The 62,859-nt window shown below is 41.6% G+C and overlaps 4 protein-coding genes across 4 annotated transcripts in view; 1 reads left to right on the forward strand and 3 right to left on the reverse strand.

Moving 5' to 3' along the window:
• The window catches only part of LOC132711869 (vomeronasal type-2 receptor 26-like), an 8,707-nt gene extending 5,809 nt beyond the window's left edge, over positions 1 to 2,898 (reverse strand). Inside the window, exons 1-2 of the mRNA XM_087883502.1 lie at positions 2,782 to 2,898; positions 1,488 to 2,324 (exon numbers count right to left, since the gene is read on the reverse strand). Coding sequence (XP_087739628.1) covers positions 1,488 to 2,324; positions 2,782 to 2,898 — 954 coding nt within the window. The remainder of the gene's footprint in view (positions 1 to 1,487; positions 2,325 to 2,781) is intronic.
• A 24,348-nt stretch (positions 2,899 to 27,246) lies between these two features.
• On the forward strand, positions 27,247 to 29,104 carry LOC132711870 (vomeronasal type-2 receptor 26-like). Its single transcript, XM_087883503.1, has 2 exons — positions 27,247 to 27,253; positions 28,049 to 29,104. Exons 1-2 carry the CDS (start codon positions 27,247 to 27,249, stop codon positions 28,957 to 28,959), a joined length of 918 nt encoding a protein of 305 aa, XP_087739629.1. The 3' UTR covers positions 28,960 to 29,104.
• A 5,575-nt stretch (positions 29,105 to 34,679) lies between these two features.
• Positions 34,680 to 41,174, reverse strand: LOC132711871 (vomeronasal type-2 receptor 26-like). Its single transcript, XM_087883504.1, has 3 exons — positions 41,140 to 41,174; positions 39,658 to 39,851; positions 34,680 to 35,584 (listed from the first exon to the last, which is right to left on the reverse strand). The coding sequence occupies exons 1-3, from the start codon at positions 41,172 to 41,174 to the stop codon at positions 34,680 to 34,682; spliced, it is 1,134 nt and encodes a 377-aa protein (XP_087739630.1).
• An 11,189-nt stretch (positions 41,175 to 52,363) lies between these two features.
• LOC132711873 (vomeronasal type-2 receptor 26-like) lies at positions 52,364 to 54,359 on the reverse strand. Its single transcript, XM_087883505.1, has 3 exons — positions 54,300 to 54,359; positions 53,635 to 53,785; positions 52,364 to 53,244 (listed from the first exon to the last, which is right to left on the reverse strand). The coding sequence occupies exons 1-3, from the start codon at positions 54,357 to 54,359 to the stop codon at positions 52,364 to 52,366; spliced, it is 1,092 nt and encodes a 363-aa protein (XP_087739631.1).
• Positions 54,360 to 62,859: the final 8,500 nt, after the last annotated feature.

Raw genomic sequence — 62,859 nt, forward strand, 5'->3', positions numbered from 1 at the left:
ATCCAGCTCTGTCCCCCCCCCCACTTTAGTCTATGGCAGACTGGCAGCTAACTTTTGTGAACCTCAGTGTCAGATGGCAGTTCTGACAATTAGACTGCCTCTATTAGCCATGCTCCATCGGGGAACTCCTGTTGCCCTTGTTGGGAGACATTTGGTCACTGAGGTCACTATTTTTGGGCTCCTACAATCTGTGAGAAATTGACCTGGGGTTTTGGGAAATGCTCTGGGAGAGTTAGTTCGGAAATAAAATTACTAACTCCCTCATTAGTGCTACTTGTATGAACTGGGAGAGGACAGGTGGATTTGGAAGCAGTACTGCTTCAGACAGGAAGGCAGTGCAGAAAGTGGTGAGGACAGCAGAAAAAAATCATTGGTAGTTCACTTCCTCCTATCTAGGATAGAGCACATATGTGATGCTTGAGCAGCACAGGATTGTCTGGGACCCTACACATCCTCTACATGACCTGTTTTCCTTGTTACCTTCAGGGAGGGGGCTTCATGGTATCTGAAGCAGAACATCCAGATTCAGTCACAGTTTTCTTCCATATAGCATTAACCTTATGAACACTCAAGTTTCCTCTTTCTGCTTTGTATTCAATATCTCTACCTCTACCTCTAACTCTCTCTCTCTCTCTACCTCTCTCTCTCTCTACCTCTCTCTCTCTCTCTCTCTCTCTCTGTGTGTGTGTCTGTCTGTCTGTCTGTTTGTCTGTTTGTCTATCCCAAAGGTGATTTTTTTTTTTAAGAGGCAACTGGAATTTCTGGGTTTTCTTTGAAGACATTTCGCTTCTCATCCAAGAAGGATGAGGATTTGGAAGGATTTGAATGGAAGTGGATAGTAGGGAATGAAATCCTTCCATTCCCCACCATCCAGTCAGAGCTGAAGAAGCTTCTTGGATGAGAAGCAAAACGTCCTCAAAGAAAAAAACCAGAAAGTCCAGTTGCCTTTGAAAAAAAAGCACCTTTGGATGACAAAGAATCTCCATAGACATATATATGTATGGTGCAGGTATATATTTATGTCTGTATATAGCATGTGTATATGTGTGCTATGTATGTGTTTGGGTAGATGTACACTTTCTCTCGAGAGCAGGGAACAGAATTTCTTTTTTAATGTGGGCCAATGTGTTAGCAGTGAAAAAAATGACAATAAAGTTATCTTAGCTATCTATCTTTGCAAATATGTCCACTAAGACTTCACCTGACCTGCATGTTTTGCGTATCTTGCACAAAAACACCCAGATTGTCATCTTGCTCTGGGCTGAAACCTCCTTCCTGGAATGGTCACCCCTGAACTCAGGCAATTACTGAAGACCTTTCAAGTATTTAGAGGAAAATCTTTCCTCTGTGGATCTTATGGACAATGGTTTGGTTTACTTCTCCTTTCTCCTTCTACCATAAAGATATTAATCCATAATTCAAGAAATGCCTATGGGAAGCTTCCTCTCTAAGGATGTGTGGACTAGATAAGAACTCACAGAAATTACCTGCCATGGCTGGACATTGGAGACCCTCTTTCCAAGCCTCATCATGGTTGGTTGCACTCTTGATCCATATATTGCATGCAATGCATGTGCTACAGCATAAATGGCATTATAGATGTTGTAACTTTCACCTTCCATGCTTGTTTCAAAAACGTAAGAAGGTAGATTCTGCAAATTCTCCTTTCCTGTACATGGTTTTACCCTCTTTGGAAGCCTTTTACCTGGATTATGGAACCTGCAGCCAAACAACATTTCCCAACACAGTGGGAGAAAGACGTCCCCTTGTGGCTTCAAGGGGTCTAAAGACAGGAGGAAATGACTGAATTCTGAGACATCCCCAGTATGGGGCCTAAAATGCAGAGCCCCATGGAAGGGCTTTACTGCGTTCAATATGTCTTTGTTCCTCGCCACACTAAGTTTCCAATGGGAAGTTAAGATCCAAACTTTCCAGAATGATGTCTTTCTCAAATGTTCATGGACATTCATTGCCACCTGTACATTTGCAATACTATTGGGGTCTCCAAACAGAACAATCACTTCAGCTTTTGCCCACTTATCCACAATATGAAGTAATTTCAATATTGTAAGATCAAGAAAATTTGGTTTCAATAGTTCAGTGAAAGCCAAACAGATCTCCTTCTCCTTGAGCATTGATGCCAGAGATGAGATGAAACGTGCTCCACTGTCATCTTCAGGGCCCACCAGCCCAATCCAGTTCCATTGGAAGTAGAGGAGAAGTTGGACTAAACCCTCATACTGAAAAAATTCATTGGGATTAATTTGGAAGAAGGAAGGATAAACTCTTCTGTCTCCCTGAGAGAACTCAAAGCCAACACCAAGCTGGAGAAAATGAGATTCTTGATAGATTAACATTTTATGGTGACTTTAGGGGCCACCATGACGTGGATTATTGTCCCACCAATTAGGCTGTCTCACTTTGAGTGGCAAGCTTAATTTTCTTGCCTTCTTAGGAACACTCACTGTTTATTAGGACACAATTCATCAACTGTATACAGAGAATAGGCTGCTCTGAATGGATGGTTACATTTTTATGAAGAATAGGTTAGGAAGGAAGGAATTTCTCTTGGAAAGTACAGTATGTCAGAATTATCTCATTGCCTAACACTTTTGGGTCAATAAAAACATATCTTGACACATAAAATATAAAAACAAATTCAACTATAGTGCAGATTCTCTAGGTCATATACTGCTCATTTGCCCCCCAAAACACATTAGTCTATCATCTTGGGCTTCTGTGTGTGCTTCTGCTGTTTGTCTACCTCATATTGTCTCTTACCTGTGGGACCTTGAAGAGGTTGAAGATGGAGGCCATCAGCCTTGAGGATTTGGGGTTGAGACCTCCGATGACAGAGAGCAGAGGGTCCTTCATGTCACATTTGTAACCTGGAACCATTTGGCCCCGGGTGGAGAGCAGGGAGAGGCTGATTGTGGAAATTGTCTCCTCAGTCTGAGAATTGCTATAGATGTGGAAGCCAAGAGTGATGTTGGGGAGGAGAAGCAGATCCTTGTTGACCTCGCTGACTGCAAACACCAAGACTATGAACTGCTGGTAGTTCTTGAGTATCATTCTACAGTAAGAAAATCATTGGGGAAATTTTAAGGAAAGCTTGTGTGTGTTGATGGAGTTTATCCTGCTTTTCCCCCCAATGTCCTTTGTAATTTGATTACAACAATCAACAAGTGAAAATTGAGTTTTCCACCATTTTGTAAGTCAACTTCTTCACTTGCAGAATTTCTAATGTGCTGCCCCTCCTCACTTTTTTGGTGGTTTATTTGCTTCCTGATCAAGAATTCTCCATCTGGAAAGATTTTATGAGTTTTATGAGTTTGGTTCTTTATTGAGAAAAGCACAAAGATCTGAACTAGGCAAGGACATGGCAAATGTCACTAGAACAAATATTTCTGAAAAGAGTCCCTGAATATAAAGCAAAGCAAATAATTTTTTTACATCTTTCCCCTCTGGGTGAAACTTACAAAATTTTCTCCAGAAGTAGAGATGGGTCTTTTTGAAAGGATTGGAAGTTGATTTTAAGTGCAGTTCCCAGGGCAACATTCCCACCAATGATGAGATCACCAGGCCTGTAAAAGTCTCTCGTAGTGTGTAAAGGGTTGGTCAACACACATCCAGTTTGCACCCTCTCAGCAGAAGTTGGAGGCAGGAGCCAGAAAAGCAGCAGCAGGAGGAGAAGAGGCAGCCCAGTCATTCTTCTCCCCTCCCCTCCAAGATCAAAAATCCATGTTTGTGAAGATGATGAATTTGTAGATAGCACTTGAAATATCACCAGGACTTTAAAGAGAGACTGTACCACTTGGATGCCCCCAGTACAAATTTATGTCAACCATACTACCCCTTACCTCTGTTTGGGCTGTGACCAAAGAGGAAAATAAGCCCAGCTGAATCTCAGCAAACTCTGGAGTTCACTCTTTGCAAGATGAGGCAAGGTGACATGTCCTGTCCCCACCGGGAGAACTCTGAGCATATAATCAAAACAGGTTTTTATCTCGGAAGACTTTTGTAGGTAGAAATCCATAGGGGAGACATTAGAAATTACTGTTTTTCTGATAGTCGCATGGAATTTTCCTATTGGCTTAGCAATAGTTACCGTATTTTTCGGAGTATAAGACGCACTTACCTTTTTTGGTTGTTGTTTTTTTAAAAAAGGTTTTTTTTATTTTTTTAGACAATCACACATACAAACATACAATGTATTTTCTCTCTAATCTTAATCAAATTCAATTTTTCCCTTCTATTCTATATTATACCCCTTCCCATTGTCATCTATTTTTATATCCATCCTCACATTGGTTAATTATTTAATATTACAATTGTTTAATACAAATTCAACATTTTTATATAAATCAATTAGTTATAACTCTTTTTTGTATATTAATCAATATGAACATGAATATTCCAATTATTTCCATGCAATCCAATTTCTTACAAATCAATTAATTATATTTACCAGTAATAATAAACCAAATAATTTCTCCCATATATTCCTCCAAACCACAACTTAACCATTTCTGCTTTCACCACAATATACAATTAATAGTATCTCAATTATTACAATTCCCTAGTTAAATAGAGCTTTTTTTCTTTTGTGTTTTAAAATCTTGAACTCTCCTCTTTTGCCCTAAATTTCCCATTGTGTGCACCTACCTTTTTTGGTGAGGAAAAAGAAATCTCTCCCTGCCTCATTTTGTCACGTTGCAGGAAAGAACCTGCTTTATTTTCAGTTTCATTTTTTCAGCATAGCTAGGGAAAAAAAATCTGCTCCAGCACTCTTTGCAACAAGCAGGAGAGCCCTGTGCAAAACAGCTGAGAGCAAATCAGCTGAGAGTCGGGAGGCCAATCTAATCAACTTATGCTAATTAACCTATGCTGAAGCTGGAAGGGCTGTTTTTTCTTGCTGTTTGCTTGCAAGAAGGTAACTGCTGCGAGGCACAGGCCAAAGGGTGGGGGCCAGTGGGTGGGCAGGGCTACATTCGGTGTATAAGATGCACCTAAATTTTCACCCCCTTTTGGGGGGTAAAAAGGTGAGTCTTATACTCCAAAAAATACTGTACTCTTCATACACCAGATGGAGAAAAATGAGTTTGGGTCTCCCGTTGTTAATCCACAGATCAGATGCAGTTGAGGTGAAGTCTGGTATTTGAGTTGTGTGAAACTGAGCATGTGCACACAAGATGGAGTTTGGCCTCTTCCAAAGTTTGTTTGGATACTATAAGTGTTTGTGGGGCCTGGTGTCATATGGCAATCGGTTCTACCTAGTAAGTCTGGGCAATCATAACAATGCTTGGATTGAATAAGTGGTTTATATAGACCAACATGGCAGGTGATAAAATTAGACTAATTTCTCCCATAGAATTTAAAATTCAGCAGGAAGATCTCTCAAGGTGTTAGGCAAATTTAAATTCTACAGGTGGCTTATCTAACAACTTGTTGGAATCAGAAAGATTTTTCTTCTGTGGTTCTCTTGTCAAATATGTCTTCAGAACTGTGAACTGGTGTGGGAAGGAACCCATCACCCATGGTAAACATCTGGACTGGCCTAGTAATAAGACTGGGTACATGTGCGATGTCTCCCCCAGACCATTTCCCAGAGAGCTCTCTAGTGGTCAGCTTGGGGGCGGGGGAGGATAAACCAGTTCCTGGCACATCAGGAGCTGAGTTAATCGAAGGCTCCAAGTAGCTGTTTGGAAGGGACTTGGCTGAAGCTCCAGCTGGGAAAAGCATACAGTTGCAGGTGGTCAGTGAAGAGGAGGAGGAACTGCCTTCTGTCCCTGATCCAAGAACACATACTGTAGGGCAGAGAAAAGGCAGGAGCAGACAAGATCAGCCAGACTACTTGAGAGGAGAAAACCTTGCCCTCCTTGATGGGCTGTACCCGAAGCTGGCTATTTAGCACAGCAGACAGAGAGAGGCGTTGCTGGGAACAACGTGTTTGCTTCCTAGTTGTGTGTTTTCTGGTCCTTCTGATTCCTGCCTCACTTTGGATTGACACCATGCCTTGACTTGAATCGTGTCTCGGAAATGCTGGACTTTTCTTGACTCGTGAGCTTTCCAGTGTTGTGGATTTAAACTTGCCTGGTGGATTTATTTTGTTTGAGAAACTTTCAGGTGCTTTGTGGATTCTTTAGCCATTCCTCTGTGGACTAACATTGGGCTGCTTGTGGCTGGATTTAATTGGTCTGGATTTTTTGGTGTAGGGAATTTCTGGGGCATATTAATACTCACTAAACAACAGTTACATCTGTGTATGTGTGAGCAGGGTAGCACAACATGGTGTTATGTGATTCTCCCCATTCTCTGAAGAACTTTCCATGTTGTGATGGTTGGAAAAAAGACATTGAGCTCAAACCTCTGAATTTTAAGGTATCTCAGTGAGGCCTTCTCATTTCAAGGTCAAGTATCATCCTTACACTGATGAATTATACAACCATGAATTGATCAAGGAATGCTATCGAGGTTTTGTCCTAGTGCCTGAATTCTATTGGATGGAGGAAGATTTCCAGTTTTAATGTTAGCAAAATCAAGCAGCTGTGGATGATTGGTCCTTCCAGTACTGAAGACTCTCCTTCTTTGGTCCTGCATGACTTGCTTAGGACTGCTGTATAATGTGGGTGTCTCCTTGGATTCTCATCTCCTCCTCAAAAAGCAGAAGTTAGTTATGGTAGCTGTTTGTAAAGCTTCAGTTTGCTCAAAAGGATGAGATTGAGTTGGGGAGAGTCTGAATGCCCAAAGATCAAAGATGTATAAGAGCAAGCTTTCTTTCTACATAGGGCACAGGGACTCAGTGTGGACAACTGGAAGACATGGGGTGAAAATGGCTGCATGATTGTTACGGATAGCAGGTTTATTTCCTTATTTATTCATTTCCTTATTAAATCAATTTCTATATCTGGAATTGGAGCTGATGGAGATTGAGGGAGCAGCTTCATTGGCTTTGGAGGAAAATGGGGAGGGGCAGGCCAAATTAGGCCAGCTGGTAGGCAGGGAGGAATAGGGACAGGATGACCAAGAGAAGCTAAGCAATGAACATGAGAGACAGAGCTCAGGCGATGAGCAAGGACCGCCCCCTCCTGATCCTCAAGCACGGAGAGTGGAGAGAAGGTGGGAACAGTGCAGGCTGACCTGACTACTTGGGAGGAGAGCGCCCTTTGACCCTTTCCACAAGACACACCTGGCGACTGAGACTTTTTTTTAAAAAAAAGTAGTTTTTATTGAATATAAATATTAAAAAAGACATACGTAACATGTACACAACAAACATTTATACAACATATACACAAAAAGAGTATAATTTCTTCTTAAGCATTTTTTTCAGAGTGACATTCTACAATTCTACTTATGATATATTCCTTCACCTCTCCTTAATCTAATAACATTTTTTATTATATATATATATATATATATATATATATATATATATATATATATATATATTTAAATCGGTAATATTTCCCCCTATATTTTTTGTATATTTCTGATTTTTAACCAATTATACCAATTATTCCATATTTTATAATAGTCTGATTCTTCTCTTTCTTGTAATTCTTTAGTTAACCTATCCATTTCAGTGCATTCTAAAATTTTTCCTATTACTTCTGTTTCACTTGGTGTTTTTTCTTGCTTCCAATTTTTTGCGTAGGTTATTCTTGCAGCAGTTAATATGTGAATTGTGAGATATTTGATATCCTTAGGGTATGATTTGTTAAAGATTCCTAATAGAAATGTTTCTGGTTCTTTTTCAATCTGTATTTTTGTTATTTGTTCCAACCATTTTTTGATGTTAGACCAAAATTTCTTTGCTGCCGGGCACGTCCACCATAAATGATAGAAAGTCCCTTGTGCCTTTTTGCACTTCCAACAAATCGGGCTATTTTTAGGTTGTATTTTTGCCAATCTGATTGGAGACATATGCCACCGATAAAACATTTTCAGTTGGTTTTCCTTGTACGCCGTTGCTTTCGTTAAATTTAGGTTTACCTGCCAGAACTTTTCCCATTTTTCCAAAGGTATTGTGTGTTTGATGTTTTGAGCCCACTTAATCATCGTTTCTTTGACTGTCTCTTCTTCCAATTTATAGCGTAGAAGAAATTTGTAAATTCTACTAATTAATTTATTTTCTGAATCTAATATAATTTTATCTATTTCTTGTTTTTGATTATAAATTTCATATGTTTTTATATGTTCTCTGTATTTGGATTGTATTTGAGTATAGGTCCACCAGTCTATTTCTCTGTGTAAATCTGTCTCTAATTGTTGTTTTGTCTTTAATTTGCCTTGATAGTCAATTATATCTTTATATCTAATTATTTTTGTCTTATCTGTTAAATTTGGGTGCCTAATTGATTCTGCCGGTGCTAGCCAATTTGGTATCTTCATATAGTGTTGTTTTTTAATTTTAAGCCAAATTTGTAATAATGAGTTTCTTATTGTGTGTCTTTTAAAATATGAATGTGTTTTGTATTTCTCATCCCACATAAAGGAGTGCCAGCCAGTTTGGAGTTCGTGTCCCTCAATTGTTAAAATTCTAGAGTCCTTTAATTCTATCCAATCTTTGACCCACGATAGTACTGCTGCTTGGTAATATACCTCCCAGTCAGGGAGTGCAGCTCCTCCTCTATCTTTTGTATCCTGAAGCAGCTTAAATTTTATTCGTGGCCTTTTCCCTTGCCATATAAATTTAGATTTTTTTTTGTTTTTTTTTAATGAAATTTTATTGAGTAAAGAATATATTACATTTCAAACTCTACGGTTCGGCAACGTGTAGTCATCTTGTATATTTACATGTATGGAATCTAATCAATTATCTAGGTATTATACAGTTTATACGTAAACCTTGTAAAATTGAACATATAATACAACAATAATATATAGATTAATTAAAAATTATACATTGTCCTGATGAGAGTTAACTTTTGCATTTATTTTTCAACCACCTATACCACAGATCCCAGATCGTATAGAATTCTGAGTCTTCCTTTCCATTAAAAACATACATTAATCTGCACATTTCTGCACAGTCCAATACTTTATTGACTATCTGTTCCTCAGTCGGGCATCCTTTCTCTTTCCAGCAACTGGCATAGGAGAGTCTGGCAGCTGTGACAATATGAATGATCAAATATTTCTTTTCCTTAACAAATTTCCGTTTTAGCACTCCCAGGAGATAGATTTCAGGTAGAAAATTAATATCCTCATTTAATATTTCTTGGACCCATTTTTGTATTTTTTTCCAGAATTTCCTCGCTTCCGGACACGTCCACCACATATGGTAGAAGGTACCTTGATGGTAGCCGCATTTCCAGCATTTGGGGCTTGCATTCGGATAGATCTTTGCAATTCTAGATGGTGCTAAATGCCATCTGTACAGCATTTTGTACTGATTCTCCTTATAGCTTATTGCTCTTTTCAATTTAAGATTGCTGTTCCATATTTCTTCCCAATCTTCTAAATTTATCTTTGAATCAATATTTTTTCCCCAAGCAATCATTTGGTCTTTGAGTATTTCTCCTTCTCTATCATATTCAAGCAGGTAGGAGTATAATTTAGCTAATAGTTTGTTCTCATTGCCCAGCCATATCTTATCAAAGCTATTTGTTCCCGCTTCTATTCCCACTTCCTGTTTATCTTTCCTGTATCGGGATTTTATCTGTAAATAGGGCCACCAATCTATATGGATCCCTTGCTCTTTTAATGTCTCATTAGATTTGAGGTTGCCGCTGTTATCTAAAATGTCTTGGTACGTAAACATTTTCTCTCTGCTTATTGTGTTTGGGTGGATCATTGCCTCCATTGTAGAGATCCATTTTGGGATTTTGAAGTAATGTTTACGCCTAATTTCTTTCCATGTCTTCATTAATGTATCTCTAATTTTGTGTCGGTGGAAACATATCCCTGCCCCCTTTCCTTTATCCCAAAGGTAGGAATGCCAGCCTCTTAGCAGATCATGCCCTTCCAATTGTAGAATTCTTTTGTTTCTTAATGTGGCCCACTCTCGTAGCCATACTAAATTGGCAGCTCTGTGGTATATCTCCCAAACTGGGAGCCCAAATCCACCTTTACTTCTTTTTTCTTGCAAAGAACGTAACACAATTCTCGGTCTTTTCCCTCCCCAAATGAATTTCCTTACTATCATGTTTAGATCCAAAAAGAATTTTTTGTCAATGCTAATTGGAGTGGTTTGGAACAAATATATTAATTTGGGGAGAATGCTCATCTTAATAGTGGCTATCCTACCTAGAAACAATATTTGTAGCTTCCCCCAACGATCCAAATCTTGCTTGATTTTTGTCAATAATGGCGTATAATTGTCCTCCTTCAAGGTTGGGCATCTAGCGGTAATCCATATCCCTAAATACTTTATCCTTTTAACTATTTGGATGCCCAATTTTTCTATTAATATTTCCTTTTCTCTTTTCGGGATATTTTTTGTTAACATTTTAGTTTTTGTCATATTTAATTTAAATCCAGATAGCTTCCCGTACTCGTCTATCTCTTTCAATACCTTTGGCCCAGTCGTTAACGGGTCCTCCATAATCAATGCTACATTGTCAGCGAAAGCTTGAATTTTGAAGGTTTCATTCCTAATTACCAGTCCGCGTATTTCGTTGTTTTGCCTAATATTCCTTAACAGTATCTCCAGAGCTAATATAAATAAGAGTGGAGAGAGTGGACAACCTTTCCTAACCCCTTTACCGATCTGAAAGGTTTTGGTCATATCTCCATTCAGTACAATATTTGCACTCTGCTTGTCATAAATTGTTTTTATCGCATTCTCGAAGTATTCCCCAAAATTCATTCTTTTAATCTGCTGGATCATAAATCCCCAATTTAGGTTATCTGGAAGACAGATCAGAACTAATATGAGAGTGGTTATGGATGTGTTGGAGTATTATGAAATACACTCCGAGAAACAGTTGGCCTTGGTCTTTCTCGACGCCCAGAAATTTAGATGTTATTTTATTCAGCTTTTCAAAAAACGGTTTATCTATTTTAATTGGGGTGACCTGAAACAAATATAAAAATTTAGGTAATATAGTCATTTTGATGGCCGAAATTCTTCCTAGGAATGAAATGTGTAAATTTCCCCATTTTTGTAAGTCTTTCTTTGTTTGTTCTAGTAATTTATCATAATTGTTTTCTTTAATTGTTGATAATTAAATTCTTGTAGATAACCAGATTCCTAGATATTTTATTTTTTTTGTTGTTTGGATTTGTATATTATCTGTCAATTTTTTTGTTTGGATTTCTGTAAGGTTTTTTACAATTAGCTTCGATTTACTTTTATTGATTTTTAGTCCGGCCAATTCTCCAAAATTCTTCTATTTTTTGGAACAAATTAGGTATAGATTCCATAGGATTTTCTGTCAAAAACACTAGGTCATCAGCAAAGGCCTGAGCTTTGTATTCTTCTCTATTGATCCTTAAACCTTCAATTCCTTGGTCTTCTCTAATTTTTTTCAATAGGATTTCCAATGATAGAATATATAGTAAGGGGGAAAGTGGACAGCCTTGTCTGACTCCTTTTGTTATATTAAATTTGTCTGTTGTATCATCATTCATAATTATCCTTGCCGATTGCTTGGTATAGATTTCTGCTATAATTTTCCCAAATTTTTCCCCAATTTGCATATTTTGTAGTTGTTCAATCATAAATTTCCAATGTTGATTATCGAAGGCCTTTTGGGTGTCAAGAAAAACCAACACTGCCTGCTTCTCCGGGTGTGATTCATAATATTCTAGAGCATTAAGTACTATTCTCATGTTATTCTTTATTTGGCGTCCCGGCAGAAATCCATTTTGGTCTGGATGTATATATGTATTTAATACTGATTTAATCCTTTCGGCCAAGATTGCTGCAAATATTTTGTAATCGGCATTCAATAATGAAATAGGTCTATAGTTTTGTATTAACTGGAGATCTGTATCTTCTTTTGGAATGATTGTTATTATGGCTTCTGTCCATGAATTTGGTATTTTGGCTTTCTCCATAGCTTCATTATATAATCGCAACATATTCTCTCCCAATACTTCTTGCATTGTTTTGTATATTTCTACTGGTAGCCCATTGGGTCCCGGTGTTTTATTATTTTTTTGCTTTTTCAGTACTTCATCTAATTCTAATTTGGTTATTGGCCTATTAAGAGTTATTCTTTGTTCTTCTGTGATTTTTGGCATTCCTGATTTCCCTATGTACTGTTTTATCTTGTCTTCCTCTATTTTCCCCTGATTATATAAATTTGCATAAAATTTCTTAATAATTTCTTTTTTGGCCTCTTTACTATGTTGAATTTCTCCTTTATCGTCTTTCAATTGGTATATCGTTCTTTTTTTCTGTTCTTTTTTCAGTTTATAGGCTAGCCATCTGCCCGTTTTATTTGCGTGTTCGAAATAATTTTGTTTCGCCATTTTTATTTTTGGGGCTAGTTCTATTTGGTTTATCAAATTCAATTTATGCTTAATCATTTCCCATTCTTCTCTTATTGTTTTGTTCTGGGGCTTTTCCTGGAGTTTTTGTTCTATTTGTTTTAGGTCTTTCTCTAAATTATCTAGCTTTTTCTTCTCTTTATTCTTTTTCCTCGTATATGCTATTACTAGGCCCCTTATATATGCCTTTAAAGTATCCCATGTGTTTTGTAAAGAGGTTTCCTCTATTTTATTTAGGCGGGAGCAGTGCAGGCTGACCTGACTACTTGGGAGGAGAGCGCCCTTTGACCCTTTCCACAAGACACACCTGGCGACTGAGACTTAAGGAGATGCTGTGGGTCATCACATGTTTATTTTGAAACAAGGTCTTCTAAAGGAGAGGTGCACTTTAGGACCAATGAAATAATTTCTGTCACAACAGTGTAGAATTCCATTGACTTTGTCTAGATGGTAGTTAAAAAGTGTCGAATTCAGAAATCAGGTTTCTTAGGTGCTCCTGGCTACTTTCCTTCGTGACCAGAGGGAAGCTCGCCTGACCAATAACCAGCCAAGACACAGTGAAGGCCTTTGTTTCATTCATGGCAACAAATGGGGAGAGAAGCTTGATTTTCTCCAAAGTTCCAACCCAACATATTCCTTTCTTCATACAACCCTCATCCCTCCTCATCCCTCCTCACTCCCCATTGGCTGAGATACTATGAGGTTATGCTCCTCCCTCCCGACTCCTACATATTTCTGCTACATACTAAATCATACACCACATGTACATTAAAATTAGGAGATAATTTATGCAAAGTGTGTCAGATAATATTTATTCAGCTAATTAGACATGCTCAGTTGCCTGTTTTGAGTTCTGGGCTTTTCAAATGGATTCTTGGAACAATATATTTTTCCCGTTTTTCTGTTTCAGCTTTGCCTTCCCTGTTTTCCAGTTCAGTTCTCTTCCCATTCTCTTTCCTGTTGTCCCATTCAGTTAGTTTTCACTGGTTAGCCATTTCCTCTTGCAGCTGTTTTTACAGCTTGTATTCCTCATTTTCCTAATATGAAGACCTGGCTAATTTTTGTGTCTATCCTACACCCTGCCTTTCTACCACCATTTCCTCACTCCCATCCATTGTAATTTCTTTGACAGGCTTGACAGATTCAATTTAAATTTTTTTTTTCAATATTAGATTTTGAAAACCATTTGCAAGATTTGACCAAGTGGGGCCATGTGGAAGGAAGTGGCTGCCCTAGTTTGTCACTTCGTTATCCAGAGAGATCCAATGTTTAGCTTTTGATGCAGAAACATCTGATGGATTTCAGACCAGGAGCCCATCAGGACCACCTTGAGTCCTCCTGCGGGAGCTTCGGAGGGTTGACAGAAACTACTTTCATACAAGATGAATGATACAATCAATGGCAAACTGAACAAAGAGGCCACACAGGATACGAAGTCACAGAAACAGAATTCAAATGAAAAGGAATTGAGTTGTGTGCCTTTCATTCTGAGAAAAACTGAAGTGATTCTGCAAAAATGCTCACCAGGACATCAGCTGAACTGTTGAAGCATGAAATGAAATTTCATTTCAGGCATGTAATTTTAAAATCAGCTCAATTTAGGATTAATATATGGAGATCTAACAGGAAAAAAATATATGAGAAACAGGCCCTACTCAGGGGTCAAAGGCATTGGCATTAGAAGGCAGACAATATTGGAGTTAAAGGTCATCAAACCCAGACTGGCACCTCAATCTATAGTTATGGTAGCCTTTCCCAGTAATCTCTGGAGACAAGATGCCAAGTTGAAGGACATCAGAAGTCAATTTCTTTCATCCACATCATTTTCTGGGCATGTCTGGACAGGAACGACCACATCTACTACAGAATAATGTCCCTAGGTGTGTATCTGTGATTTTGATGCTTTTCTCCAGACATCCCTCCTCACATGGAGCCCTGGTAGAACTTCAGGGTTCCCAGAGGAGAAGTTGCTTCACAGTGTAATTATCGCCATCCTATTCTCTGTGACTTCTTCTGTCACTTCTCCAGTGACTGCCTTGATGTAAATATCAGACTGAAGCAGCATGGAAGGGATCTTGCATCAGAAAAGGATAAATGCTTCAGGTCAGGCTCTTTGGTGCCACACATTTTGAGACAGGTAGGAGCTCTGCTCTTGAATGTACTTTCTCTCCTTTCCAGATGAAGCTCGGCTTGTCTCTGTCTGAATATGGAGAACCGCTGGCATTTCCATCTTGTGGGAAGCCTGGAATTCTTCTGTATCTTCTTGGTGTCCTTGTTTAGAAAGGGATTGATTCAGCCCAAGGAATGATGGACCTCCTGATTCTGCTCCTGATGCTTCTGATGCTGCCGTTGTTCCAGCCAGTCTCTGGAAAGCTTAGGAGGAAGTGCCCGATGAATTTGGAGCACCGGGATGGAAAAACTCCACCAAGCTATTACAGGCCAGGAGACCATCTCATTAGCATGGTCACCACAGCAACATTAAGCTCAAATATAACGTTGCCTTTCAACATGGCTCCTTCTACTCAGTCTGATTCGTAAGTCATTCAGGATGATGGAGTTGCACTCCTTCCATTTTCAGATGTAATATTCTCCTTTTTTCCTCCTTATTTCACTTACTCCTATATGGAAGGACCCACCTAATTTCCTGGAAGAGACTCAAATCCAAAGATGGAGAAACAGCTAAAAGAACTCCAGATTATTTCTTCCTCCCCATCCAGCCCTGAGTTCATCTGATTGAAAACTGACTTTTGTTTAAAGTAACTATTGAAAAGGTTGCAATTTCCTATGTCAAGCCCATCCCTGGAAGCTTTCAAGAAGAGACTGAACTGCCATCTGTTAGGAATGGTGTAGGATCTGCTTGGGGGGGGGGTAGGGGGTTGGACTAGATGATTTACAAGGTCCCTTCCAACTCTCTTAATCTGTATCTATCTATAAATGCTCATTGAATGGTATAATTTTTGCCTCTAGTTTTGGATCAGTATTGGCTTAAAATTCAATAGGATTGTGTGACAAAGAGAAAATACATTAAACAATATCCTGTTATTACTTTCGATGGTGGTGTTGATAATATGAATATTTTTCCACAGGTGGGCAGCTTCAGGTAGGTTATTTCCTGATAAGTTTAGAATTGTCCGATTCATTTTTGCCATTCATGTGGCTAACAAGAACCCACAGCTCCTGCACAATCTCACACTTGGCTACAACATCCATGACAACTCGCTGAGCTCACTTGCCACTTCAGATGCTTTGCTGGACATGCTCTCTACTGGAGAAGCCAATGTCCCCAACTACAGCTGTGGGAAGAAGGACGGTCTTTTGACTTTTCTCGATGCAGCAAGAAGGGACATCTCCATCCAGATGTCAACTTTAGTAGGCACCTACAAAGTCTCACAGGTGTGTGTGTGTGTGTGTGTGTGTGTGTGTGTGTGTTTGTGTATCTGGTAAAGTGAGAGTAGAGTTGGTAGGTGATCAATATCCCCACTTGCATCTTCTCCATGGAATTCAGGAGCTGTTTTTCACCATAGCCATTTGAGGTCTCATGGCTGGTGATTGGGATCCATATTGAGAAGGAGGCAACCATCAAAGTAGCCATATCTTCTCATGACACCATCTTCATGGCTTGGGTGGATTCTGCTGGACACTTGTAGCCAATAGGACCAAAGCTCACGAAGGGTGCATACTTGTACCTTTATTATTCAGTCTAGAAATGAATGACTTACCAGGACTCATAAAGGACCCTCCGGTTCACATGCCTAAGACACTAGATACATCTATTATCATCTTGTTATAAACTGAGAATGGTATTATTATTATTATTATTATACCTATAATAAAGGAGAATATTTGTAGCTCGGGGTTGACATGAGGGGTCCTTGTTGCTCTCTGAACTTGCTTGTTTTCTTGCAGATGTTTCTTTACCCAAACTAGGAAACATCATCAGTGCTAGTGATGATGATGATGATGATGGTTAGCACTGATGATGTTAGCCAGTTTGGGTCATGAAACGTCTGGAAGAAAACAAGCAAGCTCAGAAAGCACCAAGGACTCCCTCAAGTTGGGTTCCATATGCTGTAAAGAAGACTTGGTTCCAACTCCCATAAGAAGTATCTGATTCTTAATAAATCAAAGTGAAAAGTTATGAATTTTAAAAATGACATCATACCCATAGAGGGCTATTCAGTGGTGAGCCATAGAGCAAGTAACACCTTTCCTTATCTAGAGGTAGCTTTCTTGGAGACTGGATCTTTGCTCACTCTACATCAAAAGAGCCCAGAGCATGGACATAAGTGAATCTACTACTTAAATTTTAAAGAATTCATAGCTATCCAACTTCCTTAGCCTCATTTATTAAAGTATATAATGCCAAGATTAGAACACAATAGAATAACAGAGTTGGAGGGACCTTGAAGGTCTTCTAGTCCAACCCCCTGCTTAGGCACGAAACCCTATAGCATTTCAGGCAAACGGTTATCCAACATCTTCTTAGAAACTTCCAGTGTTGGAGCATTCACAACTTCTGGAGGGAAGTGGTTCCACTGATTAATCGTTCTAACTGTCAGGAAATTTCTCCTTAGTTCTAGGTTGCTTCTCTCCCTTAGATTACCCCTAAACTCTTATATGGAGCTGTGATTTGAAGCTTTAAGACATATATCATCACTAAAATAATCACATCGTCTAAGAAGGATTTTGTGGGTGGATAAAAGTTCTTCCACCCTCAGGGCTTAATTGGGAATTTATACAACTTTTCCCCTGTCTAAAATTGGGGCATACAATTGTTGATATAAAATTAAGCTGTAGAAACTGAGATTTCCAAAATTCTGTTTTTTTTAACAGACAAAAGTTCCATTAAAAGGCAAGTATTTAAATGCAAAAGTGCCTTCAGGAGATATTTATTTTAGTGAGAATGTGCTGGAAATATAGAAGATTTAACCAAGTCCCAATGAACTTGTCTTTCTGGAGCTCCAGAGAGAGACTAACACGTTCATCCTTTCAATCTCAATTATATAAGAAAGAAAACTTTCAAAAGCTTGGACTGCACATTATAAAAACAACCTATTGTGACCCTTATATTAAAACAACTCATTTCCTATGCTATGAGAATTCAAAAATTATATATTTAATACGGTACTTTATTGGAACAAAACAGTTCACCTAAAATCTGTATATCTGCGTCTGATTGTGGGAAATTATAATGGTGATACAGAAGTATGATTTTCATTCTTTATTTGTGTTTTTGTTTCCTTAATTTTTTTATTCTATATTGTGTTCTTAATGTTCTGTGTTTTATATTCTGTATTTTTGTAGGCCTCATGACTAATCAACAATAAACTATTCTAACAAATTCAAGAGAATGAAGTTGGATTTATTAAAAGCTAATGTTTTGGACTTGATCTGAACGCAAATATAAGCATTCTTCGTTGTCTTTTCAGATCAGTTATCTAACTGCTTCAGAGGCCCTGAGTGATAAAAGTCAATTCCCTTTTTACCACCGGATGCTCCCCAAAGGAGGGTTCCAGGACTCAGCAATTGTCCATCTGCTTCTCCATTTCAGATGGACCTTGATTGGCCTCTTTGCTTCAGACACAGAGAACGGAGAGAATTTCATGAGGATTTTGACTCCTATGCTTGTCAGGAATGGAATTTGTGTGGTTATATCACAACGATTCTCAATGACTAGACAACCGACTCTCCTCAGAGAGGCCCTCTCTAAGTGGAGACAAGTCAATGTCTTTGTTCACTTCTTAGAATACGTTTCCATTTCAGACAGAATCCTTCCTTTCCATGAAACACTTGAAGGTTTGCCAGGACCCATTGAAGGGAAAGTCTGGATCACCACAAATTTGGGAACATATTCATTGAAAAAACACAGATGTCTCAAATATGTCCATAGTATTTGGTCTTTTTGTTTTCAGGAGAAACAATGGCCAAAAGAGGATGTGTTTGAACCCTACTTCTTTGTAGATGTCCAGTTTGAAGATCAGTATTTTCGCTGTTCTTTTTCAAACCGTGTCTCTTCTTTCAATGGTCGGAGAAGATGCACCCAGAAAGCGTCAATGGAGACCCAACAGGGAAGGAACACTTTACGGATCAAAAATCACAAACATATTTACAGTATCATTAAGACTCTGGCGCATGCCTTAAATGCTGCATATTCCTCCAGATACAGGAGGAGAAGGAAGGAGGGCGAAGAGAGTTTGGGAGCTCCAAGGCTGCAACCGTGGCAGGTATGGGGTCGGGGTGGGTTTCACTTACCTTTGCTACCAGTTTGCTTGCTCGCACGCGCTCACTTTGCTCGTGCATGCGCCAGTTCTGCACACGTTTCTGGACTTCTGGAACTTCCAGGAGACCTCTTTTTTGCCCTCCCCAGGCTCCAGAGGCTTCGGAAGGCCAAAAATGCCCCCCCAGGCTCTGGAGGCCAGAAATGGGCCCATTTCTGACTTCCAGAACGTTTTTTTGCCCACCCAGAGCCTCCGCGCAGGCCCTGCTCTTACCTGGCATCCAAAACAGGCTCTGTGGAGACTCCTGGGAGGGGAGGGGTGGGCAGGGCCAGCCACTCCTTGCAACTACCGGTTCGGCGAACCAGATATAAAATTAGCATCTGGTTTGCCCGAACTGGCTGAATCCCACCCCATGATCAGTTTCCATCCATTCTTCCTTGTCTGGCCTTCAGGTGCCTTGGAAAATAGCTTGATCCCCTTCTCTCTGTGGTAGCCCCTCAAATATTGGAAGATGTTATCATGTCTCCCCTGGTCCTTCTCCTCACTAGACCAGTCATGCCCAGTTCCTGCAGCCATTCTTCATATGTTTTAGTCTCCAGTGCCCTAATCTCAGTTCTGTTTAAGAAGAAGTCCAATGGAGAAGAACGAGAACTATCTCAACCTAATTATGCTACAAAAGTCCAACACTTTTGGCCAATCTAATTGACTAGGGCTTAATATTCCAAATAAGCTACACCATGGTAGATAAATACTAAGACGACGGTGAGAGGGCCAGCAGCGGCGGTGTCAGCAGCGGCGATGGCGGCCGTGACGAAGGTCATGGGGATGGCGGTTAGAGCCAGGGCGGCTACCTAAAGACCGTGTAGACTGAATGAGATGGCATGGGATACTTGGCAGTCTTCAAACAGGATTTTCCTGGACGGCTGAAGGGTGCTTGGCCCTTAGGGGGAAGGGCTGCCCCTGTGTGGACCCAGAGACCTCCATGGTGAGCTGGAGGGGGCAGAGTTGGGGAGCATTGTCATCAATTGGAAGTTCTGAGGGGCTGAGGGGCTGAGGGGGGCCGGAAAATGACTATGGACACTTTGCTGCTTGTACTCCCCCCCTCCTTCCTCTCTTTTGATCAAGTTTAGGCCTATTAGGCCTTATTATGGTCATAGCTACCCCGCCTATCCTGGCCTGCTGAGTTACTCCTACTTCCCCCAATTCCATCATGTCCTCTCTGAATTTCCGCCACTGCAAGTTTCTTCCTGAACTAATTCCTGCCCATGAGCTGGAGGATTAGGCTTTTTGGACTCTCCTAACCCGTATGGGGGAATGGGAGCTGAGGACACAAGTCTGGAGGGAGTAGGTGTATGGCTGCCCTTCACTACCAGTTTCCATCAATTTTAAGATTATTTCAACTGGTCGGCCTTCGTGAGAGGACGGTTGGGCCAAGAAATTCCCGGGTGTCAAGTGGCATGTATCTCCCCTCCACTGCTGTGAGAGGGCAACAGAGTCCGGTTGCTTGTGCCATGGATTGGAACTTTTCCCCTGTGGATTTATAACATCATGGTGGTCCCCTGACCATGGACTATTTTTACCCTAATGATCAGATGTACTCGGTGTCTGAGCTCCTTGCCCTGCGAGACTCTCCCCTCTCGCAGGTTTGGCCCTCCACTCTATCGAGGGCCTATCTTGATGACGGATTTTGGAATCCTGAGAGATGGCATGTTGCAAGGAGGGGGCTGTGGAGTTTTTTGGGGAAGTTTTTTAACAAGATTTTAAAGGGTTCTGGGAGGGGGGTGGGTTGTGTGGGTATGGGGGAGAACCCCCGGGGGAGGGGGCCTGGTCCAGCTGAGGAGCGCGGCATGGGAGGTGTGGGAATCGGGGTCAAGGAGGGGGTTAGAGCTCGTGTTGTTGATGGACATTATATCAGTACTGTGGGTGGGAGGGGCAGATATGGCGGGAGCAGGGGGCCATATCATGTTATGGGAGTGCGCGCTCGCTGTCTTCGAGCGGTGGCACGCTCCTCTCATTCCCCAGGTTGCACAGGCCCTCAGGCCCTGGGCCTTTGGCTGATGCTATGCAACACCAGGTCCATGGTAAATAAAGCCCCCTTCATTTGTGATCTAGTTCAGGAGGGGGGAGCGGACCTGGCGGGTATCCTGGTTGGGCCAGGAGGGGGGGATCCCCCTCGTTGAAATGTGCCCACCCGATTTTCATGCATTTCATTAGCCGAGGTCACAGGGGAGGGGCGGGGGGTGGTGGAAATTGTTATTAAAGAGGGTCTTGGTCCAAGGGAGGCCACTGTTCCTCAGATGGCCAGATGTCAGTCCCTCCTTGTGAAGTGGGGTCATGGGGCACAGATGGGCTTGCTGGTTACGTATCTGGCTCCCTGCCACATGGCGGCGGCCCTGCCTGAGCTGCTCAATGTTATAGCCGCGGTGGTGGTTGATACCCCTAGGCTTATGGTCATGGGGGATTTTAACCTGCCATCCATTGATGAGGCGTCTGAGATGGCTCAGGAGTTCATGGCTTCCATGACTGCCATGGACCTGACCCAGTTAGTTCATGACCGTACTCACACGGGGGGAAACACGCTGGACCTGGTTTTTGTCTCTGGTCAGTGGCTGAGTGATCTTGAGATAGGGGATATAATGACTGAGCCCTTGTCATGGTCAGATCACTCCCTCCTTCGCTTAGACCTTCGAACTGCCACACCTCGCCGCAGGGAGGCGGAACTGATTAGGTGGTTCTGCCCCAGGTGACTGATGGATCCTGATAGGTTCCAGATAGAGCTTGGGCCATTTCCTGAGGCTCTGGCTCATGGCTCGACTGAAGACCTAGTGGCCGCCTGGGATAGGGCGGCCACTGGAGCTTTGGACCGGGTCGTGCCTTTGCGGCCTCTGATCTGGCGCCAGTCTCACCTGGCTCCTTGGTTTACCGAGGAGCTGAGGGAGATGAAGCGCTGGAAAAGATGCCTGGAGAGCAGTTGGAGGGCCAGCCATTCTGAATCCGACCAAACACTGGTAAGATCTTATATTAAGACCTACCTGGTGGCGATAAAAGTGGCAAAATGTAATTATTTTTCCACTCTTATTGCATCATCAGATAATCGCCCGGCTGCCCTGTTTAGGGTGACCCGCTCTCCGCTCCACCAGGACGCGCGGGAGGACCCCTTGGAGGGTAGAGCAGAGGACTTTGTACAGTATATGAATGACAAAATCGCTCAGATTCGGGAAAATCTGGACTCTGACTGGGTAGATTCAGGTGGGATGATGGAGGCAGGTCTTGAGAATATTACCTGGGAAGAGTTTAATTCTGTGATTCCCGAAGACGTGGACAGGATACTGGGTAGACTGAGCATGGCCACATGTTTATTGGACCCGTGTCCCTCCTGGTTGGTGCTGGCCTCCCGAGAGGTTACGCGAGGCTGGCTCCAGAGGATTATTAATGCTTCCTTGAGTGAGGGTGTCTTCCCTGCCACCTTGAAGGAGGCGGTGGTGAGGCTTCTCCTCAAGAAGCGTTTCCGGGACCCGGCAGTCTTGGCGAATTATCGTCCAGTCTCCAACCTTCCCTTTGTTGCGAAGGTTGTTGAGAGTGTGGTAGCGCGACAGCTTCCTCAGTACCTGGATGAATTGGTTTATCTAGATCCGTTCCAGTCAGGCTTCAGGCCTGGGTACAGCATGGAGATGGCATTGGTCGCATTGGTCGATGATCTCTGGAGGGCTCGGGACAGGGGTTGCTCCTCTGTCCTGGTCCTATTAGACTTCTCAGCAGCTTTTGATACCATCGCTCATGGTATCATGCTGCACCAGTTGGAAGAGTTAGGGGTGGGGGGCACCATGTTGCGGTGGTTCTCCTCCTTTCTCTCCGACTGGTCGCAGTCTGTGTTGACAGGGGGGCAGAGGTCGACTCCAAGGCCCCTTGTATGTGGGGTGCCAAAGGGGACAGTCCTCTCGCCCCTTCTGTTCAACATTTATGTGAAGCTGCTGGGTGAGATCATCCATGGTTTCGAGGTGAAGTACCATCAGTACGCTGATGACACTCAGCTGTACATCTCCACCCCGGACCACCCCAATGATGCCCTTGAAGTGATGTCCTGGTGCCTGGAGGCTGTACGGATCTGGATGGGGAGAAACAGACTCAAACTCAACCCATCCAAGACCGAGTGGCTGTGGTTTCCGACATCCCGATATAGTCACTTGGTGCCATCACTGACTATTGGGGGTGAGTCACTGGCCCCCATGGAGAGGGCTCACAACTTGGGTGTCCTCCTGGACTCCTGGCTGTCTTTAGAAGAGGATTTGATGGCTGTGGCCGGGAGGACTTTTTATCAGGTTCGCCTGATTCACCAGTTACATCCCTTTCTGGATCGGGATTCATTATGCACGATCACTCATGGCCTCGTCACTTCTTGCATGTACTACTGTAATGCTCTCTACATGGGGCTCCCCTTGAGGAGCACCTGGAGGCTCCAACTGGTCCAGAATGCAGCTGCGCAGGTGGTTACGGGACCGACGTGTCGCTCCCATGTGACTCCCCTCCTGCGCGAGCTGCTCTGGCTCCCGGTGGTCTTCCGGGTGCACTTCAAGGTTCTGGTTACCATCTTTAGAGCGCTCCATGGCTTAGGACCAGGGTACCTATGAGAACGCCTTCTGCCACCAATAGCCTCTTACTGACCAGTACGCTCCCATAGAGAGGGTCTTCTCAGAGTGCCGTCAGTCAAACAATGACGACTGGCAGCTCCCAGGGGGAGACCCTTCTCTGTGGGGGTACCTGCCATCTGGAAGAGCTCCCCCTGGAAATACGAAGGATCCCAGATCTGAGCATTTTCCGCCGTGCCCTCAAAACATTCCTATTCCAGCAGGCTGGTCTGGCCTAAACTCCCTTTTTAATTGCTTTTAAATTGGTTTTATAACTGGTGTGTTTTAAATCTGGCCAAAGTATTTAATGTACTGTAAATGGTTTTTAACGTTTGTATTATGTATATTTTACTTTTTTGGCTGTTCACTGCCCTGAGTCCTTTGGGAGTAGGGCAGTATATAAATTTAATTATAAATAATAAATAAATAAATAAATAAATATTTATTAATATTTGGTATTAAACACTGCTAATTTGAAAAGGACGCATGCAGTTTTAAATAAATCCGGGTAGGTATATGGTTGATGATTAGCATCGTAGAATTTTACCTTTGTAAATGTAATGGAGACCTTGAGGCCATCTAGCCTCACCATTCCTTTCTGCATGAATCCCAGCCGAAGCTTCTTTGGCCTATATCTGCTCAGTCTTTGCATTAAGACAAGAGGAGACTGAATTTCTCAGGTTCATTGGCTCAGTGCTAAAACTGCTCCTCCTTTTATGACATTTTTCTTCTTATTCAGCCAGAATCTCCTCAGTCTTATGACTGAGTTCAATTTTCCATATCTATAAACTATGGAATATAGTGCTTAATCTTCTGTGTAACATTTTTTTAGTAATTGGAAGAGTGTGCTATCCTTTCCAACAAAGAGATTGTGTTATTTGAAAATGGTGCTACTAGAAGCATCTTCTGATTTTCAGCTGCCATAAACCAACATAGTTCTTTCCCTTGTTGTCTTTCTTCATGGCTAGAGCAGCTCCTTTCATCTCAAGACAGTTTTTATCCATCTAATTATCACAATTCAGAACTTATGTAAGTAGCTTCCTAATCATAACCCCAGGAAGTAATTTGTTAGTACTTTGCTAAAATCAAGTTTTATTACTGCCATCCCTACATTTCATTAAAGAAGCAGAATGACATGTCAGAATGATCTTGAGGAATGATGGGGAAGATTTCCTGGGAACAACCAGATAAGAGGGGGCAGGCAACAGCTGAATAACAGGCAAAAAAAAAAAAAAGGAATTCAAAAATTATCATCCCTAACTTTTCAGGCAATCAAAACTGATGGTGGGAGATTTGTACTTTCAGACTTGCAAGATTCTGTTGATGTGGCTTTACAATAAGGTAGAATTAGCTTATTAGGATGTGTTTTTTCTGTCAACTATGAAAATTGGCAACTTTCTTCTTGACAAATCCCTGCTTTCTTGTAATCACCCTGTTGTTTTCAGGGAGCGTATACATAATCTCTTTATTTGTTAATTTATTTGTGAGCTGTTCAAGAATGTTCCATATAATTGACAAACTTTGTCAATTATTTATTTTCTCAATCTATATTTTCTCAAAATGTGGTTGACCAATGTTGCTGAACCTTTTTTAACTTTTGAAGATAGTGGTAACACTTTTCCCCCGACCAAGCCTATTTGCAACTTAGACAACTGTTGAAGAAAGATTCAAATGTTAAAACACCACATGGGATAAAAAGAAAAAAAAGAAGGGCTCTATTTTTAAAACATGGGAATGAATTCATTCCAGTTCCACCCCTTCCTTGAGAAGAATGAATTTTGGAATTTTTCCCACTTTAAACTCTACTTGGACCAAAATGGAGATGTAACCGCAGATCTGGACTTCGGGTGCTTGTTGATTCTCTCCGAGGAGGATCCCATCCAACTGCAACTTGGGAGCATTGAAAGACAGAGAGTAATTATCAACCAAGATGCTCTGTCAAGGCTAAAGTCGCTCAACAAGGTAGGGAAAATATTGGAGACTTTTCTCCGGCTTCCAAAGTCCTAGAACCCATTTCAAGTGGGCTAAGCCTGGTCACCAAGATGGAGAATTTAATGTGGGGAGTGGTACTCTTCTAATTTTGTTAGGTGGCTTAGAAAGCTTCAGTGCTATTGACCAAGGTGTCCTTCAGATGCTCTAGTATGGAACACTGTTTTCAGCTGATCCAGCCATCTCCAACATGGGACGCTGGGTGACTAAACTTTATGACATAGATCATGGCCCTTTTGTCTCCCCTCTGCAATTTAGTATCCTGCTGAACAGAACTTTCCTTCTTCATCACTGTTTTGTTCTACTTATTTTTTAAAAATCTAATAAAATAAAAATTAATAAACCATTTAGAATAAATTTTATTATAAATTTAAGGGATAGACCATCATCCTTGAAAATCATGACTATAGGAAGAACGGAGGAATGCATATTAATAGGGCCATAGAATGAAATAGAATTATGGAATGGAATGGAATTTAGAATAGAATAAAGAATGGGATGGGATGGAATAGAATAGAAAAGAAAATGGAATGGAATATAGAATAGAATAGAATAGAATAGAATGGAATGGAATGGAATGGAATGGAATGGAATGGAATGGAATATAGAATAGAATAGAAGAAATAGGAATGGAATAGAATTATGGAATGGAATGGAATTTAGAATAGAATAAAGAATGGGATGGGATGGAATAGAATAGAAAAGAAAATGGAATGGAATATAGAATAGAATAGAATAGAATAGAATAGAATAGAATAGAATAGAATAGAATGGAATGGAATGGAATGGAATGGAATGGAATTTAGAATAGAATAAAAAATGGGATGGGATGGAATAGAATAGAAAAGAAAATGGAATGGAATATAGAATAGAATAGAATAGAATAGAATAGAATAGAATGGAATGGAATGGAATGGAATAAAAAATGGAATGGAATGAAATGGAATATAGAATAGAATAGAAGAAATAGGAATGGAATAGAATTATGGAATGGAATGGAATTTAGAATAGAATAAAGAATGGGATGGGATGGAATAGAATAGAAAAGAAAATGGAATGGAATATAGAATAGAATAGAATAGAATAGAATAGAATAGAATAGAATAGAATGGAATGGAATGGAATGGAATGGAATGGAATGGAATGGAATATAGAATAGAATAGAAGAAATAGGAATGGAATAGAATTATGGAATGGAATGGAATTTAGAATAGAATAAAGAATGGGATGGGATGGAATAGAATAGAAAAGAAAATGGAATGGAATATAGAATAGAATAGAATAGAATAGAATAGAATAGAATAGAATAGAATGGAATGGAATGGAATGGAATGGAATGGAATTTAGAATAGAATAAAAAATGGGATGGGATGGAATAGAATAGAAAAGAAAATGGAATGGAATATAGAATAGAATAGAATAGAATAGAATAGAATAGAATAGAATGGAATGGAATGGAATGGAATAAAAAATGGAATGGAATGAAATGGAATATAGAATAGAATAGAAGAAATAGGAATGGAATAGAATTATGGAATGGAATGGAATTTAGAATAGAATAAAGAATGGGATGGGATGGAATAGAATAGAAAAGAAAATGGAATGGAATATAGAATAGAATAGAATAGAATAGAATAGAATAGAATAGAATGGAATGGAATGGAATGGAATGGAATGGAATTTAGAATAGAATAAAAAATGGGATGGGATGGAATAGAATAGAAAAGAAAATGGAATGGAATATAGAATAGAATAGAATAGAATAGAATAGAATGGAATGGAATGGAATGGAATAAAAAATGGAATGGAATGAAATGGAATATAGAATAGAATAGAAGAAATAGGAATGGAATAGAATTATGGAATGGAATGGAATAGGTTGTCTGTCAATGATGGGAAGTCAGGTGATATTTCATATTTATTTAACCAAAGCCTAGTTACTTCCCTAAGGTTTATGTCTACCTCCGTTTTCCATGGATGGTGAGTTCTGAGGTTTTACTTTTGGCATCCCTTCTTTTCTGCTCAGTCTCTACCTCAGTCCAAATGTGTGGAAAACTGTCATCCTGGATTTGTCAAGAGGGCTCGAGAAGGAGAGCCAGTTTGCTGCTATGACTGCGTTCCTTGTCCAGAGGGGACCTTCTCCACTCAGGAAGGTGGGTGACACCAAAGAAAAAGACAGGGAATGGATTCATCCACACCAGAGCATTTTCATGGAAGTCCAAGTTAAAAGTTAGAAGCTTGTTTATTATCAAACTGCACAATTTCTTATCTAAGGGATGACAAACATGAAGGAGTGGCTGGGAACAGAGAGGAGGATGTGACAGATTGCACCAGCTTCGCTACTCTCAGAGAAAATCTCTCTTCTGGTTTTCAGTTGGGAGGCGTCCTTGTAGTTTTTAACCTTTCTGGGGAGATCTGAGTTCTTTGCCAGCAAACTAGATTCCAAAAGTTAGCCTCTCCTGAGTCCTGTATATTAAGAAGTGCCATGTGGAGGACTCAGGAAGTGTGTCTAGAAAGAATAACTGATTTATTATTTACCTGTAATAATGTAGGTTCCTATGAAGATTCTCCACATTACATAGGAAATCATTAATATCCTAGGACATTCCCCAATTTAATAAACAATTAGAAATATTATTTTTTTAAGAAAATGATATTCTTTTTATGAACTTTCTGTGGAGAAGATGGTAAGAAATGCATCTTGTCCCATGAATGTATTTCTTTGAAGGTGAAAAGATAATATGTTAAAGAAATTTTTTTGTTTTGTTTTCTCAGATACAGAAAAATGCACCAAGTGTCCGGATGATAAATATCCAAATGGGGATCAAGTCCAATGTATCCCCAAATTTATAACCTTCCTGTCTTATGAAGAACATCTGGGCAACATCCTGGTGTCATTTGCTCTATTCTTTTCCCTAACCACAGGCTTTGTCTTACTCATCTTCATTAAATACCGGGAAACTCCCCTTGTCAAAGCCAACAACCGGGACCTCTCCTACATCCTCCTGGTCTCCCTCCTGCTTTGCTTCTTGTCTAATTTTCTCTTCATTGGTCAACCAAGGAAAGCCACCTGCCTTCTCCGACAGACGGTTTTCAGCATCATCTTCTCAGTTGCCGTTTCTTCTCTCTTGGCCAAAACCATCACGGTGGTGCTGGCCTTCCTTGCCACAAAACCAGGAAACCGAGTGAAGAGATGGTTGGGGAAGAGCTTGGCCAACTCCATCATCCTTTCTTCTTCTGCTGTCCAAATTATCATCTGCTCCATCTGGTTGGGAGTTTCTCCCCCATTCCCTGACTCTGACTTCCACTCCCAGCCTGGAGAGATCGTCCTGCAATGCCACGAAGGGGCCGTTGTCATGTTCTACGTCACCCTCAGCTACATGGGCTTCCTGGCTGCCATCTGCTTCACGGTGGCTTTCCTGGCCAGGAACCTGCCTGGGGCCTTCAACGAAGCCAAGCTGATCACCTTCAGCATGCTGGTCTTCTGCAGTGTCTGGGTGACTTTTGTGCCCACCTACCTGAGCACCAAAGGGAAATACATGGTGGCTGTGCAGGTCTTCTCCATCTTGGCCTCCAGTGCTGGTCTGCTTGGTTGCGTCTTCATCCCCAAGTGCTACATTATTATTCTGAGGCCAGACCTGAATACAAAGGAGCAACTAACGACCAGAAGAAATATAGCTATGTGAGTCAGAAGTATTTTGACTCTTAACATGTTCCAAAAGACCAAACCAAGAAAATGGTGCGAAATGATGATCATACGTATAAAAAATACAATAGATGTTGTAAGCACAAATATCCATAAATAACAATCCTCAGATTACTTTCCCACCCATCTGCTGTTTGTAGTCTTGATAATTATTGCCTTAATAAAAAGAAACCCAATCAGTTGTTTTGCAGTAGCAATTTTGATAAAATGTACTGAGAAGCAAGGAGTTCAGGGTCCCAAAAGCAGAACTTCCTGTTGCCTGGCCCTTCCTGTTGCCAATGCAGAGTTCGCAGCAGATACATCCTCATTGTGCCCAGAGAGAGAAATATCTGCCTGTACCTAGGATCGAACTCACAGCCTCCTGATTGCTCCACCTATAGGCCACCACGTACTGCTTTTACTTGCAAGGAATTGTCAGTAAGGTTGAAGCAACCCAAACCAGGAAATCCCTCACATCCATGGGCCATTTTGAGCAGCATCAAGTCCATGGCCCGCCTGTTTTGCAAGATTGCTGTTCTTTGCTATTCCTGCTTCTCATTGAGGAGAGCTTTACCAAGCCTTATTTATGTTTCGTAACTGTTGAAGACAGATTTTTTGGGGATGTAAAGGCAGTCATGGACTGCAAAGGTTGGTGGTGAGCCAATAATGGAAATAGCAGCTGGGGAGTTCTGTGAGGTACCAGCTTCTGTATACTCTCGTGTGCTTATGATGACTGTAGTATTGGACAACTGGTGTTGCATGAAATGAGTTTAAAGGCCCAAATACACAAATGCACAAGGATCTCTGGAAAATATGAAATGGCATCATTTCCACACAGCAAATACAATCCCTCTAGTAAATAGAGATAGAGTCCCACCACTGACCTTCAACTGTGTCTTCCATTGTTCCATCAATCTTTGTGCATTATTTCTGGCATTTCTGCTGACTCCTGTTATTTCTAGGCACTTGATTATTATTGCTATTTACTATATAGCTATTTATTTAACTCCAGGATTAGAGGGAAAAAACTATTTTTTAAACCAATTACATGAAGGGAGTTCATAGGGAACTCAGCAAGTTAACGAGTCTATCAAAACAAATGTGCTTAAAAACACTGAACGAGAACTTCACCCTCAGATTTCAAAGACTCTTTTGATTAAAATTTATAAAATATGAATCCAAACAGGAGGTCAACAGGCATGAGTGACCATGAAAAAGGCCTCCCAGTCCCTGCTAGAAACTAATAGCCACATCTTTAATATCAATGGCTACTTCCAAGTTGATCACTGGACTCTCACTGGCATTAATGAAACATAAAACTACAGATGATTATTGCTGATTATAAAATATTTTCCATGATTTCCAATCATTTAATGGACAAGCCCTCTCCCATGTCATCATTTTTAGGAAATCACATCACATTTAAAAAGGGCCCAAAATCAAAATAAAAGTTCCAAATAACTACATTAATCAGAGACTGTGCCTTGTTATATTTTCTCTACAATTCAGATTAGGTCTGAATAGGATAATGAAGCATTTGGGGAAAAAGATGCAAGCCAAGAGACCAGCCCCAGAGGCCAAGATGGAGGAGATCTCCACGGCCACCATGGACTTCCCTTTGGTGCTTAGATAGGTGGGGAGGAATGAGATCCAAACACTGCAAAAAACCAGCATGCTAAAAGTAATGAACTTGGCTTCGTTAAAGCTGTCAGGCAATTTCCTAGCCAGAAACGCCACAGTGAAACTGATGAGAGCCAGGAAACCCAGGTAGGTGAGAACAGTGTAAAACATGGAAGCTGAGCCTTCATTACATTCCAAGATGGCCTCTCCTACCAAGGAATGAAAGTCCAAGTTGGGAAATGGGGGAGAGGTTACCAGCCAGATGGTGCAAATAATTGCTTGAATCAGGGGACAGGATAAGACAATGGAGTTGGTAAGTGGTTTTCCTAAGAGTTTCCTTGCACTGTTCCCTGATTTGGTAGCCATGAAGGCCAGAACCACCATGACAGTTTTTGCCAAGACAGAGGAAACCGCAAGGGAAAAGAGAATGGCAAAGGCAGTTTGTCGGAAGAGACAGGTGAGCTTCCCAGGTTGACCAATGAAGAGGAAGGAGCAGAGGAAGCAGAGCAGGAGGGAGACCAGGAGGATGTAGGTGAGGTCTCGGTTGTTGGCCTTGACAATTGATGTGTCACGATGTTTAAGGAATATCACTAAGATAGCAGATGTCAACATGGAGAGAGAAAGTGCTAAAGAAACTAAAGTGTATCCCAGGGTCTCTTCATAGGCAAGGAAGTGGATCTTCTTGGCAATGCAATGCACCAGAACAATAGGAACATATCACCTTGTGGGTTCAAAGGGTCTAAAGACAAGAGGAAGTGGCTGAATTCTGAGATATCTACAGTGTGGTCCCTAACATGCAAAGCCCCGTGCAAGGGCTTTAGAGCTTGCCAGATACCTACACCTTCCACTACACTAAGTTTCCAAGAGGAAGTTAGGATCTGAACATCCTGAAGTGTTCCCCTTTCATGAATTACATAAAGACTCAGGAGCTTCTGAAATCTGCAAAGAAAATAATAACAGTCCGACAACAGTCAATAGAATACACGTTCTTGCACAGGAACAGGAAGCTCACATGCAAAACCCAAGAGAAGGTATAAAAAAACCCCACTCTCAACTCCATGTGGTCAGCTGACCCAGGACTGCTGTTGGTTCTGTTCATCATTAAACCATCTTTCCAATCAGCCTCCATGTTTCCAGCGTCTTCCTCCCGGCTTGGAACTGAACCAGATGGATATTTCTTCCAACAGGATGGAAAAGGCATTGGTTGTGATTTTAGATGAGGTTTGGTAAGAGTGGGATGAGCGTAGTGCATCCATCGTGGCTCAACTTGACCTCTGGGTGTTCTTCAACCTCATTGACCATGGTTTCCTTCTCTAACGGGTCCATGGAGTGGGAGTGGGTGGCACTGCAGTCTGCGGTTCCTTTTCATCTCTATGGGGCAGATGACCATCAGCCTTGACTGGGAGAGAGAGGTCCCACCCTTGGCCGCTGTTTGGCAGGCAGCCGATGGAAATAATGCAGCCTGAAATGGGCTAAGACAAGTTTTGTAGTAAGTCCGTTTCTGAAGATGGACACAGGAATGTGCAAATGAATAAATGAAACATGATCATTGCTTGGCATTTCTCTTTTCTCTTTTAGAAGGTGCCCTTTGCCAGGTGTGGCATGAATTTTTCTCCCTTTTTTTTTTAATTTTAAATTTTAAATTGAAATTTTAATCTGTTTTAAATTTATTGGGATTTTAATTGTCGTGGGCCAATATTATTTAATTTGGTTTTAAATTGTTTTTACCTTTTGTATTTCTGTATTTTATCTTGTGCCTGTTCACCGCCCTGAGTCCTTCGGGAGTAGGGCGGTATACAAATTTAATAAAATAAATAAATAAAATAAATAAACAAGAGGTGCCATTTCATTTCATTTCATTTTTTTAGATTTATATACCACCCTACTCCCAAAGGACTCAGGGCAGTGAACAGCCAAAAGATAAAACACACATAATACAAAATTTTAAAAAAAACAATATAAAAATACATTAAACAATTTGGCCCAAACAAATTAAAACACCCCTATTGTTTTAAAACAAATTTGAAATTAACAATTAAAAGGAAGTTAGGCCAGGCCAGCCTGTTGAAATAGAAATGTTTTGATGGCACGGCGGAAAGTGCGTAAATCCAGGATCCTCCGTATCTCCGGGGGGAGCTCGTTCCAAATGGCAGGTGCCCCCACAGAGAAGGCTCTCCCCCTGGGGGCCGCCAGTCGACACTGTTTGGCCGACGGCACCCTGAGGAGCCCCTCTCTATGGGAGCATACCGGCCGGTGGGAGGCTACTGGTGGCAGAAGGTGGTCCCGTAAGTACCCAGGCAGGAGAGAGGAGAAGAGGGCCAGAGGGAGAGCAGGTTTGCTGCTACCAATGTTCCCCTTGCCCAGAAGGGACCGTTTCTAATCAGACAGGTAGAAAACCCTTCAAATGCAGATCTTCTAAAGTCAAAGAAGTCACTCAGTGGGTCAAAATATTTGTTGTTGTTGTCGTCATGTTTGGTAAGATTGTCCTGCTTGAAATTATTCATAGTTTTCTGTAGAACCTTTCAGTTTGTGGATTTAAACTGTCCTTCTGCAAAGATTACATGTCTTGGTGCTCACCAGTTTAAAGCAGAGCAGTTTCAGGATAACAATCACAGGTTTCCTACGAGTTTTTCCACTCCTATTGTCGAATAAGATTGGGAAAACAAACTTCCATCTTTTCCTGAAGAACTGAAGTTTGTGCTTCAAGTTATTTCTGAGCAGAGGGTTGGACTAGAAGACCTCCGAGGTCCCTTCCAATTCTATTATTCTCTGTTACTTGTTGATTTATACAATAGAATAGAATTTTTTATTGGCCAAGTGTGATACAAGGAATTTGTCTTGGTGCATACGCTCTCAGTGTACATAAAAGACAAGATCATCAAGAATTCTAAGGTACAACACTTAATGATAGTCATAGGGTACAAATAAGCAATCAGGAAATGGATTTTTGCAATGGATCTATTTCTTGGAATCCTGACATTTATTTATTTATTTATTTATTTATTTATTTATTTATTTATTTATTTATTTATTTATTTATTTCTGTACCCTATAAAAAGACTTGACACCGCATCACCCCCCCAAATGCTTTTGGCTTTGCCTGAGTTCCTTGGTGGTTTCTATTTACGGGTAGGCAAAAACAGCCAAATTTACAAAGGTGACAGTATTTTTCTCTTCCAAGCTCAGGGAATAGGTCTTCGCCTCCACACAAACTCAGGTTCCTGGGCCTCTCGAGAACAAGAACAAGGGGAAGGAGCTCAGGATGAGGCAAACCTCTTTGTGGTTGTGTAAGAACTCTCTGTGAGGCCTCAGGAGGAAGAAGATGGACAGAGCTGAAGCCCAGGAGGCAGAGAAAGAGGCTAACTCAGAGATAAACTGCTCGGACGAGAAGAGGCAAACAGAAAGGAGGAAGCAACTGAGGGAAAGAGGGAAAGAGAGACGTTGATTGCCTCCCCTCAGAACCTGCATGAGGGAAAAGTCCTTCTGGTAAATGTCTATGGAGATTCTCAGTCCTCCAGGTCATGGTTGTTCCAAAGATGCTTTTTCAAGAGGCAACTGGACTTTCTGGAAGTTTTTTTTTTTTTGAAGATGTTTTGCTTCTCACCCAAGAAGCTTCTTCAGTTCTAACTGAATGGTGAGAATCCCCACCATCCAGTCAGAGCTGAAGAAGCTTCTTGGATCAGAAGCAAAACGTCTTTAAAGAAAAAACAGAAAGTCCAGTTGCCTCTTGAAAAAGCACTTTTGAGTCCTTCCAGTAATTTCCCTCAGATGGAACCAAGAGTTGGAAGAGGAGAAGGAAACAAGCAGAAAAAACAAAAAAAAATTAAAGACTTTGACAGAACAGGAATAGAAAACAGAAACCACAAATAGATGAAAAAACCAGATTGGATTCTGTAGAAAAAGAGGATATCTCTCCCCCCTCAAATCAAGATCAATGTATCCAAAATCAAAATAAAACTTCCCAATCCCTGCATAAATGGGGGTGTAATGAGGCATTTCAATGGGTTTTATGCTGTGATTTTTAATGTTATAATCTAGCCGGAGTCACCAATGCGTAAATTGGATAGTAATATAACTATGTTTCATAAATAAATAATAAAATCAGAGATTCTTGTGCCTCATTATATTCTCTCTACAATTCAGATTGGGCCTAAATAAAATAATGTAGCATTTGGGGAAAAAGATGCAAGCCAAGAGACCAGACCCAGAGGCCAAGATGGAGAAGATCTCCACGGCCACCATGGACTTCCCTTTGGTGCTCAGGTAGGTGGGGAGAAAGGAGACCCAAACGCTGCAGAAGACCAGCATGCTGAAAGTAATGAACTTGGCTTCATTAAAGCTGTCAGGCAACTTCCTAGCCAGAAACGCCACAGTGAAACTCACGAGTGCCAGGAAACCCAGATAGGCAAGGACAGCATAAAATATAGAAGTTGAGCCTTCATTACATTCCAAGATGGCCTCTCCTACCAAGGAACGGAAGTCCATGTTGGGAAATGGGGGAGAGGTTACCAGCCAGGTGGCACAAAGAACTGCTTGGACCAGGGGACAGACTGAGACAATGGAGTTGGTCAGTGGTTTTCCTAAGAGTTTCTTTGTCTTATTCCCTGGTTTGGTGGCCATGAAGGCCAGAACCACCATGGCAGTTTTTGCCAAGATAGAGGAAACTGCAAGGGAAAAGAAAAAGGCAAAGGCAGATTGTCGAAAAAGACAGGTGAGCTTCCCTGGTTGACCTATGAAGAGGAAGGAGCAGAGGAAGCAGAGCAGGAGGGAGACCAGGAGGATGTAGGTGAGATCTCGGTTATTGGCCTTGACAATTGGTGTGTCACGATGTTTATGGACTATCACCAGGATTGCAGATGTGGTCACAGAGAGAAAAAGAGTGAGAGATGTTAATGAGTATCCCAAGGTGTCTTGATAGGAAAGGAAGTGGAGCTTCTTGGCAATGCAGTGGTCCTTGTCCTTGTTGGGGTATTGGTCTTCTGGGCAAGGATCACAGAGAGCTGCATCTGAAATCAAGAGTCAGTGTGCATTTCATGGTGAATCAACACAGGCAAATCATCCATCCATATTGACGATGCTGGGAATAAATTAGCCAGAAAAACAGATCTGTTCTCTGGCTCAACTTCTCTGCTTTATTCTTCAAATCCAGACATTCAATCTTTTTCCTTAGTAGGAAACCTATAAATTTTGCCGTGAAAAAACCTGATATTAAATTGTTGGGGAGCAGGAAAAGTGGCCTTTGGGGTTGCACAGCTTAGATTCATGAACTGAGAGGGTCTGCTGAATATATGAATATATTGAATCATATAAAGCATCCTACCAAAACTGATGCCAAAATTCATATTTTCCCATTGAATGACTTCCTTGAAGATCTACACTTGACGTGTGCTGTACCTGTCTGATTAGAAATGGTCCCTTCTGGACAAGGGTCACACTGATAGCAGCAAACTTCCTTGCCTTCTGGGATGCTCTTCCTCTCTCCTGCATGGCACCTCTTCATGCCACACCTGGCAAAGGGCACCTTCTGGAAGAGAAATATTTGAGATGGCCTAAGTAATAAACATGCTTCATTTGTCTATTTCTGCATTTCTGTTTCCATCTTTAGAGTGTCTTCAAAAGAAATGGTTTACCAGGGCCTACGAGAGGGATAATCTCCAGGGGGAGTCAGGCCAGTGACAATCCTGACCCTCCAGAATGGATGCTGGAGATTGGAACAGAGACCTCAAAATGAAAGGAAGGCTTGTGACATGGAGCTACAGCTTTTCTGAAAGAAAGAATCATGAGGCTCCAACTGAATGGGAATTCTCCATGGAAATCATTCTTGCCTGATTTAATGGGCTTCTGGGTTCCAAGCAGGAATTCTTCCCAATCTATCCCATCTTGGACTTTTCAGAAGTCAAATTGTAAATGTGTTAAAGTCAAAAGCAGGTTTTTCATCAAATCCCTGATTTTTTTTTCTGACTGTCAGGTGTGCTTCCTTCAAAATCCAGGAAAGAATGACCCAGACTCCATGATTTATAGAGTAATGTACTTTTACTAGAAATGAAGGGAACGCAACCATGGCTAAGCTGAAATTAAAGCAATAGATGTGAAAAGTGAAAGCATCCCCTCCCACTGTCCATCGTAAATCATCCAATCCAAAGGTCTCCCAGGGTCAGGTGGAAGCACGTCTGGCAGCGTCATCAATCAGGAAGGCCATGACAGTTCATCCGATAGCCCCTTCAGGGATTCGGTTTTGTTTCTTCCGAAGCCACGCCCCCCTCCAGCACGCTTCCCCCCCCAAGCTCCCCAGCTGTCCCCCCTCCCGGTTCCTATGGCAGCCAAAGCAGCAAAAGCGGAGGCTGACACTGACTGAATAGACCAGTTTCCCAGTTAAAAGGGGGTTATGCTCCCCCTGGAGTGATTTAATCCTTTGCTGAATTTATAATGTTTCCTTCCAGTTCACCTTTGTGGCCCAGATGATCGCATCAGAGTTAATGGTGAAATCTTGTCGTGGGGAAGCCGTGGAATCTATTTGTCCAACTTTGGTGGTGACAAAAGATTGATTGGGGAGGAAAACCCAGTTGAGAAGATCATAACGAGAAGAAACTAATCCACTTTCTGAGAAGGAGACTTCCTCTCCAGCACTGTTGTTGAACTTGACGTTCCTCAGATAGGGAAGAAGCTGAAAGGAAAGACAGCCGGATTAATTGGCTGAACACCACACATGAGACACCCTGATTTCTATCATAATGTGATGGCCATCAGCCTAGGAGATGGGTCTATACCTGAGAAGCTAAATGAATTCCCTTGATGGAGATCTAAGCAATCAGAAGTAACATCAGATATTCAACTCCATCCTTAAAATGACAAGACATTCTCTTTATCATTGGACATTTGTATCATGGCTTCTTCAATTCCAGTCTTACAAGGATGAGAGCTACATACAAATATTACAAATTACATTGTGTAGTTTTTCCTCTGTGATACTCGGCAAGCTATGTTTTTAATCTTATTTGGGCCCACATTCTTGTAAATGACAAATGCAAATGACAAATTTTAAGAATGATTAATTATTTGTCCTTGGTTCTCTCTGAGCCTCGTTGTTTTCTTGCAGATGTTTCATGACCTAAACTGGGTAACGCTGAAAGTGATATCCCTCCCTTCTAGCACTGATGATACTACCTAGCTGGGTTGTAAGAAAACAGCCAAACTCAAAGAGCACCAAGGACCCCTCATTTCAACCCTGAGCTATAATATTCTCCTTTACTGGTAAATACTTTCTATCATAAAATCCTACAGTTCCCCTGACTTTCTCTAGCTGATGGTCAAAGGGAGCAGAATGAAGAAGGAGATCTGACCAAGAGGGGCCACGTAGAAGGTTTGTCCTGCCCTGGTTTGTCACTTCATTGTCCAGAGAGGAATAATTGAGCCTTTGATGTTGAAAAATCTGAAGAATTTCAGATCAGGAACCCATTAGGACCATATATTGAGTCTTCTTCTGCACATGCTGAGGTTGACAGAGGCTGAACACAACAAGCAAAGCAGTACAAGAAACAGCGTACTAAAAAATTGTCACAATAACAAACATTTCCAAGGCACAATAATCTAAACCAACATTAAAATGAATTGAGTGTTTTTTACAGATTGGATTCAGGCTACTGACTGAGAGAAAGTGAGGAGGTTCTACAAAAATTATTTTTAATAATGGCTGTCTTAATCCCTTCTTAGATACATTGATAGCACACAGATATTTAATCAGTAATTCAAGAAATGCATATAGGGAGTTTCCTACCTAGAGATCTCTGGACTAGATAAAAACTCACTGAGATTACCTGCCATGACTGAATATTTGAGATCCTCTTTCTGAGCCTCATTGTGGTTGGTTGTCCTCCAGATCCATGTATTGCATGCAATGCATGTCCCACAGCATAAACAGCATTGTAGATACTGTAACTTTCACCTTCCATGCTTGTTTCAAATAAAAAAATTGGTAGATTCTGTAAATTCTCTTTTCCTGTACATTTCTTTCCCCAGTTTCGAGTGATTTTGCCTGGTTTATGGAACCTGCAGCCAAACAACATTTCCCAACATTGCAGGAGAAAGAGGTCCCCTTGTGGCTTCAAGGGGTCTAAAGACAGGAGGAAAGGACTGAATTCTGAGACATCCCCAGTGTGGGGCCTAAAATGCAGAGCCCCATGGAAGGGCTTTACTGCTTTCAAGATGTTTTGATTCCTGGCCACAGTAAGTTTCCAATGGGAAGTTAAGATCCAAACTTTCCAAAATGACATCTTCCTCAAATGTTCATGGACACTGATTGCCACCTGTACATTTTTGATACTATTGGGGTCTCCAAATAGAACAATCACTTCAGCTTTAGACCAAGTCTCCACAATATGAAGTAATTTCAGCATTGTAGTATCAAGAAAATCTGATTTCAATATTTCAGTGAAGGCCAAACAGATCTCCTTCTCCTTCAGCATTGGCATCAGAGATGAGACGAAACGTTCTCCACTGTCATCTTCAGGGGCAATAATCCCAACCCAGTTCCACTGGAAATGCAGAAGCAGCTGGACTAAACCCACACACTCAGCAAAGTCACTGGGATTGATCCGGAAGAAGGAAGGATAAATTATTCTGTCTCCCTGAGTGAACTCAAAGCCAACACCGAGCTGGAGAAAGTGAGATTCTTGATAGTAAATTTTAGGGGTTATCATTATTTGGATTATGTCAGAAGCCAATGGAACCATACATCAAATCAATACAGAGAATATACTACACTACACTCTTATGAAGAATAGATTAAGAAGAAATTCCTCTTGGCAAGTACCACATTTCAAAGTTATCTCACTGATCAGTTTTGGCTTCTATAAAAACATATCATGACACAAAAAATAGAACTATATGTCCCCCAAAACACCCCCTTTGTTTTCCACCTTTGGCTTCTGGATGTGCTATAGTTGTGTTTGTACTCTCTACTGTATCCAGTGAAGCCCCCTTACCTGTGGGACCTTGAAGAGGCTGAAGATGGAGGCCATCTGCCTTGAGGATCTGGGATTGAGATCTCCAATGACAGAGAGAAGAGGGTCCTTCCTGTCACATTTGTACCCTGGAACCATTCGGTCTCGGGTGGAGAGCAGGGAGAGGCTGTTTGAGCAAATCTCCACCTCCGACTGAGAATTGCTATGGATGTGGAAGCCAAGGGTGATGTTGGGGAGGAGAACTATATCCTTGTTGACCTCTCTAACTGCAAACACCAAGGCGCTGAACTGCTGGTAGTTCTTGGGTATCATTCTACAGTGAGAAAATCATTGGGGAAATTTTAAGGAGAGCTTGTGGGTGCTGGTGGAGTTTGTTGTGTCTTTTTAAAAAATGTTCTTTGTAGCAGGAAGTTTCAAAGTCCATGGGGTTTGATTCATTGTTAAGGCTGTTCCTTGATTAATGGCCTTGACAGAAAGGAGCCTTGGTAGTACAAGGGTTTAAGGCACCCTGTTATTAAGCTGCTTAAGACCAGCTGCCTGCAATTACTGCAGGGTTCGAATCTCGCCAAGGCTCAAGGTTGACTCAGCCTTCCATCCTTTCTAAGGTAGGTGAAATGAGGACCCAGTTTGTGGGGGCAATAAGCTGACTTTGTATAAATATACAAAAGGATGAAGGCTATTGCTGAGCACATTGTAAGCCGCCCTGAGTCTCCGGAGAAGGGCGGCATATAAATCAAAATTAAAAAAAAAACACAACAACGAGAAAATCCTGTTTCTCCATTCCACAGATCATTTGATACCCCTCCATCAGCCTCCCTCCTTCCTTCACTTTGCTTCAGTGATGGTCATCCTTCCCTCTTCCACCCCAATTAATTTCTTTCCCTCTTGAAGCAGCTTCTTCAGGTCTAGAAACCACTGTCTTCCACACATTAAATGGGTTTGACCTCATCATTGAGTTTTGCATCAGGAGTTTCTGTCCAAATTTATATTGTAAATCAACTTCTTCACTAGGCCAGAACAGTTTCTAAGGTGTCCTTCCTGACTTTTTTGGCGGTTTATTTGCTTCCTGATCAAGAGTTCTGGAAAGATGGAGAATTCTAGCCTATTTTATGAGTTTGGTTCTTTATTGAGAAAAGCACAAAGATCTGAACTAAGGTAGGACATTGCAAACGTCACTAGAACAAGTGTTTCTGAAAAGAGTCCCTGAATATAAAGCAAAGAAAATAATTATTTACATCTTTCCCCTTTGGGTGAAACTTACAAAATATTCTCCAGAAGTAGAGATGGGTTTTCTTGAAAGGATTGGAAGTTGATTTTAAGTGCAGTTCCCAGGGGAACGTTCCCACCAATAATGAAATCAGCAGGCCTGTAAAAGTCTCTCCTAGTCTGGAAAGTGCTTGTCAACACACACCCAGTTTGCACCCTCTTAGAAATAGTTGGAGAAGTTGGAGGCAGGAGCCAGAAGAGCAGCAGTAGGAGGAAGAGAGGCAGTCCCATCATTCTTCTCACCTTCCCTCCTAGATAAAAAAAATGTTTTTTTTTTTTTTGCAGAAGTTGAAATCTCAGCAGAGCTTTAGCACAAGAGAAATAATCTGTGCTACCTGGATGGCCCCAAGGCCAATTTAGATCCAGCCATGTTTCGTCTTACCTGTGTTTGGTTTATGACCAAAGAGTAAACTGAGGCCAGCTGAGTCTCAGCAAACCACAAAGTTGGCTTTTTGCAACACAAGGCAAGATGACATATCCTGCCCCCACCAGGAGAACTCCGAGTATCTAATTTAAAGCATCTTTTATCTCGGAAGATTTTTTTAATGTAGAAATCCATAGGGGATATATTAGAAATTACTGTTCTTCTTATAATTGCATGGAAAAGCAATTGTTCTATTTACTGAGCAATAGCTACTCTTCATACAGCAGATGGAGAAAAGTGAGTTTGGGTCTCCTGTTGTTAATCCACAGATCAGATGCAGTTGAGAGTCAAGGCATTTGAATTATGTGGAACTGAGCCTTAACAGATTGACAGAGTTGGAAGGGACCTTGTAGGTCATCTAGTCTAACCCCCCATCCAAGCAGGAGACCCTACACCATTTCTGACAGATGGCAGTCCAGTCTGTTCTTGAAAGCTTCCAATAATGAAGCTCCCACAACTTCCGAAGGCTGTTCCCTTGGTTGATTACTCTCACTGTCAGAATTTTTCTCTTATTTCCAGGTTGAATCTCTCCTTGATCAGTTTCCATCCATTATTCCTTGTCTGCCCTTCGGGTTCTTTGGGAAATAGAATAATAATAATAATAATAATAATAATAATAATAATAATAATAATAATAATAATAAGTTTTATAAGAGTTTAGAAAATGGAAATGGAGTAAGCACAAATGAAAAGCCTGATAAAGAGAAAGCTCTGAAATTCTGGAAAAATTTGTGGGAAAACAACAAGAAGCACAACAGAAATGCAAAATGGATCAAACAGGTTGAGGACTCTATTAAAGTGCATAAAATGGAAGATGTGAAAATAACAAAAGCAATGGTGCAAAGACAGTCAAGAAAAGTGAAGAACTGGAGTGCACCTGGACCGGATGAGCTGCATGGCTTCTGGTTAAAGGCACTTACAAGTCTGCACAAAAGATTGGCAACCCAGATGAACCAGATCCTAAAAACACCTGAAAATTTATTTATTTATTTATTATTTGAACTTCTATACCGCCCTTCTCCTTTCGGACTCAGGGCGGTGAACAGCCAAAATAAAAAACATTTATACATAAAGTACAATTAAAAATAGATTTAAAATAATTAGATAAATTTGGCCCATAGTTTAAAAATTTATCAGTTTAAAATCCGTATCAAATTTTAAAACCAACCCTAAAATCAAGACAGACCGGCTAACTGAAAAAAATAAGTTTTTAGGGCCCGACGAAAAGTCCGGAGGTCGGCGATCACTCGTATCACTGGGGGTAGATTGTTCCAAAGGGTAGGTGCCACCACAGAGAAGGCTCTCCTCCTGGGGGTCGCCACCTGGCATTGTCTAGCCGAGGGCACCCTGAGGAGGCCCTCTCTGTGGGAGCGAACTGGCCGGTGGGAGGCTATTGGTGGCAGAAGGCGGTCCCGTAAGTACCCCGGCCCTAAGCCATGGAGCGCTTTAAAGGTGATCACCAACACCTTGAAGCGCACCCGGAAGTCCACCGGAAGCCAATGCAGCTCGCGCAGGAGAGGAGTCACATGGGAGTGTCCCGTCGCTCCCATAATCCCCCGCGCGGCCGCATTCTGCACCAGTTGGAGCCTCCGGGTGTACCCCAAGGGGAGCCCCATGTAGAGAGCATTACAATAGTCCAGATGAGAGGTGACGAGTGCTTGAGTGACTGTGCGTAGGGAGTCCCGATCCAGAAAGGGGCGCAACTGGCATATCAGGCGAACCTGATAAAAAGCCCCCCTGGCCACAGCCGTCATATGCCCTTCTAAAGACAGCCGTGCATCCAGGAGGACGCCCAAGTTGCGGGCCCCTTCCGTGGGGGCCAGTGATTCACCCCCAATAACCAGCGATGGCATCAGCTGGCTATACTGGGACGCCGGCAGCCACAGCCACTCGGTCTTGGAAGGGTTGAGTCGAAGCCTGTTTCTCCCCATCCAGACCCGCACGGCCTCCAGGCACTGGGACATCACTTCCAAGGCATCGTTGGGATGGTCTGGGGTGGAGATGTACAGCTGAGTATCATCAGCGTACTGATGGAACTCCACCCCAAAACCATGGATGATCTCACCCAGCGGCTTCACATAAATGTTGAACAGGAGGGGTGAGAGGACCGACCCTTGTGGCACCCCACAAACAAGGCGCCTTGGGGTCGACCGCTGCCCCCCTGTCAACACGGATTGCGATCGGTCGGAGAGATAGGAGGAGAACCACCGCAAAACGGTGCCCCCACTCCCAGTCCCTCCAGCCGGCGCAACATGATACCATGGTTGATGGTATCAAAAGCCACTGAGAGGTCTAACAGGACCAGGATAGAGGAGTAACCCCTATCCCGAGCCCTCCAGATATCATCCACCAACGCGACCAATGCCGTTTCCTTGCTGTACCCAGGTCTGAAGCCAGACTGGAGTGGATTCAAATAGACAGCTTCATCCAGGTACTGGGGAAGCTGTCGCGCTACCACACTCTCAACAACCTTCGCAATAAAGCGAAGGATTGGAGACTGGACGATAGTTAGCCAAAACAGCCGGATCCAGGGATGGCTTCTTGAGGAGAGGCCTCACCACTGCCTCTTTCAAGGCAGCTGGCAGGACACCCTCACTCAAAGAAGTGTTGATAATTCCCTGGAGCCAGCCTCGTGTAACCTCCCGGGAAGCCAGCACCAACCAGGAGGGACACGGGTCCAATAAACATGTGGTCGCGTTCAGCCGTCCCAAGATCCTGTCCACGTCCTTGGGAGCCACAGGATCGAACTCCTCCCAGATAACACTCTCAAGGCCTGCCTCAGTCATCACGTCTGAACTAACCCAGTCAGCGGCCAAGTCTTCCCGAATCTGAGTTATTTTATCATCCAGATACTGTACAAAATCCTCAGCTCGACCCTGCAAGGGGTCCTCCCGCACTCCCAGATGGAGAAGGGAGTGGGTCACCCTGAACAGGGCAGCTGGGCGGTTATCTGATGACGCGATAAGAGTGGCAAAATAGCTAGATTTCGCCGCTTTTATCGCCACTAGGTAGGTCTTAATATGAGACCTTACCAGTGTCAAGTCGGATTCGGAACGGCTGGCCCTCCAACCGCTCTCTAGGCGTCTTTTCCGGTGCTTCATCTCTCTCAGCTCCTAGGAGAACCAAGGAGCTAAGTGAATTCGGTGCTGGGTCAGAGGCCACAAAGACACGACCCAGTCCAAAGCCCCAGCAGCCGCACTATCCCAGGCGGCCACCAGGTCATCATCCGAGTCATGAGCTAGAGTTTCAGGAAATGGCCCAAGCTCCATCTGGAACCTATCAGGATCCATCAGGCGCCTGGGGCGGAACCACTTGATCAGATCCGCCTCCCTGCGACAGGGTGCAGCGGTCAGAAAGTCAAGTCGAAGGAGCGAGTGGTCAGACCATGACAAGGGTTCAGTATCTATATCCCCTATATCAAGGCCACTCAACCACTGACCAGAGACAAAAACTAAGTCCAGAGTGTGTCCCCCCATGTGAGTAGGGCCGTGAATTACTTGGGTCAGGTCCATGGCCGTCATGGAAGCCATGAACTCCCGAGCTACCTCAGAAGTTTCACCAATGGATGGCAAGTTGAAATCCCCCATGACAACAAGTTCGGGCAGGGTCGTCGCCACGTGGCAGGGAGCCAGGTACGTGATCAACAGACCCATTTGCACCCCATGACCCCACTTCACGAAAAGGGACTCACATCTGGCTATCTGAGGCACAGTGGTCTCCCTCGGATCAAGATCCTCTCTTATAATGACCGCCATCCCCCCGCCCCTGCCTTGAGCTCTCGGCTGATGAAATGCACGGAAGCCTGATGGGCACATCTCCATGAGGGGAACCCCCCCCTCATGGCCCAACCAGGTCTCCGTAATACCTGTCAGGTCCGCTCCCCCCTCCTGAATGAGATCACAAATGAGGGGGGCTTTATTTACTACGGACATTTACTACGGAAAATGATGAATGGATGACAACTGGAAGGACATTTTTGATCCAAAAAGATAAAGAAAAAGGAAAGGACCCTGGAAACTATAGGCCAATCACCTGTTTGCCAACAACATACAAGCTTCTTACTGGTATCATTGCAAACCAAATCTATGGATACCTGGAAAGAAATAACTTGCTTCCTGTAGAACAGAAAGGATGCTGCAAAAACTCAAGAGGAACAAAGGATCAATTGCTGATCGACAAGCTAATCCTAAAGAACTCAAAGAAAAGACGAACCAACCTGTTCATGGCTTGGATAGACTACAAGAAAGCGTTTGATTCAGTTCCCCATAGCTGGATCAAGAAATGCCTGGAAATCTTAGGCATCAGCAGCAACATACAAAAATTCATGGAATCTTCAATGAACCTCTGGAAAACAAAACTTATGGCTAATGAAAAAGAACTGGGTGAAGTTGAAATTAAACGAGGCATTTTCCAGGGCGATTCCCTTTCACCCCTACTTTTTATACTCTCAATGCTACCATTGACAATCATTTTGAAGAAGATGAACTGTGGATACGAACTTGCAAAGAAAGGACTGAAAATCTCGCACTTGATGTACATGGATGATTTGAAGCTGTTTGGTAAAACAAAAGCTGAACTGAATTTATTAATTGAAAACACAAAAGAATTCAGCCAAGACATTGGTATGCAGTTTGGAATTGACAAATGTGCAACAATAGCAACCAAAGCAGGCAAGATCATAGAAGAGGATGGAATAGAACTAGAGAATGAAGAAATGATAAAGGCAGTAAAATCAGAAGAAGGCTACAAGTACTTGGGGATTTTAGAGGCCTCTGACTTAATGCATAATAAAGTCAAGGGATCAACTTCAGCCAAGTACATTTGGCAAATTCGTAAGATATTAATGTCCAAATTGAGTGGAGGAAACATCATAAAAGCCATAAATGCCTGGGCTATACCTGTGATTAGATACTCTGCAGGAATAATTGACTGGACCCAGATGGAGTTAGACAACTTGGACAGAAAAACAAGGAAGCTTATGACAATGAATCATGCCTTGCACCCTAAAAGTGATGTTGACCGATTATATTTACCAAGAGCAGAGGGTGGTCGAGGACTCCTACAAGTAAAGCAGACTGTGGAAGAAGAAAAATGCAGCTTGAATGATTACATCCAGAAAAGTGAAGAACCAATGATTAAGGAAGTAAATAAAGGAGGCCTTTTAAAGACAACTAAAACAAAAGCAGAATATAAGAAAGAAGTAATTGAGCAGCGAGCTCAAAATTGGAAACACAAAGCTCCGCATGGCCAATACTTGAAAAGTATTGAAGGCAAAGTTGACCAGAAACTAACTTGGAACTGGTTAAGATCAGGAGTACTGAAAAAAGAAACAGAAAGCTTTATTTTGGCAGCTCAAGAACAAGCCCTAGCCACAAACTGCATGAAGGCAAAAATTCAACATGTTACCACCAACAGCAAACGCCGCCTCTGCAATGAGAAAGAAGAGACAGTTGACCACCTGATCAGTGGGTGCAGCAAAATTTCACAAACTGACTACCTACAACGCCATGACCGTGTTGCTAAGATCATTCACTGGAAATTGTGCCAGAAGTTTGGATTTGAGTACAGCAAAAACCACTGGGAACATCAGGTTGAGAAAGTTTTAGAGAATGAGAAACTCAAGATCTTGTGGGACTTTAGGATTCAGACTGACAGGCACTTGGTCCACAACACACCTGACATAACAATAGTTGAAAAGAAAAAAGTATGGTTCATTGACATTGCAATACCTGGTGATGCACGGATTGAAGATAAGCAGCAAGAAAAAATCACAAAGTACCGGGATTTGTAAATTGAAGTTGAGCGACTGTGGAAAAAGAAATCGTGTGTTGTCCCGATTGTAATTGGAGCAATACCCAAAGGGCTACTCTGCTATTTAGAAATTCTAAATTTGCCGGACTTGAACATTTTGACTCTACAAAAAACCACCTTACTCGGAACAGCTTACATCCTCCGATGATACCTTAACAGTTCCTAGGTCCTTGGTTAGGACTCGAGCTGCTGAGCTATTAACCAGCCTCAAAGGCTGTGAATCTCACTAAAGATTAACCAATAATAATAATAATAATTTTATTTCTATACCGCCCCTCTCCCGAAGGACTCGGGGAGGTGTACAGCCTATTAAAACAAAAAATATACAAATCTCAAAATTTAAAAAATATTAAAAATATTACACAATTTTGGCCCGGATTAAAACCCCCAATTTAAAATAATTACATAGTTAGCCCTGCCTGGCGAAACAGTAGGGTCTTAAGGGCACAGCGAAACACATGGAGGTTGGAGATCTTGCATATTTCCGGGGGGCAGTTCGTTCCAAAGGGCAGGGCTCCCACAGAGAAGACTCCCTCTGGGTGTCGCCAGCCGACATTGCTTGGCCGATGGCACCCTGAGAAGTCCCTCTCTGTGTGAGTGGACTGGCCGGTGGGAGGCTTTTGGTGGCAGAAGGCAGTCTCACAAGTACCCGGGTCCTAAGCCATGGAACGCTTTAAAGGTGGTAACCAACACCTTGAATCGCACCCAGAAGACCACTGGGAGCCAGTGCAGCTTGCACAGGAGAGGTGTCACATGGGCGCAACGAGTCGCGCCCATAACCACCCATGCGGCCGTATTCTGGACCAGTTGGAGCCTCCGAGTGCTCTTCAAGGGGAGCCCCATGTAGAGAGCATTGCAGTAGTCCAGTCGTGAGGTGACAAGGGCATGAGTGACCGTGCGCAAGGCGTCCCGGTCCAGAAAGGGCCGCAACTGGCGTACCAGGCTAACCTGATAAAAAGCTCCCCTGGCCATGACCATCATATGCACTTCTAAAGACAGCCGTGCATCCAGGAGGACACCCAGATTGTGAGCCCTCTCTGTGGGGGGCAAAGATTCACCCCCAATAGTCAGCGATGGCACCTGCTGACTATATTGGGACGCCGGCAGCCACAGCCACTTGGTTTTGGAAGGGTTGAGTCTGAGCCTGTTTCTCCCCATCCAGACCCGCACGGCCTCCAGGAGCGGGACATCACATCTTGACCCCCCTCTTCTCTGTGGCAGCCCCTCAAATATTGGACCACTGCTATCATGTCTCCCCTGGTCCTTCTCTTCACTAGACTAGCCATGTCCAGTTCCTGCAATCGTTCATTGTATGTTTTAGCCTCCAGTCCCCTAATCCTCCTGGTTGCTCTTCTCTGGACTCTTTCTAGAGTCTCAACATCTTTTTTATAGTGTGGTGACTAAAACTGGATGCAGCAGGGGTGAAATCCAACAGGTTCTGACAGGTTCTGGAGAAGTAGTGGAAATTTTGAGTAGTTTGGAGAACTGGTAGTAGAAATTTTGAGTAGTTTGGAGAACCAGTAGTAGAAATTTTGCGTAGTTCGGAGAACAGGTAGTAGAAATTTTGAATAGTTTGGAGAACCGGTAGTAGAAATTTTGAGTAGTTCGGAGAACCAGCAAATGCCACCTCTGGCTGGCCCCAGAGTAGGGTGGGAATGAAAATTTTGCAATATTCTTCCCCCAGACTGGGGTGGGAATGGAAATTTTGCAGTATCCTTCCCCTGCCACGCCCAGAAAGCCACACCATGCCCAGAAAGCCATGCCCACAGAACCAGTAGTAAAAAATATTGGATTTCACCACTGGGATGCAGTATTCTAGGCGTGGTCTTACTAAGGCTTTATATAGTGGTATTAGTACCTCACTTGATCTTGATTGTATCCCTCTGTTAATGCAACGTAGGATTGCATTGGCTTTTTTGGCTGTCGCTGCACACGGCTGGCTCCTATTTAGATAGTTGTCCACTAAGACTCCAAGATCCCTCTCACAGTCACTGCTGATAGGGCCCAGTGTTCAAGTCTGTCAAGATCCATCTGGATCTTCAGCCTATCTTTATTTTATTTTATTTTATTTTATTTTATTTTATTTTATTTTATTTTATTTTATTTTATTTTATTTTATTTTATTTTATTTTATTTTATTTTATTTTATTTTATTTTATTTTATTTTATTTTATTTTATTTTATTTTATTTTATTTTATTTTATTTTATTTTATTTTATTTTATTTTATTTGTCAAGTACATATTAGATAATATATACTGCTCAAAAAAATAAAGGGAACACAAGCAGAAGACATCAGAGATCTGAACGAATGAAATAGCCTTATTAAATACTTTGTTCTTTTACATACAGTAGTTTATACACTGCTCAAACAACTAAAGGGAACACAAAATTAACTTGGGTTAACTTGGGTTAAAGAATGGATTCTACTGAGAAATACAAGACTATTGACTTTGGAAGGACATGATTTGCAACTAGGCTGGCATGCTTTCTTATGGTATAGAAAGTTAAATGAGAGATAAGACAAAAAAGAAATAGAAACTCAGATGACCCCAGAGTAAATGGAAAAGGGGGATGGGGGGGGGGAGAAAGAAGATTATAAATATAAATGTACAATTATAAAATGATAGACTGGGTAAAATGGGAAATAAATTGAAAAGAAAGCATATATTATTAGAATATTGGAGTTGCTCGGATACCAAATAAGGGAAATATTGCACAACAAGGAGAAAGAAAGGAGAGAAGAGTAAAGGGATAGAGGAGGAGAGGGGGAGAGAAGAATGGAAGAAAGGGGAAGGAGAGGAAGAAAGGATAGGGGACAAGAGCAGGAGAGAAGGCGAGAAAGGGGGAAAAGAGGGGAGGAGTGGGGGAGAGAAAGGGGAAGTAGGGAAGAGGAGAGGAGGAGGAAGAAAGGAGAAGAGGAGAGGAGGGAGGGAGGGGAAAGAAAGAAGGAGAAGAAGGTTTGTTGTGAAAAGAGGGAAAAGAGAGGGTAGAAGAGCAATCCCAAATGTAATTAAAATGTCTTATTTTTATGCTTTCGTTAGAAAAAAATATGTATATATACGATCAATTATGGATAAGAGAATGTACATTTACAATATGTGTATAAGATTGGGTGTCCCCCAAGGCAGCATTTTAGGACCTACACTCTTTATACTTTATACAAATGATCTTTGGATCATATTATAAGATTATTGCATCTATTGATTTACCCTGGTCGAGTTTTGAAGTCCATATGTTTTTGCAATGTAATAGTTGCAGATTGCAGGACAATTTTTTTCTAAAGCCAAATTGCTTGTTAGAGAGTAGGTTGTTAGTCTCTAAGTAGAGGGTAATGGATTGGTTTATGATTGATTCCATGACTTTGCAGGTGACACAACATAATGAGATTGGTCTGTAATTGTCAACTAGGCTGGGATCACCCTTTTTGAAGATAGGGATGACCGTGGCCAGCAACCATAAGTTAGGTAAGGAGCTGGTTCTGAAAGATATTTCGTAGATTATGCTAAGTGGTTCTGCTATGGTGGTTGAGAGCTTCTTTAGGAGGCATCTAATCCATCAGGGCCAATCGATAGAGATGGTTTTAGGTTGCGTAATGCCTTTTCAACGGCATCTTCTGTGAAATCGACATGTAGTAGATCGTTGTGAGTAGTTGTGGTACAATTGGGAAATGAGAGGCATGAGCCATTGCTGTTTACGAAGACTGAACTGAAGAATGTGTTGAAGAGGTTGGCCTTAACACTTTCATCATTACAGTCTTTCCCTTTTGGTCCTTTTCGTGGTGAGTTGGATCTTGAGTCTTTATGTTTGTTGTTTACGAAATTGTAGAAGGCCCGGGTGGATTTAGTGCGTATTAGGTTTTCCTCTTGTTGCTGTGATAACTGATGCATTCTGCCTTTATCTATCATACGGTTTTGTAGTGATCTTTGAAGTTAGTTACGTAGTCAGTTTTGTTTTTGCACCAAAGAGGTTTTTTTTTTTTAGTCTGAAGCTTCCTTATTGTTATGGGTAATTTATTTTTCCTGGTTTTGGGAATAATTAGTCACTGTCGGAAAAGGGTTCTTTTATTTGTAGTCAATAAATTGAATTTAAACTGTTGCAGAAGATGAGATCAAGACAGTTGTTGAGTCTAGTGTTATTAGTTACTAGTTGATCTAGTCCCAGATTAGTTACAACATTGTACAGAGTTGCATGTATGGGTTCAGTTGTACATTCATTTAGGGTCCAAATAAATTAAATCTAAATGCGTTTGCATGTCTTAGAAGTCCACCTATTTCCCCATCTTGACTGTGTGTTGTGACACACACAATTCATAAAGACTGAATTCTTCCAGACAGTCACTGGAACAGCGGGAAAAGGGTTCTTGTTAACAAGTTCATTCAATTTCTCTTTCAAACAAAGCTATCTTGATATTTGAGATACTATTTTTCAATTACATACAGTACTCATAGCAAGGACATATATCTATCTATGGAACGATTCTTGGAAATGATTCAAGTCCTTAAACAACATACTATCATCTGCATATAGAAGTACAAGACATTTGTCTTCTCAAATAACCAATTTTTAAACCATTTCCTGACCTCTAATCTGTAATTTCATTAAACAAATCAGGGAGCATCATATAACAGTCTCTTCCTCCCTTTAATTAAATATATGAACGAATTATTTAATTATTTCTTCAAGAAAGAACAAGTCATGATGTATTCATCTATCTATCTATCTATCTATCTATCTATCTATCTATCTATCTATCTATCTATCTATCTATCATCCATCCATCCATCCATCCATCCATCCATCCATCCATTCTTCTCAACAATAGTAGGACAGAATAATCAATGTATGAAAAGCAGGGGCAGGAAAATATCAATAATATTACTGATCACATGATTTATGAAAAGATATTTTTCTCAATTAACAGAAATTAAACAGTGTGGTTCATATAAACTCTATACCTTTTTAGAAATCTATTGAAACAAAGAAGCTTAAAAACACCAGAAGTGAACACAACAAAACACATTTTTACACCCAATCAGATTAAAATAAAAGAGAGGGTAACATCTATGTTGGAAAGGAATAACAACATCTTTACATTATTATTGTTTATTTCCAAGTTGATCATGGGGTCTCCCTGGGGAGAATTGGCATCAATGAAAAATAAAAGGCTAGGCATTTAATGCTGATTGATAGAAACTTTGTGATTAGTACATCACTTGATTTCCAATTATTTAATGAAAATGCACTTCTGTCATTTCATCAAACACATTGATTAAAAAAATCAAACATAAAAATGTCAAAATTAAACATACATCCCCACATACATCAGAGATTCTTGTGCCTCATTATATTTTCTTTACAATTCAGACTGGGCCTAAGTAGGATAATGTAGCATTTTGGGAAAAAGATACAAGCCAAGAGACCAGACCCAGAGGCCAAGATGGAGAAGATCTCTACAGCCACCATGGACTTCCCTTTGGTGCTCAGGTAGGTGGGGAGGAAGGTGATCCAAACACTGCAAAAGACCAGCATGCTGAAAGTAATGAACTTGGCTTCATTAAAGCTGTCGGGCAATTTCCTGGCCAAAAAGGCCATCATGAAACTGACACTGGCCAGGAAACCCATGTAGATGAGGACAGTGTAAAACATGGAAGCTGAACCTTCATTACATTCCAAGATGGCCTCTCCTACCAAGGAATGAAAGTCCAAGTTGGGAAATGGGGGAGAGGTTACCAGCCAGATGGTGCAAATAATTGCTTGAATCAGGGGACAGGCTATGACAATGGAATTGGTCAGTGGTTTTCCTAAGAATTTTCTCATCCTGTTTCCAGGCTTGGTGGCCATGAAGGCCAGAACCACCATGACAGTTTTTGCCAAGACAGAGGAAACTGCAAGGGAAAAGAGGATGGCAAAGGCAGATTGTCGAAAAAGACAGGTGAGGTTCCCTGGTTGACCAATGAAAAGAAAGGAACAGAGGAAGCAGAACAGGAGGGAGACCAGGAGGATGTAGGTGAGATCTCGGTTGTTGGCCTTGACAATCGGTGTATCGTGATGCTTAAGGAAAACTACCAGGACTAAAGCTGTGGTCACAGAGAGAAAAAGAGTGAGAGATGTTAATGAGTATCCCAGGGGGTCTTGATAGGAAAGGAAGTGGAGCTTCTTGGCAATGCAGTGGTCCTTGTCCTTGTTGGGATATTGGTCTTCTGGGCAAGGATCACAGAGAGCTGCATCTGAAATCAAGAGTCGGTGTGAATTTCATGATGAATCAACAAAGACAAATCATCCATCCATATTGACAATGCTGGGAATAAATTAGCCAGAAAAACAGATCTGTTCTCGGCTCAACTTCTCTGCTTTATTCTTCAAATCCAGACATTCAATCTTTTTCCTTAGTAGAAAGTCTATAAATTTTGCCGTGAAAAAACCTGATATTAAATTGTTGGGGAGCAGGAAAAGTGGCCTTTGGGGTAGCACAGCTTAGATTCATGAACTGAGAGGGTCTGCTGAATATATGAATATATTGAATCATATAAAGCCTCCTACCAAACCTGATGCCAAAATTAATATTTTCCCATTGAATGACTTCCTTGAAGATCTACACTTGACGTGTGCTGTACCTGTCTGATTAGAAATGGTCCCTTCTGGACAAGGGTCACACTGATAGCAGCAAACTTCCTTGCCTTCTGGAACGCTCTTCCTCTCTCCTGCATGGCACCTCCTCATGCCACACCTGGCAAAGGGCACCTTCTGGAAGAGAAATATTTGAGATGGCCTAAGTAATAAACATGCTTCATTTGTCTATTTCTGCATTTCTGTTTCCTTCTTTAGAATGTCTTCAAAAGAAACGGTTTACCAGGGCCTACCAGAGGGATAAGCTCCAGGGGGAGTCAGGCCAGTGGCAATCCTGACCCTCCAGAATGGATGCTGGAGACTGGAACAGAGACCTCAAAATACAAGGAAGGCTTGTGACATGGAGCTACAGCTTTTCTAAAAGAAAGAATCGTCAGGATCCAACTGAATGGGAATCATTTTTGCTTTAATGGGCTCCTGGGTTCCAAGCAGGAGTTCTTCCCAATCACACCCCATCTTGAACTTTTCAGAAGTCAAATTTCAAATGTGTTAAACTCAAAAGCAGGTTTTTCATTAAATCCCTGAATTTTTTTCTGACTGAATAGATCTATTTCCCAATTAAAAGGGGGTTATGCATCCCCTGGAGTGAATTAATCCTTTGCTGAATTTATAACATTTCCTTCCAACTCACCTTTGTGACCCAGATGATTTCATCAGAGTTAATGGTAAAATCTTGTCCTGGGGAAGCCATGAGATCTATTTCTCCAACTTTGGTGGTGACAAAAGATTGATTAGGGAGGAAAAGCCAGTTGAGAAGATCGTAACGAGAAGAAACCAATCCACTTTCTGAGAAGGAGACTTCCTCTCCAGCACTGTTGTTGAACTTGACGTTCCTCAGATAGGGAAGAAGCTGAAAGAAAAGACACCCAGATTAATTGGCTGAACACCACACATGAGACACCCTGGTTTCTATCATAATGTGATGGCCATCAGCCTAAGAGATGGGTCTATACCTGAGAAGCTAAATGAATTCCCTTGATGGAGATCTAAGCAATCAGAAGTAACATCAGATATTCGACTCCATCCTTAAAATGATGACACATTCTCTTTATCATTGGACATTTGAATCATGGCTTCTTCAATGGCATAATAAAATAATAATATGACATAAAATGGCATAATAAAAAATGGGGTGGAGTCACAAAGAATTCTAAGCCACAGTAACGTTGAAATGTATTGAGTATCTTTTTATAGAGTGGATTCAGGCTACTGACTGAGAGAAAGTGAGGAGGTTCTACAAAAAATATTTTTAATAATTGCTGTCTTAATCCCTTCTTAGATACATTGATAGCACACAGATATTTAATCAGTAATTCAAGAAATGCATATAAGGAGTTTCCTACCTAGAGATCTCTGGACTAGATAAAAACTCACTGAGATTACCTGCCATGACTGAATATTTGAGATCCTCTTTCTGAGCCTCATTGTGGTTGGTTGTCCTCCAGATCCATATATTGCATGCAATGCGTGTCCCACAGCATAAACAGCATTGTAGATATTGTAACTTTCACCTTCCATGCTTGTTTCAAATAAAAAAGATGGTAGATTCTGTAAATTCTCTTTTCCTGTACATTTCTTTCCCCAGTTTCGAGTGATTTTGCCTGGTTTATAGAACCTGCAGCCAAACAACATTTCCCAACATTGCAGGAGAAAGAGGTCCCCTTGTGGCTTCAAGGGATCTAAAGACAGGAGGAAATGACTGAATTCTGAGACATCCCCAGTGTGGGGCCTAAAATGCAGAGCCCCATGGAAGGGCTTTACTGCTTTCACGATGTCTTGATTCCTGGCCACACTAAGTTTCCAATGGGAAGTTAAGATCCAAACTTTCCAAAATGACATCTTCCTCAAATGTTCATGAACACTGATTGCCACCTGTACATTTTTGATACTATTGGGATCTCCAAATAGAATAATCACTTCAGCTTTAGACCAAGTCTCCACAATATGAAGTAATTTCAGCATTGTAGTATCAAGAAAATCTGATTTCATTATTTCAGTGAAGGCCAAACACACCTCTTTCTCCTTCAGCATTGGCATCAGAGATGAGAAGAAACGTTCTCCACTGTCATCTTCAGGGGCCAGAAGACCAACCCAGTTCCACTGGAAATACAGGAGCAGCTGGACTAATCCCACACACTCAGCAAAATCACTGGGATTAATCCGGAAGAAGGAAGGATAAATTATTCTGTCTCCCTGAGTGAACTCAAAGCCAACACCAAGCTGGAGAAAGTGAGATTCTTGAGAGAGTAAACTTTAGGAGTCATCATTATGTGGATTATGTCAGAAGCCAAGGGAACCATACATCAAATCAATACAGAGAATATATTACACTACACTCTTATAAAGAATAGATTACGAAGGAATTCCTCTTGGCAAGTACCACATTTCAAAGTTATCTGACCCATCACTTTTGGCTTCTATAAAAACATATCATGACACAAAAAATATAACTATATGTCCCCCAAAACTCCTCCTTTGTTTTCCACCTTTGGCTTCTGGATGTGCTATAGTTGTGTTTGTACTCTATACTGTATCCAGGGAAGCCCCCTTACCTGTGGGACCTTGAAGAGGCTGAAGATGGAGGCCATCTGCCTTGAGGATCTGGGATTGAGATCTCCAATGACAGAGAGAAGAGGGTCCTTCCTGTCACATTTGTACCCTGGAACCATTCGGTCTCGGGTGGAGAGCAGGGAGAGGCTGTTTGAGCAAATCTCCACCTCAGTCTGAGAATTGCTATAGATGTGGAAGCCAAGGGTGATGTTGGGGAGGAGAAGCAGATCCTTGTTGACCTCGCTGACTGCAAACACCAAGGCTCTGAACTGCTGGTAGTTCTTGGGTACGACTCTACCGTGAGAAAATCATTGGGGAAATTTTAAGGAGAGTTTGTGGGTGCTGGTGGAGTTTGCCGTGTCTTTTTAAAAAATGTTCTTTGTATAGCAGGAAGTTTCAAAGTCCATGGGGTTTGATTCATTGTTAAGGCTGTTCCTTGATTAATGGCCTTGAGAGAAAGGAGAAAATCCTGTTTCTCCATTTCACAGATCATTTGATACCCCTCCATCAGCCCCCCCCCTTCCTTCACTTTGCTTCAGTGATGGTAATCCTTCCCTCTTCCATCCCAATTAAATTCTTTCCCTCTTGAAGCAGCTTCTTCAGGTCTGGAAACCATGGTTGAGCACAAGACAGATGGATTTTTTTACTCCTCCACAACACTTTCAATGGGTTTGACCTCATCATTGAGTTTTCCATCAGGAGTTTCTGTCCAAATTTATATTGTAAGTCAACTTCTTCACTAGGCCAGCAGAGTTTCTACGGTGTTGTCCTTCCTGACTTTTTTGGTGGTTTATTTGCTTCCTGATCAAGAGTTCTGGAAAGATGGAGAATTCTAGCCTATTTTATGAGTTTGGTTCTTTATTGAGAAAAGCACAAAGATCTGAACTATGGTAGGACATTGCAAACGTCACTAGAACAAGTATTTCTGAAAAGAGTCCCTGAATATAAAGCAAAGCAATAATTATTTACATCTTTCCCCTTTGGGTGAAACTTACAAAATATTCTCCAGAAGTAGAGATGGGTCTTTTTGAAAGGATTGGAAGTAGAATTTAAGTGCAGTTCCCAGGGGAACACTCCCAGCAATGATGAGATCACCAGGCCTGTAAAAGTCTCTCGTAGTGTGTACAGTATTTGTCAACACACACCCAGTTTGCTTCCTCTTAGTAGACATTAGAGAAGTTGGAGGCAGGAGCCAGAAGAGCAGCAGTAGGAGGAAGAGAGGCAGCCCAGACATTCTTCTCCCCTTCCCCTCTAGATCAGCAATCTAGAGGTTATTTTTTTGTAGAAGTCGAATCTCAGCAAGGATTTGAAATCTCAGCAGAGCTTTAGCACAAGAGAAATAATCTGTGCTACCTGGATGGCCCCAAGGCCAATTTAGATCCAGCCATGTTTCGTCTTACCTGTGTTTGGTTTATGAGCAAAGAGGAAACTGAGGCCAGCTGAGTCTAAACAAACCCAGGAGTTGGTTCTTTGCAACACAAGGCAAGGTGACACGTCCTGCCCCCACCAGGAGAACTCTGAGTATCTAATTTAAAGCAGCTTTTATCTCAGAAGATTTTTTTTTTCTGTAGAAATCCATAGGGGATACATTAGAAATTACTGTTCTTCTTATAATTGCATGGAAAAGCAATTGTTCTATTTACTGAGCAATAGCTACTCTTCATACAGCAGATGGAGAAAAGTGAGTTTGGGTCTCCTGTTGTTAATCCCCAGATCAGATGCAGTTGAGAGTCAAGGTGAACTTGGGCATTTGAGTTATGTGGAACTGAGCCTTAAGAGATTGACAGAGTTGGAAGGGAGTTTGTAGGTCATCCAGTCCAACCCCCCTGCCCAACCAGGAGACCCTACACCATTTCTGACCAATCTGTTCTTGAAAGTTTCCAGGGATGAAGCTCCCACAACTTCCGAAGGCAACTTCTGTTCCATTGGTTGATTGTTCTCATTGACAGAAAATTCCTTCTTATTTCCAGGTTGAATCTCTCCTTGATCAGTTTCCATCCATTATTCCTTGTCTGGCCTTCAGGTGCCTTGAAAATAGGTTGACCTGCTTCTCTCTGTGGCAGCCCCTCAAATATTGGAACAGTGCTCTCATGTCTCCCTTGGTCCTTCTCTTCACTAGACTAGCCAGGCCCAGTTCCTGCAACTGTTCATTTTATGTTTTAGCCTCCAGTCCCCTCATCATCCTGGTTGCTCTTCTCTACAGCTTTTCTAGAGTCTCAACAACTTTTTTATAGTGTGGTGACCAAAACTAAATGCAGTATTCTAGGTGTAGTCTTACTAAGACTTTATAGGGTAGTATTAGTATCTCATTTGATCTTGATTGTATCCCTCTGTTAATGCAATTTAGGATTGCATTATTTATTTATTTATTTATTTATTTATTTATTTATTTATTTATTTATTTATTTATTTATTTATTTATTAGTTCAATTTATATGCTGCCCTCCTCCGGAGACTCAGGGCGGCTTACAATGCGTTAAGCAATAGCCTTCATACTTTTGTATATACCTGCTTATTAGGGCTTTTGACCCCCCCCCCAGAGGTGTTCTTTTTTATACAAAGTCAGTTTATTGCCCCCACAATCCGGATCCTGATTTTACCTACCTCGAAAGGATGGAAGGCTGAGTCAACCTTGAGCCTGGTGAGATTCGAACTTGCAGTAATTGCAGGCAGCTGGTGCTAATTAGCTTTTTTGGCTGCCGCTACACACTGCTGGCTCATTTTTAGCTGGTTTTCCACTAAGATTCCAAGATCCCTCTCACGGTCACTGCTTTTAGGCCTGGTTTCCCCCAGTTTATATCTGTGCTTTTGGTTTTTCTTACCTAAGTGTAAGACTTTACTTTTCTCTACGTTGAATTTCATTTTGTTAGATAGGGCCCAGGGTTCCCGTCTGTCAAGATCCATCTGAATCTTGAGCCTATCATCTGTTGCTTCTACCTTGGTATTATCCGCATGTGCGCACAAGATGGAGTCTGGCCTCTTCCATAGTTTGTTTGAATAGTATAAGTGTTCATGGAGCATAGTGACAGTTGACAATCAGTTGTACGCCGAAAAGATGAAATACGTTTAACAGAAAACTTTCTTTCTACATAGGGCACTAGGACTCCATGTGGACAACTGGAAGGCATAGGATGAAAATAGTTGCATGATTGTTGGTGATAAAAAGTTTACTTTACTTCATTTACGTATTCAATTTCTATATCTGCCCACCTCAGACAAGTGACTCTTATTGTAACCAGTTATAACATTTAATAAGGCATTATTCAATGGACATGTTCACTTTCTCTGTTATCATATTTTAGAAAAGTCATTAGATATTAAACATGCCTCAAAATTTTTTTAAAGTGTTTCCCATATGTGCATCTGTTAGAGATTCTTGATCCTTATCATATTTTCCTTACAGTTAAGATGCGGCCTTAATAGAATAATGAAGCATTTGGGAGAAAAGATGCAAGCCAAGAGACCAGCCCCAGAGGCCAAGATGGAGAAGATCTCCACGGCCACCATGGACTTCCCTTTGGTGCTCAGGTAGGTGGGGAGGAATGAGATCCAAACACTGCAAAAGACCAACATGCTGAAAGTAATGAATTTGGCTTCGTTAAAGCTGTCGGGCAATTTCCTAGCCAGAAAGGCCACAGAGAAACTGACACTGGGCAGGAAACCTAGATAGGCCAGGACAGCATAAAACATTAAAGCTGAGCCTTCATTACATTCCAAGATGGTCTCTCCCACTAATGAGTGGAAGTCCAAATTGGCAAATGGGGGAGAAGTAACCAGCCAGGTGGTGCAAAGAACTGCTTGGACCAGGGGACAGGCTATGACAATGGAGTTAGTAAGTGATTTTCCTAAGAGTTTCCTTGACTTGTTTCCTGGTTTGGTGGCCATGAAGGCCAGAACCACCATGACAGTTTTTGCCAACATGGAGGAAACTGCGAGGGAAAAGAGAATGGCAAAGGTGGTTTGTTGGAAGGGACATGTGAGTTTCCCAGGTTGTTCAATGAAGAGGAAGGAACATAAGAAGCAGAGCAAGAGAGAAACCAGAAGAATGTAAGAGAGATCTCGGTTGTTGGCCTTGACAATTGGTGTATCACGATGCTTAAAGAAAATCGCCAGAACTGCTATTGTGATCACAGAGAGAGAAAGAGCGAGAGAAACTAAGGTGTATCCCAAGGTCTCTTGATAGGAAAGGAAGTGGAGCTTCTTGGCAATGCAGTGGTCCTTCTCCTTGTTGGGATATTGGTCTTCTGGGCAGGGGTCACAGTGGGCTGCATCTGAAATCAAGAGTCCTTGTTGAAGTATTTTATGGGCATCCACAATGACCATTATCCCTCTCACCAAGGGTCTCGAGTGTGACTTCCTTCTACAAGGATCAACTCAAAAAGAAACTGGTCCACTTACATGCCTGAAAATGGCAAATCATCCTGGTTCAAAATGAGCCTGTGTCAGGGACTGTGTAAAATCTGTCACAAATGACAACCCCTCCCTCTATTTTAATCTTAGAACTAAGGAGAAATTTCCTGACAGTTAGAACAATTAATCAGTGGAGCAACTTGTCTCCAGCTCCAACACTGGAAATTTTTAAGACGATGTTGGATAACCATTTGTCTGAAGTTGGTGTAGGGTTTCCTGCCTAAGCAGGGGGTTGGACTAGAACAGCAGTCACCAACTGGTGGTCTGTGGAAAAAATTATTTGCAATTTTTTATATTACACTAAATCAGGGCTCCTCTAACTATGGCCCCCGGGCCAGATATGTGCAATGAACGTTTGTGTTGCTGCAGAGAATCTCCCCCTTCAGGGTCTTTTTGTGCTGGTTGGAGGGGGGCAGAAATTCTGACTTGGGGTCTGCCTCAGCCTCCTGGTGTGGGGCTTTGGGTGAAGGCTGGAAGGAAGTGCCAGGAGCCGGAGGGCCTTGTTCCTGTGGGACTGCCTCATGGCCTGGAACTGGCTGAACATCTCAGCCTGTTGAGCCTCCAGGTGCTGGTACCTGGCCTTGCACTCCTGCAGGTCTTCCCTCTACTCGGAAAGCCTATGCTCCTAGTCTTGAGTGAGTGATTCTGCTGAGCCTCCTTCTCAGTCAGATCCAATTTGAACTGATCCAACTGTTTTGCCAACTCTTTCCTGTGGTGGAGCCCGGGCAGGGAGGTGAGGAGTGGCTGGCAGGAGAAGGGTGCGTAGAGGCTGGTGAGGTCCCCTCGATTGAGTGACATTGAGTTGGCCATTGAGTTGGCCATTCCCACCCAGTCACATGACCACCTAGCCACGCCCACCCAGCCGGTCATTAGGCAGATCATATTAGTGATCTGTGGGATTTAAAATTATGAATTCAGTGGTTCCTGAGGTCCAAAAGGTTGGGGACCCCTGGACTAGAAGACCTCCAAGGTTCTTCCAACTCTGTTATTATACATATATATATATATATATATATATATATATATACACACACATATATATCAATTTTCTTACTTCTTCGTAGGGTTTATGTGTGTTTTTCTTCTAGCCAGGTTTTCCCTACGTAGCCAAGGTTTTTTTGAGCTGGAGCTACAAAAAAACCTTAGCTACGTAGGGAAAACCTGGCTAGAAGAAAAACATATATATATATATATATATATATATATATATATATATATATATATATATATATATATATATATATATACACACATACATACATACATACATACATACATATATATATATATATATACACATACATACATACATACATACATACATATATATATATACACATACATACATACATACATACATATATATATACATACATACATACATATATATATATATATATATATATATATACACATACATACATACATACATACATACATACATACATATATATATATATATATATTATTTATTATATTTATTTTTGATAAAGAACTAAAGGGAGACTATTATAGATCTATTTCAAGCTTTTTAGCTTTCATCAGCTAGTCATAACCTCTGAGCCACAAGTTCTCCTCCCTTTATCAGCTGAGCCAGGGGAGAGATTAAGTGTTTTTCTGTGGAAGTACCTGGTCTGCCCCAATGTGGGAGGGAGCATACTGCTTCCCTTTCGCCTTTCAGTTCCAATCCAGGAGCCCTCAAGCAGTCGCATTCATGACAAACCATTTTGGATTGGAAAACCCCTACATAATTGGAGTGCTGCGCTCCTGTCAAACAAACAACAAATGGTCAAAATAGGGAGCACCCTATCAAATCCTGCACCTGTTAATAGTGATGTCCCCCAAGGCAGCATTCTAGGACCAACACTCTTCACACTATACATAAATGACCTTTGTGATCATATTATAAGCAACTGCGTTCTCTTCGCTGATGATGTAAAAATATTTAACACCACCGACAATGCTGCTACCCTTCAAAAAGACCTTGACTTTGTGTCAGAATGGTCAAACAATTGGCAATTCCAAATCTCAACCAACAAATGCTCCGTCTTACACATTGGCAAAAAGAACCAGAACACAAAATACAATCCAAGTGGACATGACCTTGTAGATGACCCTCACTCTGTCAAGGACCTTGGAGTACTCATATCTAATGATCTAAGTGCCAAAGCCCACTGTAACAACATTGCCAAAAAGGCATTAAGAGTTGTAAACCTAATCTTGCGTAGCTT

This window comes from Pantherophis guttatus, chromosome 1 (assembly GCF_059756535.1).
Source record: "Pantherophis guttatus breed Tessera chromosome 1, ASM5975653v1, whole genome shotgun sequence".
Lineage (NCBI taxonomy): Eukaryota > Metazoa > Chordata > Lepidosauria > Squamata > Colubridae > Pantherophis > Pantherophis guttatus.

What these genes read in the sequence shown, in the direction of transcription:
- LOC132711871 (XM_087883504.1), bottom strand. Translation starts at nt 41,174, where the DNA reads ATGGCTGGATCTAAATTGGCCTTGGGGCCATCCAG. An exon ending in TTGGCCTTGGGGCCATCCAG is followed by an intron (nt 39,852 to 41,139) that starts GTAGCACAGATT and finishes TTCTCACTGTAG; the next exon opens with AATGATACCCAAGAACTACC. An exon ending in AATGGTTCCAGGGTACAAAT is followed by an intron (nt 35,585 to 39,657) that starts GTGACAGGAAGG and finishes TCTTGATTTCAG; the next exon opens with ATGCAGCTCTCTGTGATCCT.
- LOC132711873 (XM_087883505.1), bottom strand. Translation starts at nt 54,359, where the DNA reads ATGGCTTCCCCAGGACAAGATTTTACCATTAACTCTGATGAAATCATC. An exon ending in AAATCATCTGGGTCACAAAG is followed by an intron (nt 53,786 to 54,299) that starts GTGAGTTGGAAG and finishes TTTCTCTTCCAG; the next exon opens with AAGGTGCCCTTTGCCAGGTG. An exon ending in TACAGCACACGTCAAGTGTA is followed by an intron (nt 53,245 to 53,634) that starts GATCTTCAAGGA and finishes GTGATCCTTGCC; the next exon opens with CAGAAGACCAATATCCCAAC.